The 68,777-nt window shown below is 33.2% G+C and overlaps 4 protein-coding genes across 6 annotated transcripts; all 4 read right to left on the minus strand.

Annotated features, from left to right (window-relative positions):
- Nucleotides 1-1,941: 1,941 nt before the first annotated feature.
- Nucleotides 1,942-4,345, minus strand: LOC11445353 (thaumatin-like protein 1). Its single transcript, XM_003629250.4, has 3 exons — nt 4,114-4,345; nt 3,255-3,927; nt 1,942-2,285 (listed from the first exon to the last, which is right to left on the minus strand). The coding sequence occupies exons 1-3, from the start codon at nt 4,184-4,186 to the stop codon at nt 2,105-2,107; spliced, it is 927 nt and encodes a 308-aa protein (XP_003629298.1). The 5' UTR covers nt 4,187-4,345; the 3' UTR covers nt 1,942-2,104.
- A 7,335-nt stretch (nt 4,346-11,680) lies between these two features.
- On the minus strand, nt 11,681-13,946 carry LOC11442751 (pathogenesis-related thaumatin-like protein 3.5). Its single transcript, XM_003629253.4, has 3 exons — nt 13,815-13,946; nt 12,604-13,309; nt 11,681-12,519 (listed from the first exon to the last, which is right to left on the minus strand). The coding sequence occupies exons 1-3, from the start codon at nt 13,882-13,884 to the stop codon at nt 12,375-12,377; spliced, it is 921 nt and encodes a 306-aa protein (XP_003629301.1). The 5' UTR covers nt 13,885-13,946; the 3' UTR covers nt 11,681-12,374.
- Nucleotides 13,947-21,321: 7,375 nt separating this feature from the next.
- Nucleotides 21,322-22,500, minus strand: LOC112417509 (cold shock domain-containing protein 3). Its single transcript, XM_024773556.2, has one exon. It carries the CDS (start codon nt 22,418-22,420, stop codon nt 21,593-21,595), a length of 828 nt encoding a protein of 275 aa, XP_024629324.1. The 5' UTR covers nt 22,421-22,500; the 3' UTR covers nt 21,322-21,592.
- Nucleotides 22,501-32,514: 10,014 nt separating this feature from the next.
- LOC11438044 (shikimate O-hydroxycinnamoyltransferase) lies at nt 32,515-36,399 on the minus strand. 3 transcript variants are annotated; one of them, XM_003629256.3, is made up of 3 exons: nt 36,102-36,399; nt 34,653-35,080; nt 32,515-33,599 (listed from the first exon to the last, which is right to left on the minus strand). In XM_003629256.3, the coding sequence occupies exons 2-3, from the start codon at nt 35,058-35,060 to the stop codon at nt 32,718-32,720; spliced, it is 1,290 nt and encodes a 429-aa protein (XP_003629304.2). In that variant the 5' UTR covers nt 35,061-35,080; nt 36,102-36,399; the 3' UTR covers nt 32,515-32,717. The 3 variants fall into 3 exon arrangements, with proteins under 3 accessions (XP_003629304.2, XP_024628437.1, XP_024628436.1); XM_024772669.2 differs by having other exon boundaries at nt 34,653-35,085; XM_024772668.2 differs by having other exon boundaries at nt 34,653-35,092.
- Nucleotides 36,400-68,777: the final 32,378 nt, after the last annotated feature.

The raw sequence follows: 68,777 nt of genomic DNA on the forward strand, positions 1-68,777 counted from the left end.
AATTAATATAAACAAACACGTATTCGAGCTCTAAACAACTGCATGATAAGTCAGCTAGCATGTGTGGGAAACAATGCCCTACTAGGAGAGCACCATTTCATTCTTAGCCTTTTCAGCTTCTTACAATAGTGACCAAGTGCTTCTAATCCATTGTCTCCAATTAAATTCAATGGCTGTCCACAAGGAAAAGATTATTGGTTCATTCTAAATATTCAAAATGTACTCATGCTCATTCAAAGTAAATGTTTTCACCTTTCCAGATTATCCATATCATTGTAGTTAATTATTTTTCACCGATTAATTTGATAAAATTCTAGAATCTTACCTTGAAGATTTCTAAGTTGAGGCATCTTTCGATTATTAATCGAACATATATTGATTTGAATATTTTTTAGTTGGAAAGGAAAACATGAAACCAAAAAATAATTGAAGATGAGATGGGTGGATAAAGAGAATCACAGTGAATGAATCGGTGGTTGAAGATTGGGTTAACACCGATGGAAGACCACTTGGTTTGGCTTTTGATGGAAATGGTCAACTTATTGTTGCAGACGCACATAAGGTAACTGGTTTTCATATAAATGTTGGATTTCAATATGTTTTTTCTGCAAATAGAAATCAACTAGATAATTTTTTTGTTAGGTGAAAAGTTAAGGCAATTACTGTCCCTGGATTATTTTAGTTTTTCTTTAAAAAAAACCATTGACTTGACCAAAAAAAAAACATTGATTTATTTCAATCTTATTCTAAATTTTTCTTTAAAAAGAAAAATCAATGGTTTCTTCATTAGTTAAAAGTAATTAATTCTTCATTTATAATCTAAAATGAACAAGTTGATCTTTTTATACCTTTCTTATACATTTTTTCTTTGCTACACTTTCTCACACTTTTTATATCTCAGTTTTTCTTTCAGGTCATATATTTAAGGCTTAAATGTTCTTTTGGTCCCTTAATTTGATTTTAAGTATTGGTTTGGTCCCATAAGTAATAAAAGGTCTATTTAGATCCCTTAACTTTATTTAAAGTATCACTTTGGTCCTTTCTGTTAATTTAATTAAAAAAATGTTAAGTTTAGGGACCAAACTAATACTAATTAAATAAGTTAAGGGATTAAACTAATACTAATTAAATAAGTTAAGAGACCAAAATTTAACGTTTTTTGAATTAAATTAAGAGAAAGGACCAAATTGATACTTTAAATAAAGTTAGCGGATCTAAATGGACTTTTTATTACTTATGGGACCAAACCGATACTTGAAATCAAGTTAAGGGACCAAAAGAGCATTTAAGCCTATATTTAATCAAAGGAGCTTCTATGGTGCAGTTGGGAAACTGACTTTTTTGAAAAAATTAATTTTGATCTTAATATTTGATTCATTTTTAAATCGTTGATTACTGATTAATGATCAATAATAATTCATCTAGTAATGTCTGCAATATCTTAGACTTACAAGTACTATTTTATTGTTGGAATCCTTAACATGCAAACAGACTTGATGATATTATGTGATAATTTTAAGTGTTACACTTTGTGCGGTATTATGCTTATAACAAGGTATGATAAAATTAGATTAAGTGTAGTCTTGTTAATCGGATGAATTGATGATACTATAATGACTGAACTTTTGATGTCATTGTATAAAGAGTGGGGTGTTACTCATTATATTTTTGATATCATAGTGTTAACTTCACCAAAAAAATCATTCTCATAACTTCACGTTAGAATTTTCTTTAATCAAATCTCTTACTTTTCTCTCATTTATTTTCATTCATCGCTTCCCCATTGTAGTGTGTACCCCCTTTAGTGTAAAACAATCTTTATCTTTTATTCTTTACACGTCAATGATGGGAATACCCGTCATTCCTCCACCACATTCAGAAATAGTATAAAATAAGTCATGTATAGGACAAAAAATAGTCAAATGATACTAAGGCCAAAAATAGCTTCAATAAAATGATTAATTAAAAATGCTTATAATTTACATAGAATTCAACAATCATAATCTATGTTAATTACACCAACTACATATGTTGTTTGATCCTTGTCCTATGTCATAAAGGGTCTATGAGAGAATATGCAAATGAGATGTCACTTGGAAAAAGACTAATTGACTAAATATGAAAATATGAAAGTGATAGCAACAAAAAATATAGACATGGAAGTTGAAAATGGTTGGCTTATTCTTGTGGAAGCTCCTGTAGCCAAATTTGCTATCCAAGATTTAGTAGCTACTGCAGCTTGTTCTACTGATGATCCTGGCTTTGACTCCATCAATGACTTCAAACTGAAAAAAAATTAAATAAATAAAATCAACATCATCTTCAATTATGTCGTGGTCCATTAAAAGATTTTCACATCACACTATCAATTAAGATACAATAGGTGGAAAGAAGAAAGGATAATAGAAAATATGTGATTGATGACGTTTCGAAAAAGTATCATAAATGAAAAGAGAGATAATAGTTCTAAAATGAAATATAAGAAAAAGAAAAGAGTAAAGACTGAAATTTTTAAAAAATAAAATAAAAATCACTTGTGAATAAAAACCAATTTTCTTTTGTAAAATTCAGAATTTGGTAAATAAATTTCCAATGACTTACACTCAATTTCTAATATTTTTTTTTTTTTTTGAGAAATCTTAATATTTGATTTTGCAAACAAAAATATTATTTTCAAAATCCTTTCATTTTTTACTCTTAAAAAATTGTATTACACTATTATTTTCATTACCTAATCTTTCATCACAACATTCACTCATGTTACAATCACTATTAAACTTTTAACTGATTCCAGAACAATTTCATCATCAATATTTTTTTAACCTATTTTTTGTTTTGTCAAAGGTGACAAGAAGAGTAAAAATACCAAAGAGTGAATATTCTTAAAAAATATTCCGCAATAAAAATAACAACCACGTCATATTAATTTTTAGCCTAAGGATAACAACCATTAAGACTGCATCGACCACCTTTTGAATTTTGATAGTTGTAAAATCGACTTAATGCATGTTTAACATCGTGATTTTGTAAAAGATACAATCCCTAATTTTTGTTAAATCACATAATTTATCGTGATTGTGACAAATTTATGTTATACCAAAAGATGTCATTAACAACTTGTTTAACCAATAACCTTTGATAGGGGTGAAATTGAGTTAAAACCTTGATTAAAGAGTGAAAAGTTTTGCTTTTCCCTTCAAAAAAAAAGTGAAAAGTTTTGCTTTTAGTTTTCTTGAGCGAAAAGTTTTATTTACCTTGGAGAAGAAGAAGGACAAAATGTGATAGTATAATCATCCGCAGCAGTACAAGTAAAAGTACTCGTAGCATCATCAAACGCATAGCTATAAGATTTAGGACAAGCAGATTTAAACATTTCCGAATAAACCGAAGGCGAACAACTCGATGGCGAACCAAACGCGCCACTACAACAATACTCCGGTGTCCCAAACGCGCCACACGCGCTATTACACGCGTCACCACCGTCCACTCTCAGCTCCGAGGGACACCTCCGGTTAAGATCCTCTCCACATCCAGTGGCCTGACATGAACCTGAACCGCCACTAGTTTCAACCATCACCGGAAGATTGTAACCGTCTACGAGACTAACGTCATAGTAATCTGGCGAACTATTTCCTAGAGTGAATTCTGCTAATGTTGCCGGTGGTGTTGCACCGTTACCATTGCAGTTAATTTCTCCGGAACCACAGTCACCGGTTGAGCAAGTTCCGTGACCAGAATCGTCGAATTTGCAACCGGTTCTTGCCCAGAATCTACCTGACCAACCGGCTAGTGCTTGGAAGGTTTGTGTATTTCCTTTTTTGAGTTCAAAACCGGTTGTTCCGAGGTCTGGTTTTCCTAGAATTCCTGGCCATATTGTGTGGTCACATTTGTTCACGAATGTGAATGTTGTTGCTGAAATTGTTACCCCTGCATGTATGGGAATAATTGTAAAAGTTGAGTTTGAAAATAAATAAGATTTAATTCATATATGTATATATTGATGGTGTAATAATTTTCTAATCTAACGATGATTTTTGATTGGTTGACGGTGTAAAAAAATATTGACAATGCATGAATATTCTTCTCAAATAAATACATGTATTGTACACATACCTTTGAAAGCTAGGATAAGTAGGAAAATGAAGAAACGGTTAGAAGAATGTTTGTGATATGAGAACATAGACATGATTGAATGAATATACCAACCAATTATAGTATAGTTTTTGTGTGCTGTGAAAATTTGGAACAGAGGATTTTAGTTTGTACTGTAGAGGTGGAACTCTCTTTAAAGGAGTGAATTGGAAGAGGTGGATTAGAAGGAATAGGGGGTTAGAGAGAAAATTGGTGGTGGGGGGAATCTGAATGCTAGCTCATGCATCCATATATATAGACACATAAGGGGGAATGTGAAGTGAAATACCTTTCATGATCATGTCACATATCCATATTGTTAGTGTTTTATTTGTTTAATTATTTAGTATTTAGTAGTTAATGGCTATTGGAACCGCGTGAGAAAAAGAAAAAGTTAAATAATTGCAATAAAAAATAGTGCAATTGTATTTATACACTTTTACTTTTCACACATTTATTCAACATCTCATTTTTGTTTTTTTATATCTCTTATCACATCACCATTTTTTATATCTTTTCTTCTATCACATCACTAATTTATTAAATCTATTATTTTTTATTTCTTTAGGTAGATTAGATATCGGGTGTCCAAAAATAATTTTCTTAAATAATATTACTTGGTACTATTTGAGGGGGGAAGTATAGCATAGACCACTACTATATGAGGAGGAAAAGTAAAATATATGAGGAGAAGAGTGTCACTCTTTTTTCTCGTTTGAATAATTAATTAGCCCTTCTAAACGTACTAACTTTTGATTTTAATCTTTCTAGCTATAATAGTTTTTCATCCATGCAAATAGTTTTTGCCCCATTAACTTCTCTCTAATGGTGTTGATGTAGCAGTGACATGTGTGCATTTCAAGTAATGTGGCACTGCCACATGTATTTTAGTGGTGTTGAAGTAGGTTTTTTGAATTTTTTTTAAAGTGATGTGGCATCCACGACTAAGACAAAGGCAACATATGTGACCCTGATTTGCAAGAATTTTAAGAAGGAGAAGCAAATTATGTGTCGACAGGGACTTGGGCGAGCGGTTGTTCCTCGTTCGTGCATGTTTCTCAAGTTTAGTTTGTTATGCCTTGCTTTTATTTTAATTGGGTGGACACACCACATCCCCGAACTTCAAATCAAATACTTGATGTAAAAACTCATTTTACCCGATGTGAAAATCCCTTCTTGCATTAGTGGATAGAAATTAGGGTTTATTTTTTAATTTTTTTTTTTTTTTTTATAATCGTTTGTATCTCTTCGTAAGAAACTCATCAATAATGGATTGTAGAGTGATTCGCTCCATCAAACGTAAGTCGATTTAAGTTGAATAAAATAATCAAAATCTACGTGTTTGCTCCTCTTCTCTTATCTTATTTCTTTATTGGATTGTTTGGTTGTGGTTGACATTGATATTTTCAATATACCTAAAGTATCTTTAGATCTATTAATTATGATTAGGTTGTTAAAAAAAACCTTTATTAACTCTCCTTTATCAAGTTTTTAGATAGACATGAGTACGATTAATAAAAGAAGACATGGTTATGGCATAAAGGATGACCAAAACCCAAAATAACATGCACCAATGAAGAATAACGACCAAAATAGGACAACTATCCTCTCATTACATGCCACAAACAAGAACTTCCCCACAATAGAAAGAGCAAACAATTTATCAATCATTTTATTCAATAAAAGTTCAACCAGATATTCAAGATAAGTTCTATAATATCCTAATCTATCGAACATGATACACTTTTAATATGGTCTGAAATTGACAAATTTAGTTAGTTATCTATTTCATCATTTCTGGTTGAGCAAAGCCTAACCTGAAAGACCAATAAACACTACTTTAACCACAAACATTATTACACGTGGATGAGACAAGTAAACAAACCGAAAGATATATAGTAACTACTAAAATGACAACAGTCTCACATGGTTGATGTCTGAATCACAATACGTGTTTCTTTTGTTTTTTGGAAGAAAAATAAATTATTTTCTGTTGAACAATAAGTTCACAAAAGTTAAGTTTCTAGAACTCACAAGAGTTAGGATTAGGAATATATTAAAGGCTCATATACCATTGTCGACAAGGAAATTTCAACATATTGTACTTGCAAATTAACTTTGTTTCATTCAATCTTTAATTAATTAATACTTGTATTCGAGGTATATTTACATGGCTGTTATGCAACTCCTTAACTCCTGCGTCTTTCTTTGCACACCTTGTTTGTATAGATAAGCACGTACATATTTTGAAGTATTTTTGGCTTAAAGAATAAAACGTTGACATTTGTGATGTTACTAACACCAAATCTTTCATGCAATTTGTCCCCAAATAAGTGATGATCTTTAAATAAATGGTTTTATGTGTACAAAATGCCAAGACTGACGTGAAAATAAGTGGATAACGATTAAGACTGGAGTAACCTATCATCAATCTAGCTAGTGGTACCGTGACTTAGCTATGCTATATATATTGCTATAATAACCATTAGTCATTGGTTTTTAACGTAAATTAATTTTTTAAAATTTAAATAATCGTTCTTAAGGTACGTATTTGACTTCCAATGTACTATCCTATTTGACATGGAGCATGGAATTAACTCTTGATTTTTTTTAATGTAAACCCTTCAATTTTTAAGGAAAAAGGTCTTGATAGTTTAAAGTCGGAAAAAAATTGCTTCTTCTAAAAATCAAACACGAATTCTCATGTGTTTTTTGGTAGAATTCATTAACTGCTTAGGTCCAATTATTTTGTTAAATTAACTCTTAATTACTCTATCTCATAAGTTATAGTCACTATCTATTAAAGTTAGAACTAAATTATCATAGATCACTAGCTAGGTGTTGAGACCAATCTTTTTAAAAAATTGATAAAACGATGGTTCAATGTTAACTGAAAACACTCGGTTGGACCTCAATTAATATTATTGAAGAAGAATTGAACCAAGGTTAAAATAGGTTGAACATATTAAATTGAACTATGTCTATGATTGGTTCGGTCAATATTATACTTTTTACTCTTTTTTAATAATTTTTAATTACTTCTCAAAAATGTAGAATTTTTATTTCAATGATTATGGATTGACACCTTTATTTTCATACCACTCTTATACTTTTTCATGTTTTTTTTTTTTCTTTTCTATTTCTCTTTCCCTTTTATCATTCCTTTTCTCTTTTTTCCACCAAACATGTTACATACGTGTAGAATGGAGGGTTTATCATATGGGATGATCAATGTTTCACTACTTTTTTATTTTCTTGTCTTTTATATGTTAACTCACCGGTAAGAGTTTGTTTTTGTAAAAGTTCAATTGTCTGATAGACATTTGTAAATGATATTAATATATCACTTAAATTAATGATAATAATTTTATTTATTTATGTCATAGTGGAACTGTTGAATCAGTAATCCTGCTTTTAAACCTTTGGTTGAGACTACTAACCACCTCAATCAACCCAATACATTCAACGAGAAGAAGCTGATCCACATACATGTGTTCTTATTTTTGTTTTGTTTTGTGGCTAGCAGTTAACTACGTGGTTGAAGATGTATAGTAGTACGTACTAGTTAACTGTATTAATCAGTTGAAGTCTACCTAATTACGTAGTTATATGTGGTCCATATCGAATAAATAAAAGTCCTCAAATTAAAAAATTGTGGGTATATACGTAAGTGGAATATAATGAGAAGGACAACAAAATAGTCTTATTAACTAGTAAGTGTACCAGCATGGATTATAACAACCTTAAAAAAACGGCAATTTTTACGGTACACTCAAAAAATTTAAGTGTACCGGTACACCTATATATTAAATGAATAGTTTAATGAATATTTTTTGGTTTTTTCTAAATTACCTTTGAAGAATGGTGGGTAATTTACCCACCAACCAATGAAAATGAGCAATTTATTTGTGGGGTCAAGATAGTTCATGAATATGTGCTTATGTGGCTAATGTGTATTGGTTGGGTAAATTACCCATCATTCTTTCATGGGTAGCCTAGTTGCCACCATATTTTTTTCTTAGAAAAAATATATTTTCTATTAGTTACAATTATAATAATTATATTTTATTTTTCAAAAGTGTCGGCAAATCAAAATTCAAATTTTTTTAATTTTTAATACTCATATTATTGAATATTGATTATTTTTTTGGATAAAATGTTAAAAAAATTAGTATGATTCTTATAAATGATGAAATGATGTTTTTTCTTATGAAATGATATTTTTTAAAATATAAAAGTCGATAGACATCTCTTTATTACATAAAAATGATTGTTAACTTATTGAATTATGAAATAGGTGTACCGTAGAAACTCCCAAAAAAAAAATTGTATATTAAATTTTATACACTAATTGTATAAAATTTTGCACATGCACTTGATTAAATCAAACCATCATGTTTTTTTAAAAAAAAAAAAACATAGATAATAAACCCTTTCAGATACTAATGTTTAAGTTAATTTCTGAAATATCTCTATAAATTCCTTTGAGATAAGATGTGATTAGATGAATGTGTATAAATATTTTACACTTTTAACACATACAATTTTTTTTTTTGTAGATAGATGGAATGGCAAAGCCATTATAAACTCACACACATAAGTGGAGGTATCGGGGTTCGAACCCCGATCATGACATCCAGCCTAACAATTTCGGCATTTTTGCCAATTGAACTAAGACTTCTGGATTAACACATACAAATTAAATCCTAAAGAAAATAAAAGTAATAGCAATAAAAATGGAATAAATATGATAACCTGTTTAAGCTTATCAAGGAATTTAATATAAGAAGACTCTCATTTGCTGTTTGTAGCTTTCAATAGTTGAATATATATCACGACAGTATCAACATCTTTGGTCCACTTGATACTGATTCGCTTACATGTCGTGTAAAGTATTGATGTGGATAAGATTTCTTTCCTTCTTTTTCAACTTTATTTTTATCGTCATCGTTGCCATATATCCCTTTTTCTTCTGGTTTTCCATGCACTCTTCATTCTTTAATAAAGTTTTGCATCAGCAGCAGATCAGCTTGTTTAATTTGGTACCAAAAGTAGAACAATAGCTTTTTGAAATTAATTCATTCTTTGTTTTATAATTAGTTTGGTTAACCTAATGTCATTGATTCTATTGGTTTAATTATTTTTTAAGTTTACTCTAGGAAAGGGAGACTATGATGATGCTCATGAGGATGGGGACGATGACAAGAACAATATGACCATGATTTGAATATATAATAGAAAGGTTTCTACTACAAAATATCAAAATATTTTTCATATTTCATATTTAAAAAATAAATAAGGGAACAACAGACAAGGTGAAAAGCATAGTCAAAGAAAATGGAAAGGTGAAAAAGCAAAAATAGAGGATATGGAAAAAGTAGCACCCATTAGGTTTTTTTTTATACTACCTCATATAAGAAAAGATCATATCAAGATAGTATTGTTCTTCTGGAAAAACACCTTTCATATGATTCTTCATTACCGGTTTATTATCTTTCATTCTCCGATGTTTTCAAAGGTATAATTTGTATCATTGAATGTCCTTTTAAATCGTTTTTATAAGCGAAAGTGAGGAAGCTTACGAAATACATTGGATAAATTGAGCCAAAGTATGTTCTAGTAAGAAGTACGGAGGTTTGGGTGTTAGGAGTTGGGGAAATGGTGTTGACGTTTGTATGATAATCTGGGTGGATTGTGGTTTAAAGTGTTGGCTGGTAAATAAGGGATTGAGGGAAATTGGGTTAGAAGAGGGGGTCGATTGTCTTTTGTCTGGTGGAAGGACCTATGTGATAATTTTGAGGGTGAGAGTGGAAGTGGCGCAAGCTGGTTTAATGATGGGGTGGGGTCGTAGAATTGGTAATTGTGAAAATACATCTTTCTGGAGTGATCCTTGGTTAGAGGATGGGTTGTTGCAGGATCGGTTAAGACGTTTGTTTAAACTAAGTGTGGATCCTAATGTTTCTGTAGCGGCGATGAAGATGGATGCTTGGGTGGTTGGAGGTGGAGAAGAAGGCTGTTTACTTAGAAGGAAGAACAATTGATTATGTTAGGCTGCTTGATAACATTTTTTGCAAGATAATGTAAATGACAAATGGATTAGAAAACATGACCTTGTTGAATGATACTCGGTAAAAGGTATTTATCAAATTCTCACGGCTACGGATAAGCTTCTTGTTGACAACCATTCATACTTAATTTGGAGCAAATCAATGCCTCTCAAGCTTCTTGTTCCAACAGATATTGGATGTCCGCGCAAACACTTTTTGGCGTGCATGCTTTCACGAAGAACATTCGTTCTTGTTTTCGGGTGGTGTGGTTGGCCCGTCTTTGGGTCAATTGGAAGGAGCGAAACTCGAGAATTTTCAGCAACAATGTATCTTCTAAGAATCAACTTCTCGATAGTATTATGCTTAGTTAGCTCATGTGTAACTTTCATATTTTTTTAATGAAATTTTCTAGAAATGGGTAGAAAATTATGACAATATTTTTCAAAAAAAATAGAATTTTTTAGCACCAAAAACATAAAAAAATCATATTTAATTCATGTTTTATTAAAAAATTATATTTTTTTTAGAAGAGATTGTCATAATATTCTACCCATTTTTAGAAAATTTCATTAAAAAATATTATGTTTAGACATGAGTTGATTAAAAACTAGAGACTAATTCTATAGATAAAAAAATTTACAGGGGTTAAAATTTTAAGAAATATTTTAAGAGAACTAAAATCAAATGTTGATATATTTATGGGATCATTTACTTATTTTATGCAGTTTATTGATAGAAATCAAAATAGGATTTCAGGCAGAATATTTTTTTATCCATTGACACATATGGTAGGATAAAGGGGTAAAGTTCTATGACAATAGATTAGTGAGTCATTTCATTTATGTCGTATATGGACACAATTTTCAACTCATTCACTTGATCCATGGATCGAGTGGTTGAGTATTTATTTATTCAGTTTTTCATAATGAGTGCAAGTCTTTTTTCTCTCATGTCTTTATTATTTTAGTCATCCCTGCTTCATCCAATGGTAGAGAGGTGATAATAAATAAGGAAATGTTAATTAGTGTTCCTGGGATACTGGTTAAGGAAGTAAATACAGTAGTTTTTGTATCGGAAATCGTATAATCAATTTATCAAAAGTCAAAAAAGTGTTATTTTTCATTGAAATTTTCCTTTTTTGGATTCCTTAACGAATGTCCCGGTTAACAGGACCCATAAATAAATAAATAAATAAATAACAGCAGTTTGAGGTAAATAGAAAAACGCGGATGAACTGTTGAGATGAGAGCAGAATAGATGGCAGAAGGAAATGAGAAATAGAGGATCCAGATCCCGGTAAATAACTAGAAAAGAGTTTTTGGAAAGACCTTGAGTTCAATTCTACAAAGTGTAGATAAAGAACAAAAAGCTAACAAAACAATAAAAATAAATTCATTCTTTAAGAAAATATGCATGATTACAAAACAATAACAATACATTGATTCTCCCATTGTTCACTTTTAGAAAATGATACAAGTTTCAACATGACTATCAGTTCCAAAATTAAAGGTTTCATAGCAATTGTGAAGGATGTTACACAATAAATTGCCAACCGATGATAATATATTGATTAGAGGTTGCTATATTCCATTTATGTGCTCCCTTTGTAACAAACATATTGAAACTACTTCCCATCTTTTTTGTCAATGTACACTTGCTTCAAATATTTGGAACGGGTTCTCTGGTATTATCAATCAAAACATTAATCTCACCTCTCTATCCAAAGCATAATTTGGAAACTTGATGAAATACTAGTGCACTTGAAGTTGAACTTGAGTTGATAGGTGCAAATGCAATGACAACAAGTTACCTTGGCATCGCTTGTGGTTGGAAACAGAGTCAAAACTAGTTACCTTGGCATTCAAGTCTAGTTCAATTGTTTAAATGAATGAATATATATCTGATTTCAAAAAGAAATAAAATTCCTAAAACACCGTTCGTGTTTATGTTCTTTTCTTTACAGTAAGTTTTCATGAATTCAATTACACAAATATACATGAAATGGCATGATAGATGGCCGTGGAAGCACAAATATTGCGTCCCAGTGACCAATTGCATGATTTTTTAGAAGCTCCAAATAGTGGCTTCGGGCAAACTCGTCTCGTGTGTCTAACTCTAAGCGTTGATGCACCACAGAAACAAACAAACTACTAGACGATCAAAATCAATAACTGCATGGAATTTAAATCCGCACGCCTAACTGAGCTGCCACCAAATTGTCATGAAAACTGCTGCCACAACTAGAGACATCCCCTTGGTTGACTTATCAGCATGGCCATGGGCGTGTCCTGCCCAAATGTCCACTCCAAACGGGAGTTTTCCGGTCCCTGACTTGATCGAACTGCATGCACTCAAATACATTTCTAGTTATTTTTTATTTTCTACTTAAAACAAAAAATCAGAAGATTGAACTACAATACAATACCCTTTGGAATGTGTAGAACAGAAAGTAATGAGGTAATCTGCAGAGGAACAAGTGAAGGTGCTAGTTCCATCATCATAAGCATAGCTATAAGCGCGTGGACACGCGCTCTTGAAGAACTGCGAGTATGAACTTGGCTTACAAGTCTGCGGAGTTCCATAAGCGCCATTGCAACAATACAATGGATCACCAAAGGCTTCGCACGCGCTTTTACATGCCACGCTCTTTTCATCACTCCCTTCTTCTTCCGCCGCAATTTTCACCTTTAGTTCTGTCGGACACGCGCCATTTAAGTCTACTAAACAGCCCGTAGTCGTGCAGTTTCCACTGCCGCCACTTGGTTCCACTGTTATGGGAAGGTTGTAACCGTCGACTAGGCTGACGTCGTAGAAATCTAGTCCATTAGCACCGTTTAATGTGAACTCCGCGAGCGTCGCTGGAGGGATGGCGCCGCTGCCAGTGCATTCTACTTTAGAGGAGCCGCAGTCTCCAGTGATGCATGAGAATTTTCCGGAGGGGTCGGTTGAGCATAGTGTTCGGCCCCATATGCGGCCGGACCAAGATGTGGGCATGGTGACGGCATTGGATTCGCCCGGTTGTAGGGCGAAGCCTGTCGTTGCTAGTTGTGCCGTTCCGGCACCAGACAAAATTCCCGGCCAAACAGGATAGCTGCACTTGTTTACAATTGTAAATGTGGCTGAATTTAAACCTGCACAAACAAACCAATTATCATTAAATTCTTAGAGTATATAAAACTACATTATTTTAAAAATAATTGGCAGCTAGAATATGTTGATATTTGTTTTTTTTAAAGAATCTAGCTGCGAAAATCACATATCAAATGATGAGAAAAGAAGAATTACTCATTGGTTCGAACTAGGACTCAACATATCAAATGCTTGGTGCCTCTTAATTAATATTTACCATGAACATTATCTATTTTTAAATTTTAGTGTATGCATGTATAAAAAATGTATGCGTTTATAAAAAAATATATATCTACAATTTTAAATTGTGTGTAACATGGATTTTTTTTCATAACATGAGGGTAATTAGGGACTTTGGTCTCTCAATAAATGTCCTATGGTATTTTCACAAGCTTAAATGTTTTGAATTTGTTATAGGACTAGGCCTTTTTGCCACATGCATGAGAAATAGAACAAGTAGTTATGATATGATATGATATATCTAGTAGTTGTGAATGAGAAAATCACCTCTTAAGGAATGAAAGAAAAAGAAAACGAGAAAGAGAAGAGTTCTAGCAAATTGAGTTGAAGCTGCCATTACTTAAAAGTGGCAAATAATAAGAGATAAAACGTAGAATTTAATTGCCTAGCTACTAATCTTGTTAGAGCTATATATGAAATAAGAGAATATATATAGAAGATTCTATGATGGGAGCCATGTGAAGTTGTGGGGACAATGGAATATATGTTATGGAGCCAGGTTCCACTTTAGCATTTAGGCACATGCACATGCATTCATAAACCGTCCTATGACAAAGTCTGAGGTTGGCAAAGTGTTTGTGTTTGGTAAAAGTTTGATAGAACTTTTTGATTTGTAAAAACATAGATCAAGAGTAGTGCTGTATGCTGACGGATAAAGCAGAACAAACGAACTTAGTTGTGAAAGGATGGTTACTCATTTACTATACTTAGGGAAACATCCTCAACACATGAACCCTATGCTGAATGGGACATTATGTGAGATTTATGGCAATCTAAGTTGGAACAATCGTTCTGTCACACAAAAAAAAACCAATAAGGATTAATGTCAAGGTAAAGTCTGATTTAGAGAGAAATTAGATTCTCTCTAGTATAATTTTTTTCAAACTTATATCTTATTTTCTTTATAACTTTATTTTTCTCTTTTTTACTATCGTGTTTGATGGTCGAGATGTTGCAATTGATGGAAATAACCCCTTTTTTATAGTAGAAAATTATTGTAATTGAAAAAAATTAAGAGAATTTCAATAGAAAGAATTTTATCCATATGTGAATGTTATCCTACTTAACTCTACGTGTTGAAAGTGGCTGAAATCCAACAATTACATGCTCCGTACAATGAATCTCGTGATTCATGAAAAATTTCTAAGCAATACACTGCATTTAGCAAATAATTGATACCGTTTTAAAAAATTAAATAAAGTAATAATTGGTTTTAAAACTATCTTTTGATCATCATATTTAGTGGTTTAATCTCATTATGTGGTTTTGATTTGCCACCTAGCTATCTTTTTTGTTGGTTCCTCTTTTTGTTTTGTTGTGGTTTTGTAATTGATTGTAGACACTTTTAAATTATATCATTGCATACCTTGTACCGGTTAAAAAAAAATATTAGGTTTAATCTATTTTATTTTGACTTAAAAAAAAAAAATGGTTTTAAAGCTTATATTTGCGAAGGGAAAAATAGAGATAGTATTTGTCTTCTAAATGCTAGTTCCACCACATATTAAAGAACACAGAAAATATATTGCAAAGATTTCAACAATATTTCATGCATGCATCGATCCGTTGCTAAATTTAAAATATTTATCGATTATTAATTCATCATACAAAAACTACAATTTTTTATAATTTGTCCCCTATCAACAAGGTGTAATACAAGTGTTTGATCCTTAGTGTATGAAATATATGATTTGCCTGTTGGTCCTCAAAGCATTTTATTTGTTTTATGTTACGACAAATCGGTGAATACTTGAAAATGCACTTTAATACTCAAGTTTTGTTGTTTCTTAGTTTTATGTTTAAGATAAATGGAACATAAGATATATCTCGTGTTATTGTCTCCCGTTAGATGCAGAGGAGATGTGAGCGCCGATGGGATACTGAGTTGGAGTGATTCTTGATGTAGAGGAGATGAAACTTTAAGATGCCAAGTACGACTTCTAATCATTTAAAACATAGGCTTAATTGCACTTTTGGCCCCCTATCTTTTCAAAAGTTGCGATTTTGGCCCCCTAACTAATTAAAATACAAAACAGCCTCCTATGTATTGGATCTTTGGCAGTTTTGACTCCAAGGCCACTTTTGACTTAGTCTTCGTTGACGTGGTACCCACAATGGTCGACACGTGGCACCTCACTTAAGGGATTTGAGCAGTTAACTCCAGCCGATTTTCTACTTTTTCAACTGTCGATGGGTATTTTGGTAAATTACTCATGTTTCTCAGTCAAACCACATCTGTCAACAACAATTTTCAAAACATAGATCAAGAGTTGTGTTGTATGCTGACGGACAAAGCAGAACAAACGAACTTAGTTGTGAAAGGATGGTTACTCATTTACTATATTTATGGAAACATCCTCAACACATGAACCCTATGTTGAATGGGACATTATGTGAAGATTTATGGTAATCTAAGTTGGAACAATGGTTCTGTCACACAAAAAAAAAAAAAAAAACGAACAAGGATTAATGTCAAAGTAAAGTCTGTTTGAGAGAAAAATTAGATTCTCTCTAGTAGAATCTTTTTCAAACTTATATCTTATTTTTTTTTTATAACTTTATTTCTCTCTTTTTTACTATCGTGTTTGATGGTCGAGATGTTACAATTGACGGAAATAACCCTTTTTTATCGTAGAAAAATATTGTAATTGAAAAAATAGAGAGAATTTCAATAGAAAGAATTTTATCCATGTGAATTTTATCCTACTTAACTCTAGGTGTTGAAAGTGGCTGAAATCCAAAAATTACATGCTCCGTACAATGAATCTCGTGATTCATGAAAAATTTCTAAGCAATACACTGCATTTAGCAAATAATTGATACCGTTTTAAAAAATTAAATAAAGTAATAATTGGTTTTAAAACTATCTTTTGATCATTATATTTGGTGGCTTAATCTCAGTATGTGCTTGTGATTTGCCACCTAGCTATCTTTTTTGTTGGTTCCTCTTTTTGTTTTGGTGTGGTTTTGTAATTGATTGTAGACACTTTAAAATTTTATCATTGCATACCTTGTATCGGTTAAAAAAAATGGTTTTAAAGCTTATGTTTGCGAAGGGAAAAACAGAGATATAGTTTGTCTTCTAAATGCTACTTCTACCATATATTAAACAACACAGAAAATATATTGCAAAGATTTCAACAATATTTCATGCATGCATCGATCGGTTGCTAAATTTAAAATATTCATCGATTATTAATTCATCATACAAAAACTACAATTTTTTATAATTTGTCCCCTATCAACAAGGTGTAACACAAGTGTTTGATCCTTATTGTATGAAATTATGATGTACCAAGATCGATTTCTAATCATATAAAATATATGATTTGCCTAGTGATCATCAAAGCACTTTCTTTGTTTTATGTTACGACAAATCGGTGAATACTTGAAAATGCACTTTAATACTCAATTTTGTTTGTTTCTTAGTTTTATGTTAAGACAAATGGAACATAAGACATATCTCGTATTATTGTCTCTTGTTAGATGTAGATGAGATGTAAGCGTCAACATTCTACTGAGTTAGAGTGATTCTTGATGTAGAGGAGATGAAACTCTAAGATGCCAAGTTCGATTTCTAATCGTATAGAATATATGATTTGCCCAGTGATTCTCAAAGCATTTTATCCGATCCAGTACAATCGAAGTGGATGGGCGAATACTTGTAAATACACTTTAGTACCAAAAGTTTGTTTGTTTCTTAGTTTTATGTTAAGACAAATGGAACATAAAACTTATCTTGTGTTATTGTCTCCAATTGAATGTAGAGGAGATTTGAGCGTCAACGGGGTACTGAGTTGGAATGGTTCTTGATGTTGAGATAAAACTTCATGTTTGTCGACATTTGTGAGGTTAACTTGTCCTAGATCATCTCATCTAGGCTAGATGTATCCCCATTTGACTTCCATGGTATTTTTTTTATTTTATTTTTGTGGTGGCCTCAATCTGATTTTAAAGTTCACTTAGGTGAACAATATCTGGGTTAGAATCATTTCTATTTCTGAATCATCTCCAATATTTTTACACCATATTTTTCATATTTTTTCCCTTTCCATCCTTTACTTCGGTCAAGCAAGCCTCCTCTCTCTCTCTTTTTTATTACTATGACCGGGGCAGGCATTCTAAAGTTGGTGTGGGCTGTTTCAATGTTTTCGTGGAGGAAGAGGCTATCCTCAAGAGTTGTACAAACTCTCTGTTATACTTTTTAGTTGTATGCCTCTATATGAAAGATGAGACAAACATTTCGTAGGACCTTGCATTCTATTTTCTTAACCCTCGATATCGTTATACTCATGTTAAATGAAGACTATATAAATATAAATGTCTCGAAAGGTTGTTACCTACTACTAATGAAAAATCCTAGATCTACATGAAGCAAAAAAACATTTTTGATAAGACATTGGCCTCATATTCTTATACAAAGCTTGAAATCTCAAAATAGATAGATCGTAAGATACTTATTACTACTTGCACATTTTAGTTTTAATTTTATTTAGGTCCATGCAAAGAGAAGAAAAAATACCGTTTGAAGCAAAATACAATCAACAATGTTGTCTTCATTGTGGCTAAATAAAATTAGTCAAGAAGAACAAAGCAAAAACGCCGAAAGAGTTCAGCCTTGATGATAATGGAATCAAGAAAATGATGGACATTAATGCACTATATGTTACTCCCTCTGTTTCAACCCTTCTTGTACATGTATTTTGAAACGGAGAGAGTAGCATATAGACAATTGGGGTTGGGGTACAGCAAATCAAAATAAAATGTCAATACAAATCATGGCCAAGTCGAGGATAAATATGGTGTTCCTACTTAAGAGTTACTCCTACAGACTATGAGCATGGAAAATGGATTTGGTGCAACACTACTTTTTCCAAGTTTTATTCTCGGAAATTGAATGAATTTATGTCACAAGACATCGCAAAGTTGTGTTCTAATCCAATGGTCTAAATTGAAAACTGTGTAACTATGTGATTTTTCAACTATAGCGGATATCCTACTCCCTAAGGTGAACCAACATTGTAAATAATCTAAAAAAACATCATTAATTTACCATTTGATCTTTTTGTAACCTCCCTCATTAATTCTTCTAATTTTCACTATTTGATCTTTTTGTCCAAGAGTATGTGTTTAATAGGGAACCCCCACTAACTAATTTTTATTTACATTTCTTTTTCCCTCTTCCTCTTCATCTTCAAAATCGTTCATCTGCATGAATCTTCATCTTCATCAAAAGTAAAAATCTCAATAAAATAAAAAATTCTAAAAAACATTACAACCCATTAATTATAGAGTTAATAGTATTTTTCACCCTTGTAATATATATCATTTCCGATTTTTGTCTCTATAAAATATTCAGTTTGATTTGCACCCTCGTAAATTATTTTTTTTCCGAAAAACACCCCTAATAGGCCATTTTCAGATTTTTTTTTTCAAGAAATTTTGATTTTTGAATGGCTTATTAAGGGTGTTTTCTAGAAAATAAAATTTTTATGTGCAAATCAAACCGGAAATTTTATAGGGGCGAAAACCAAAAATGGCATATATTACAGGAATGAAAAGCACTATTAACCCTTAATTATACAACTTCATCGTCACCTTCATTTTTCATCTTCTCCTCCACCATGCTACAACGGCCACCGCCTCCATGAACTACTCCACACCTGAATTATACCTTCCAGCGATTAATTTCCTTCCTTTTCTTCTCACAAACAACAAAATTAAATAAACCAATAAACCCATTCCACCTCCAATCCAATTTCACACCTACCTAGCAAATTTCATACGCATTCCACCTTTTTTAAATCTACCTATTTAGATCTTGAAACGAAAACAGCCCTCAAATCAAATTGTAAACTTGTAACCTTTCTGAAAAAACCCAATTTCACACACCAATGTTAAAAACCACAATAACATAGCCTTATCCCAGTAAGTCAGTAAGTAGGGTGGATAACAATAATTAAAAACCAACAAACCAAAATGCTCAAAACTAAAAACAAAGACCATGAGAAACACATACTCTTGGAGAGTGAAAGGGTAAAAGAACACTGTTTCAATGAGGTTTTGGCGTGGACACAGCAGTCGTTGTAACAGTGTGGAAGAGCATGTGAAGAAAAGGAAAGAAAAAGAAGAAAATGGAAAAATAATTAGGCGACGGCGGCACAATTATTTTCTCCAACAAAATCCAACGGTTAAAATTAAGAATTAACGAAGTCTTATGTAGACCATATATAATTAAGATACGTAACCAACTTGACCAGCAGAAGTATAGTTAAGGGAGGGACTTCAACGTAAGAATTAGTTACAAGACCAACGAACAATGTGCTAATTCTCAACACGGAAGTGTAACTAACTCTGGAAAAGTGCGGAATGACAGAGTAGCAAGAAAGAAGGAGGAGAGTAGACAGTGACACAAATCAAGCGGCAACGGGGTTAAGGCTTAGTATCAGATTGGTTAAGACCATGGTGGTGAGATAAAAAATTAGCATTATAATATGATCTATGTTTATAAGATTTACTTATTTTGCTTCTCTACTGTCTTCGGTACCTGATTTATATTCAGTAGTTCATTACACATTGCTGCACTGAAGACATTGTTAATACTTTCTTGTGCCGCTTGCAATTCGTCACTGAAGATTTTTCAAAAGTGAAGAGAATAAATCCAATCCAATGACCCAATCTAATCCATCAGCTACCAGAGAGTCGGAACAAAACCCGCCAATTGTAATAAAATAAACCCAGTATCAGATGCATCTGTATCATTGTTTCCAAACAGAAGCTTAAATGATTCACAAGAACTATAAAAGCTGAATAAACTGATAACATGGTCCATTAAGTGTTTCAGGGAGCAACATGTATCACTTGGAAATCCAATAAATAGACACATGAGGTGAAAGGATAGGCAACAGCCAGCTTAGGAAAGGTGACACAAGCTGAAACATGTAGACTTAAAACTAATGGTTAAAAAAAACTATGCAAAAACAGAAGCTACAATGCAATCACATTAGAGCTTCTAAAAATCCTGACTGGAGAGATCCAAACACTCCAGTCATGGTGGCGACCAAACACATGACAAAATCAAAATCACGTTTTCCAAAGATTAAAATGCAACCATACCATATGTTCAAAAAACCATTATTCCTATTGTTGCATGTCCTAATCCAATGTGAATTTGAATAAGGATCAATGATTAAATCTAGGGCCTAAAAACTGGTACAGCTTATAAATCATAACAGGGTGTGTGCTTTCAACTTGCCCACTAAGAAAATGGGAAAATCCACAATCCCTCAAAATCATACTTTTTTTCTAGTTTCTTTTTAAGATAAACTTTTTCTTAGCTGCACATCAATCTGGAAACATGACAATAGAGACCAGAACACTACACCAGGTGGAAAATCACGACAAACAAGAAACTGCACATCGGAGCATCTAAAAATCATGGTGGGAGAGCACCAAGCTCATGGTGGCGGTTACCCACAGTAACGCTCAACCAAACATATACTTGACATCCAACAAAACTTTGTTTTCAAAATATCAAAATGCAAACATACCATTCATTGTCAACAAATCATTATTCCTATTGTTGAAACTCTTAATCATATTATAAACCATACATCTTATAAGCATGGACAGAGTGTGTGCTTTCAAGTTGCCAACTGTGAAAATGGGAAATTCCACAATATCTCATAAGCATAAACTTTTTCTTATGCACACATTTAAACCACAAAATCACCATCACAAAAACAAATCAAACAAATGAATCAACCATCCAAAATTTAACATGAAACGCAGAGCTTTAATTAATCATAAACCAAGTCTCATAGGTCTTTATCAGCTATGTAAATCAACCACGAAAGACAGCCCAATCGGCTGTGAACAGGTAATCGAGTCAAAAACAAAAATAAAACCAAAATCATAGTCATTCTCATAGCATCCTAAGTATAAACTTGAATCCCGAAAATCATAAGAAATTATAAAATAGTACTAATCAATTAAACTGTTAAATTGTGCAAAAAAGAGAATATGTACTATTCCACCTTTTCCCATCAACCAGAAGCCTCAACACAATCTCTTGCAAAATGTCCTGCCTTCCCACAGTTAAAGCACGTGCCTTTTCCTCCATCGTGTCCGCCGCCACCACTGCCAAATCTTCTGTTGCCACCACCAAACCTTCCATTGCCATCATCATACCTTCCATTGCCACCATCAAACCTTCCTCCTTCATTGCTGCAATCCCTAGCTATGTGACCCACCTCACCGCACTTATAGCAAGCGCCGCCTCCACCACCTCCGCTACTAGGAGTAGCGCAATCTCTTGCTATGTGACCAACCCCACCACACCTGTAGCAAGATGTGCCTCCACCACCATATCCACCGCCACCGTTGTTGTTGTTACCGCCTCCACGCATGCAATCCCTAGCAAAATGTTCAAAAGAACCACAGGTATAGCAAGCACGGTCACGGTCTCCACCACCACCACCACCAGAACGATCATTCCTATCATTCCGATCGGAACGATCACAATCCCTAGCGATGTGACCAGTATCACCACAAGTATAACAACCGCCACCACCGTTCCTTCTCTCACCGCCTCTAAATCCACGACCGCCGCCGCCTCCACCATGGTTATCCTGCCTAACCTGAAGAGGTTCACCCTTAGGACCGGTGACATCAACGGCTTTGGTTTTGCCGTTATCGCCATCGGCGATGGTGAACTCGACGCGATCGCCTTCGGAAAGAGAGCGAAATCCTTCAGATCTGATGTCAGATTGATGAACGAAGAGATCTTCACTATCGTCATCGGGTTTGATGAATCCGAAGCCTTTGGTGTTGTTGAACCATTGCACCACGCCGCTGATTCTCTCCTCCGCCATTGATTGAAAATTGAAACCTCACAGAAACCCTAACACACACTCTCTGGTTGAATACTAATGACTCTGAAACCACTCTCAGCCCTTTTTATATAAACTTTCGATTAATAAAGCCCTAATATCAAAAGCCCATATATCATATGATTTTTTTTATTTTTTTTTTATATTTCAAATTTCATTATTGTGATTTTATTTATAACTTATTGGTATTATTGTTAGAAATTTTGTTACAAATTATATCATTTTTTATAAAATAAAGTTGGTATCATATGATTTATGAATATTGTAGTATTTTAGTTTTCAATACTTCACTTAATTATTTATTTTCGATAAAAATAAATTTTATGTGGATTTAGGGGTGTGCATGACACAACCCAAACTAAAGACACGTCTCAATTTAAAGATTTCGAATTTGTCTAAAGCCCAAACTCAATCCCGTACAAAAACAAAATGACAACAGAATCGGCTGAATAATAATCTGATGTCGAGTCATAACATATTCAGGTTGGTCGTCAAATTATCCAACTCGTTCGGTTATACATGTACTATAATATTAGTTGTTCTAGCACACGATCAATGATTATAGAGCCAATTTTTTCACTTCTCGTTAAAAGTTTATTTAGCTTTTTAATAGTTGTACATTGTACCTATGGATGGGAATAGGTCAAACCAGCCTAGCCTACGACAGGTCAGGTCAGGCCAGGCCAGATCAGATTTTTTTTCATAAAGTCTAAAATGTTAGGCCACAAGGTCATTCAAAAAGTCTCTGAGGCCTATTAGGCCAACCTATTTAAGTAAATATGAATAATATTAATATTTATTACATATTATATTTTGTACTTTAATTTAACTTTACTAGTATACAATAATTTTTTGTATATTTAATTGTATTATTATAAACTAGAATTCAAATATGATACAATATACAATCAAACTCCCTAAAAACTCATGTTAATTATCGAAAGAGAGTTTAATCTAATCGATATATTAGTTCGTTAGTCTATTTAAACTTAGATCGCATTGCTTATTTAAAAATGTTAATACGATATATGCTTTTAAACAGGCTATTAGGTCATATCAAATTTTCAGAAAACTAGACTCGAGTCTAAAAAGTAAGCATATGACAGCCCGCAGATCAGGCTTAAGCATTAGAAAAATTTGATAATCAGACTTAAGTCTTGCAAAGTCTAACTCGGCCTAATATATTCTCACCCCTAATTATACCTATACGATTTTGGTTTGAGCTGCTTTATATTTTTGTGGTTCAATTATCTAATTGTTTAAAATTAATTTGCAGAACAAAGTTTATCTACTAAAAAGAGTATAAGAAAAATTAAATCTTAAAAATACGGTTGACACGAGAGAAAAACATGTTATAAGCTTTGAGATTTATCTTTTTTAACACGTTATATGCTTTAAGTTTAAAAAATCAACTTTACCTAATATAATGAAAAACTTCAAGAGGTTGATTTAATGGTAAAAATACATATATTGAATTCGAAGGTTTTAAATTTGAATCCTACTGGTTTCATTGGAAAGATATAAACTTTATCTAACAAATGTTATATGAGTTTTGTAGTTTTTTATGCGTTACTATTATATTAGGATTGAAATTTTATGTGTTAATTTATATTAAAAACGTGGTAATTCATTTTTGCTTTTTCCCACGCCTCTATTTCTTATTTTTCTCTATAATTAAATTAAATTTTGGTTTATTTTTTACCCATTTGAAACCATGACCATCTATAATCTTATCTAACTTTTGTTTTTAACCTAAAGAGGAAGAGATGGATAGGATTGATGTAAGGGGTATAAATATTGGCTTATTGCCCATAATTTTTTTGCAGATTCTATGTATTGTAGTTGATGAGTTGGTTGGCTTAATTGGCTCCATCTCAGGTAATGGGAATGCATGTATGTTTAGGGTAGAGAACATTTTTAAGTTTTTGTGTTTCGTTCAATTTTTTAAACGGAGGGGGGATGGGAGTAAAATCTCTCATAAACTCATTTATTGCTTCTTCCAAATTAGAGTTTTTGTTAGGGGTTTATTTTGTTTTCAAAATTGTCCTAAATTTTATTTTAGAATTCCAAAACGGTTCATACTCCATATTAAAATCTTTAACATTAGATTTCTTTTTTTCTGTTTGTTATCATGTGTCGTTCTCTGCTTTGTCGTTGCTTCAGTGTGTCTGATCCTACCGTTATTTTTTCTAACAATTTTATATGTTATGAAATTAGATTAGATGGAGTTTATATCTTTCTTTTTTTGGTTACATAATGGAGTTTATATTTAATGTCAAATGTTGCTTTTTTGTGTCTGCGTTTATAGTTTTTTCTTCTATATATTTCATATCTAATGCAATTAGATGAATATATATTTTAGATGGAGTATATTTTATGCTCACGTGATTAATCCTTTTCTTGTGCAATATTTGGTATGTTCATGTCACTCAACTGCTATTTATTTTAGTTTAAAGGTAATACAGTAAATTAGCCTTTTTTTTTTAACCAAACACATTTTTAATTACAATCTATTTATTATAGGGTTAATAATGTTTTTCACCTCTGTAATATATGTCATTTTCGCCCCTATAAAATTTTCGGTTTGATTTGCACCCTCGAAAATTTTTATTTTCCGAAAAACACCCTTAATAGGCCATTCAAAAACCAAAATTTCTTGAAAAAAAATTCTGAAATCAAAGCGAAAATTTTATAGGGGTGTTTTCCGGAAAATAAAATTTTTACGATGGTGCAAATCAAAGCGAAAATTTTATAGGGAGAAAATCGAAAATGACATATATTATAGGGGTGAAAAGTACTATTAACCCTATATTATATATAAGAATTGAAAAAGCCATCAAAGACTTTCTCTTTACACACACCAACGTTCCCTTAACTATGAGCTTACTTTTCTATTTTTAACAATACAAGTATAGGCCCAGGAGAAATTGGTTACAGGTTGGCCCAAATAAATTCAACACTGCTGGAACAAAAGGGTAGGAAGAATTGTTGTTCCCACATGTGATAAGGTTGTGCCACACTAGTAAAATACGATTTTACCCCCTCGACAGCTAACTACCGAGGAATTTGAATTCCGGCTGCAGTTAACTACCGAGGAAATGTTTCATCAGATGAAACAGCCACCTGCTCCCCCTACACACTATTTTCTTCATCAACTTCATTTTCCCCTCCATTCAATCCCAAAATCCAATATTTTTTTAATCAATTCTTGATCCAAAATCATTCAAGCATCAAGCATAGGAGGTATCAACACACTTTTGACGTAAAAAAACAGGTATTGTGCATTTTATTCGATTGATTTTTTGCGGCAGTTGACATTTCCTGAAACCACCTTGATGTCTCCACCACCACGAAAAGTACCAACCAAGGGAGCAAAGAAAAAAGATGACATTGCGAGGTCTAAAGGAAAAATTACATCGACTAGTCGGATCCCTTCTTCGTGGGAGGTTGTTGATTCCCAAAATCCGGATAGCCAACCGTCACCATCACCAACAACATCATCGTATAAAAGGAAAAAAGATGTTCGTCTTGGTAAAACATCACTTTCCCCACTTCCACCACCTACTCGGTATCCAAAGCCTAAGGCTATCCCGGTTATGCGTCCTATTGATTATATGCCACGCTTCATGCTTCCATTTATTGAAAAAGTGGTGGATGTTATCGACGATGAACATTGTGGATTATGGGCTATAGCGGAGTTCATGGGCTTGACCGAAAAAAATCATCTCATGATCCGTACACATCTTATTCAAGAGTTGATAGATCATAGAGATGATTATGTTGGAGTATTTGCGGATGAGGATCGTTATAACTACATTTTAAACGGCTTACATCCTCCCGCAAATACAAAAACTTGTGCACATCTTGTTGATAAGTGGTTGACTTTTCCGGACATGTGAGACATTGTTGCTAATTATTACAAAATGTGTGTGGTCGTGTTGACAAATCTTGAAGTTGGAAACTCGGAATCTTTTTTCCCACTAAGAGGGCCACCACCGCCGGGTAATCAAAAAACTCCCATCTTGTGCCTTGGGGCAATTCCGAATCATTTTGTGCTTATTTATTTGAAGAATGGTTGTCCACTACCTCCATCATCTACGGAGTGGCACAATCACAAGAAAGAAGATGCGGTGGCTTGAGAAGATGAGTATTTGGATCAACATGAGTTGTTCTGAAAGCTCATGGCTATTGAAAGTGGAAACAAACTGTCCATACCACAAAAGGAGTTAAACAAAGCGGCGCCTATTTTGTTGGACACTCCCGAAAAACCAAAGCAACAATTTGAAGTTATTGCGGAAGATGAGGAAGATTCTATGTCACTTGATCTTCTCCAATCACTTGGTCTTTAATGAGTGATTTTTTGTCGGTGTTAGTCATTTTTTTTTGTAGAAATTACACCGACGTATATTTTGGGGTCGAAATTGTAACGCCAATTTTTTGTGGCCAATATATAACTAACATTATGTAATTTATATATATATATATATATGACTTTTATGTGGTGAAACTAATGCAATACTTATTTATAGCTTATTAATGTTTACGCATTTGATTTATTCATTATTACATTCCATTTAATTTTGTTCTAATATATGATTCTTTTCTTAAAGCTTTTTTCAAGTGAGACATGTCTGAGGTTGCACAAATTGAAGGGCGTGTTAGGTACTCCGCGTTTAAAAAGACGGTTAAGGTTATGATAACACCGACAGACTCTCTTGACAATTTGAAGGCACAACTTAACACTTATTTTGAGCTTCTTGGTGAAAATCAATATACATGTCACTTGTTTGGTCAAATCCCATGCATAAACGTAGGAGAAGATAGAGATGAATACGCATGGAAAACGGCAAGCTATATGCCTTTGCTTATTCGCGACGACGGCGACGTCGGATTTATGTTTTGGAATATGGTGGAAAATAATATATTATATATGTATGTTCGTTCCATATGCAATTGCGTTGAATGTAAGTATGGATTTAATTTAATGATGTGTAATGAGTTGTTTAATTATGGACAATTAATTATGGACACTTTGTAATGTTTTGATGAATTTCAAACGTTTGTTTAATTTTAACCAAATGTGGGTTTAATTTAATCATGAACAATTGTAAAAGATATTGTATTTATCTTGTTTATGTCCGAGTTTCAATCTTATATGAATTATTTTGCCTTTGGAAATGCTCTGGTTTAATTACAGGTAAAAACTGGCCGAAAAAATGGCTTGCAAATGTTTAGAATTATGCAGAACTTGCTGTCTGCATAATCAGTTTTCCTCGACAGTTTACTACCGAGGTTTTCCTCGGTAAGGGGCAAAAGAGTAAAATACTCGTGTGGCACAGCCTTATGTAAAGTGTAATCAGCAAACCGTGAATCATCATCATCAATCAAAAGGAAGACAAAAGGAATTTTTTTTTATCTACCATCAAGTGGCTGCACATTAAGAAAGATGGCTCATTCCAACAAGTAGCTAAACTACATAACATGAGAAGAGAAAAGGAACAGAGGCGGCACAATGAAGAAGAGAAAAAGTTGTTTTGTTTTATACGGCAAGGAGAGGGGAGATTTGGAGGGGAGGGGAGATTTTTAAGTTGAAGTATTTGGTTCAATTTTTAGAAGGGAAGGGAAGGGGAGGGGAGGGGAGCAAATCTCTTTAAAAATTTATTGCATTGCCATAATTATCCTTAAATTAATTTCAAATCTCAATATTAACCTTATAACAACTTTTATTATTATTAGATTATATTATTTTTGTAACAATCTTATTATTATTATTATTAGGTTATCTTATTCTTGTAACAATTATTATTATTATTTTGTTATATTTTCCTTGTAACAATTTTTATTATTATATAATCTACCACTCTTATTTGTTAGATGTATAAACTGCTCTTACTACTACTTTGTTGTTGTCAACGACTGCTTGAGGCTTCCTCCAAAGTGAATTGTGAGTAATTTCATCATCTCATTGTCTATATCGTAGTATTATTAATTACATCGTTATTGATTCACTACTTTATTATCCTTGTTTAATCGTTATCGTTGTTGGAACTTTATTGTTTAAACTGTTGCTTTATCCTTACGGTGGCTTGTTTGTTTCATAGTGTGTTTTTTCTTATGTGACCCAAATTCATTGCCTAAGATATATCGTGTTGTCATGAAAGATGTAGACATACTTAGAATGATTCTTCAGTGTCCACCCAAAGCACGCAAAGCAGTCATAATGGAAATTGTCTTTGGTTCTTCTGATTAATCATACTATGATGGTGTTATGATGTTTATGAGTTTTTTTAGGGAGACTGTTTTGTTATGATGTTTATGAGTTTTTTTAGGGAGACTGTTTTGTTATGATGTTTATCATTATTTTTTTTAAGGAGAAATAGTTAATAGTAGTCATAGTCACTTTCATGTGTCTTATTTGTTCATATGCAACAAATTTCATTTATCTTACAATTGTTAATTAATAAGCACTATCCATGATTTTGAAAATTCTTATATCATATATTTAAGAGCTATGCTATTTTTTACGAAAGTAATTGGAAAAAAATGCAAGGATTATAAAGAATTGCTCTTATAAAAAAAATATGCAAAAAAAAAAAACAATATGATGCTTGGAGCAAAATACATGAGCCAGTTTAAGATAAAATAGCGGCTTAGATATGTGCTTGTCTTTGTCAGTTTCTGAAATCATAAAAACAAACAATTTCTTTTATTTAATTAAGTTTAAGGGTAAAACGGTAAAATACTGTTAAAATCTCTCCCCTCCCCTTATGAACCAAACACACTTTTAATTAAAAATCCCTCCCCTCCCCTCCCCTCCTTAAAAATCCCTCCCCTCACCTTCTAATTCTCGAACCAAACTGACCCTAAGGGAATGAATTTGTCCTTTTCCAAACACAAGTGGGCTGTACACAATCATGAAGAGAACAAAGAAAGAAAGCAAGCAGCTGAGAATTGAAGACTTACATGCAAAGAAAAAGAGGATTTAGGTTCGATTGAAAAAGGAAGATGGTGATAGAAAGAAGAAAACCTGAAGGTGAAGTACTTTTGGGGGCGGTGAAATTGAATTCATGAGGTCTATATAAAGCATTTCAAATCAAGGAGAGGGAGACTTCACACACGCTGTACAGAGAGAGAAATCAGGATTGGAAATTGATAAGAAGAACACACACGCTACAAAAGGAAAAAGAAGAGCTTGGAGTGAAGATTGGAATTGGAGCAAAAATCTGCAATCTTTTGTGGTTATTCTTTACTCTAATTTCATGAATTTTATTTCAATTTTAGTGTTCTTGATTATGGATAGCTAAGTTATTTTCTAGGGTTTAGGTGAATCTTGTATGTTGAGAGACCTTATCATGTTCTAGTTTATTAATGTGAATTTCAGTTTTTATTCAAATCAAATTTGTTCTATTGATTTTATCACATGATTAGGAATGATCAAACCTTTGCATGTTAACAATCAGTTAATTGATCAGCGACCGTACTGCAGTTAATTGGTGGACCTATAGGACAATTGAGACTAGAATTATTGCATGATCAAACCTTAATTTTAGTCTTCCAGTCATTCAACCTTTTTGTGCTTTATGCTTTTCTTGAGTTTCAACTCTTTGAATGACCAAACAAAGTGTTAACTTAGGAAAAAGAATATTAATCACGAAGATTAATAGTTTTACTAAAGGGATTGGTGATTGAATAAAAATAAAGGAATTGAATTAGAACTAGACATTAGGGAATCAAAACTTGCAAGTGAAACCGTGACCCTAGAACTCTCTCTATTGATTTACATCTTCGCACTTTTATCCTTCTTCGTCGTTACTTTTTACTTGGTTACCGAAACTATTCTACTACTTGTTCGTCTAAATAATAAATTAATCTTAATTAGTTTAGTACTTGCTAATTAATCCCTGTGGATACGATAATCTTTTATACTACTTCTGCGATAGAGTACACTTGCTCTAAGTGTGTTTTTAGCGCAACAAGTTTTTGGCGCCGCTGCCGGGGATTAGTTTAGCAATATTGAACGAAAAAGATTTTTATTACTTTAGACATTTACTGCTTTAATTTTTTGTTATTTTATTTTTATGTTTATTTGTCAGTTTTTTCGATTGTTGCTATCATTTGTGCATACTCACCCTCTCTCAAGAGCCTATTTGTAGTTGATTCTATTTTGTGGAAAAATCATGGCTGAGAGGAAAACTATGAGAGATTACATCATGGGTAGTCAGGAAAGAGCCATTCCTAAGAGGAAAACTATGGGAGAATACATCATAGAGGCTAAATTAGAAGCTCTTAGGAGGCAGTTTGAGACATTTACCCCTCCTATGTGGTTTAATAGGGCATGAGAGCAAAGACTGTCCAACAGGAAATAATTTCGATGACTATGAGATTCTCTCTGATGGGGACCAACATGATGCTTTCTCGTCCGATTGGTACATTGACTATATACCTCCTTGCATGAAACATTTGTGGCCAACTCAAGAAAAGGAGCTTGATATCAATGCGAGACTTCCAACCTTAAACCAAAATAGTATTACGAAGATGTCTCAAAGTTCTCCATACTTACTGTCCACCCAAATTGAGCCCAGGCCAGAAGAAGAATCTGAAGTTATCACTTTTACTACTAACATGGACTTGAATGAAGAGCTTGGACATGCTGGACAAACATTCACAAAAAGGGAAGAAGATCTTACTGCCAAGAAAACTTATGAGGAGAACAAACAAGACCCTATGGTTATGCGTACAAAAGAAAAGCAAGAAGCCCTAAATGTTTTTGGGCAAATTATATTGGCCATTGGTGATGTTATAGTTGAGGTTCAAAAGGGAAAGGTGAGTTTAAGGCATGGTAATGAAGATGATGTTTTAAATGTTTTAAATATGACTGAAAATTTCTCTGATTTTTTGTCTTCTTACAATGTGGTTATTCACAATAGTTTTAATGAGTTAAGTATGCAGGACCCCTTGGAAAAAAGTTCTATTTTACAGGATCCTTACAAAATGGTTGATGTAGTTGAACTGAAAATTTCACTTTATTTGAAGTTCATCCGCCATGAGGAAAAACTAATAATGTGAACCACATGATTAAAAAGTTAAGAAGGGGCAATGCCTTGAAGGTTAAATTTTCCCTTGGAGAGCCTCCTGATTGATTCTTTAACTACCACCGTCAGGCTCAAGACGTTAAATGAGCGCTTCACAGGAGGCAACCTGTGTTTACTATTTGTTATTTTAGTTTTTTTTTCTATTCTTTCTAGTTGAGTTTTATTATGTTGGTGTGTCTAGTTTTGTTTTCAGGAGTAAAAAGTTCCTATCAAAAGTGCTCATCTATGTTAAGAAGGCTCACCTCCGATTGAATGCTCTCTCAGGGAAGTTCCTTTTACCCTTGCACACTTATTTTATTGGCCTGTTTGACAATTTTGCATTGCGGACTATGCTTTGTGCTAGTGTGGGGTGGAGGAGGGGCTACATTTTGTTACTTAACCTCTATTAGTCTTGTTCATGGCAATTTTCTGGCTTGTTTTGTGTGAATTATGCTAATATATTGAAAAGTAGAGAATATACCTTTAAAGGACCCTTGACAGAATTGTTTGAAAAACTTGTGGTTTACTATGGTTGTGGGGTTGTCTTTAGGAGGAAGCTAAATCAGCATAATATGCCATGTTAACTATCTTTTTTGTGAACTATATTTTATATCTATTAATGGTAGTTGGCTATTTAAAAAAATGGTTTTGATTGGGTGAATGAATGATGAAAATCATCAAATGTCCGAGGTTTTGGTTGAATCAGCAAGAAATGCATGGTGATGATATAACTTTTGATGATTGCAAAAGTCAAGGTACATGTTTATAGCTTTTCTATAATGTTTACATGAATTTGAAACTTGTACTTTGTGCAAAAACCATTTCATTCATTGCTCCTCAAAAACTTAGTTGATAAATTTATTTGTTAAAAGTATCAATTATTGTATCAAAAATAGTAACATTTATTGATTGTCTTGGTTTGTGTAAAATGTCATAAAATGACAATTAAAGAGGAACGGAGAAAATTGATATAATTTATTATTTTAATTCTTGATTAAAATCCATAAAATTCAACAATATGCAATTACAATATCAAATATAATTGTTTACAAATTATAACACTGTAACCCCGGAAACTTAGTTTATTGTAAGCTTAAATCCCATTAACTTTTTTTAGGGTTCAGCTAAAAGTACGTAATGAAAAACAAAAACAAAAAAATTGAAACAAACATGTTCAAATGACAGTAAACCTCAATAATTTTGTTTCTTCAAATATCATACACCAATTCCTTAAACACTTCCATGTGCTCATGTTGAAGAGAAATTACCACAGATAAACTCCCATCATTTGTTGAGCTTGGAATTATGAAACACTGTCCATCAAAATCAGCCCCAGGTCCCATGAAAATTGGCCTTCCCCAACCAAAATCAGCATCATAGATTGGAAACTTTGCCCAACTAATGATCGCAAGATTTGGACACTTAACATTAGGGTTGCGGGGAATAGCTCTTATATCATGTTGTAACTCTAGATAATCAATAGCAGATTTCATGTATTCATCGTCCATTCGCAACAATGCATTGTGAATTCTGCTTGCAGCATACCATGTTGGTTTTGAAATGAGATCACTTGCTAGAGCTATAGGTGTGGTTGAGAATATCACATTGCCGAAGTAACCCAATGGAAGTGGAGGTTGCAACCTTGATCTTCCATCTGTTGGGATATACAATTTGGTTTCTTGATCATTGGGAAGTGATCTTGCTATGCAGACACTTCTCCAAACATGACCAGCTAACATCTCATAAGTGGTGTAGTTGATTGTGTTGCCAACTTCTTTGGACTTATCTTTCAACTTATTGAGTTGTTCGCGAGACAATTTGTAAATCGATCTTGTTACATCCACTGAGCCAGGGGGCTGTTGTGGAATTTTCATGGATGGTGAAGATTTGAATTCAACGTGATCAAAAATTGGTCGTGGCGGATCGCGGGCATGGAGTAGTGTCCGATCAATAAATGGTGGGATGGAAGCATCTAGACCACGAGTTACATCTGACCATGTATTGATGAAGTGAAAAGCAGAAGCTCCATCGGCTACATAATGGTGCATCCCAACACCAAGTGAGACTCCTCCACATTTGAAGTATGTTACCTGCACAAATGGTTAAAGTTCACTAAATTAGTGTACGTAATCTAGTATTATACACATAAATGATAACTTGACACAAAAAATGTGACACATAAATGACAGCATATACTTATTCTTTTATTGCCTAATACATCTGTTTTTTAATTGGGTAATGATAGTTATCGCAACAATTTTATGATCAGAAGGTGGTCGACGCCGGCGGTGGTGGGAGGAGGATATGATGGTGGTGTGGTGAGGAATATATCGGTGTTAAAAAGTAGTTATATATTGTGTTCAAACTTGCTCGTTTGTCGGTTGATTTAAATTTTTTTAATTAAAATTATATGTATATATATATATATATATATATATATATATATATATATATATATATATATATATATATATTTTGTACTTTCATATTGTGCCAAACTATACTTTTCTTTTTCAATGACATTAGCAACAATATAACATTCTTATATGCAAATTACCCATTTTAGTATCTCATTTTGAAAGGTCCACGCGAATTATCTTGAATAAATATCCATTTTAATCTCTCATAATCAATGTCGGTGTTGAAAGAAATTCGAGTGAATGCCCATTTTGTTCTTCATAATTATCTTGAGCCAAATTTAGTCATTTACAAAAAATAATGCATAAATTAGTCCCTGATATTTTAATATCTGGATAAACTAGTCTCTGACTCACTATAACATATAGGCAAATATGTTCATAGCATAAAAACATAAAAAAAATAATTTGTTATTATTTTTTGTCAGAAACTAAATTGTGTTGCGAGAAAATCATGAGGGATCAAATTGAGTCTTTAGTTAATAAATAATCTCTAAACCATTTACAATTCTTGCGGTTTGCTGATGAATTCCTCTTGAAAAATAGGAGATAATGATAGTTTATAAACTAATTTTATAAATTAAAATTGTTTAGCAAGATTAATTATATTTCTATAGTTTAAGTATAAAATATAATAGATTGATATATCAAAATGTAATCTTTTAAGAAATCAAATTAAAGATTACAATATAAGTAATAAGTAAATGAAAAAAAATTGAAACATACCTGCAACACTAGGAGGGGATATGTTTCGATTCCGCGCGAGTAATCAACAATGGGAATAAGCTGGCCCAAGTGCAATGTGGGAGCAAAGTCACCAAAATCATCTATGAATGAGTTAGTGGCAGCTTCAACAAAGAGCACCCCTTGACCGTCACAGTCGATCTCTACACGACCGTCTTTGTCGTAACAAAAACGACCCGCCATTGGATAGAATGAGACAAGCACTTTGCTGAGAGCTTCCTTCATAATCTTGGTGTCGAAGAATTTGGAAGTGGTGTTGGTTCTATAGAAGTAAATACTGGGCGTGTGAATATTTGGCGTCTTCAAATCAACATTGGAGTTCCACACCCTCCGTCGTGCAACCTCCTTTGATGGTTGCACCATCTTCGAATCTCTCACATTTATGATCATCGTAGTTTTTGGGTATGGTCCTACACTATCAACTATAATAGTTAATTAATGAATCTTTCTAACAAATGGCTTAAAAACATTGCTTAATTTTTGTCGCGCCATTTTTTGGAGATCAAGACCATTTGATTAGCGTTTGACTCACTTTTATTTCACGACTGAACAATTTTTTTTTAAAAGGGGAAAAAGTTCAAAACAACCCATTTTGAAAAGATTTAGGGTTCGGGGGTTGATTATATTTTTAGGGAAGGTATTAGCACCCTATATATTCGTAGTACTCTACGAGAACCTCTTGATTTTAGTTTACGTTAGTTCAACAAAATAAATAGTACTTAATATATGTAGGACCAGAACATTCTGGAGAATGATTAAATTAAACAAAATATAATATTAACAGTTAATTTAGGACCAAAACACTCTGAATTAATTTAATTAACAAGGACTAGATTGTTCTGGAGAATAATTAAATTAAACAAGAATATAATATTACCAGTTAATTTAGGACCAGAGCACTCTAGATTGAGGTGTGTATTTTAATGTAAAATAAATTAACAGATATAGAGAGAATTAAAATGCATGAAAAAGAAAAAAGAAAAAAAAAAAAAAAAGAGAGATGCTGGGGAGTGTGCGAGCAGTAAAGAGGGGTGTGAAAGATAGAAAAAAGTTGAATTGGGCCAAAGGAGACAGCAGGCGCGTCTGGGCCTCATGGGCTGGTTTTTTTGGTCGGTTCAGACCGGTTCAGATGCAGAACCGGTTCGGCCTGGTGATATAAAAAGGGGGAGGGCCGGTTTTCATTCATTTTTCTTTTTTCTTCTCTCTCTTCTCTTATTTCTAGATCCGGCGAGAGAGGTGGCCGGAGGTGGTTCCGGCGCGGTTACCGGCAAGTTATCGCGGCGGCGCCACCGCGCCGGAGTTAAAAATGTCCTCTTTTTTTGATTTTTTCTTTTTGCTTTCTTCTTATCTTTTCGTCCTCTTTCCGTTTTTTAACTCAAAATTTTCCAAAACCAAACGGTTTGGCCTAGATCTAAGAAAAAGAAATACTACCTTTTGAATGTTTTTTTTTGTGAAGGATTCGGTTCTGTTGTTGTGGTATTGGATTCTGAATGTATGGTTATGGATTTCGATAATGTGATTCGCGATTTGAGGTGTTTGATGATTTTTGCAGGTTGTGGTTGAATCTTTGGTTGTTTTTGTGCGTGTTCTCTGGCTGGAAGATTATTATGTGATGCTTTGCAGGTTGTGATGATTCTGTCGATTGAAAATTGGCTCTGTGTGTTTTGATTTTGTTGCAGGTTATGGCTGTGAAATTGTGTGTTGAAAATTTGGTTGTTAATGTGTTTTTATCGGAGGTCCTGTTTTTTAGTTGATGGTTGTATTTATAGGCCAGGATTGAAATATGGATTCTGTTAAAGGACAGACAAAGTTTGCCTTGACTTGGGAACAAGGGGACAGGATAAAATTAAAAAATGAATTGAAATTAAACTAAAAGGAATTTAAATAAATAAAAAGATGAAAATTGAGAGAAGAGGGTCCGATTCGGAATCAAAATATGGGGTATTTTAAAATACCTTCTTATCGAATTTTTCATTGAAAAGGCTGAGACCGAATTTTTCACTGTAAAGGCTGAAATCGGTCGGAGTTAAATGACATATGTCATGCTGTCTTGGGTTAAAAATTGGGATATGACAATTTTTTTTAAATAAAGTAGTTAATTATTGAAGATGTTAGAATATCTCTCCGATGCTTCTTAGAAATAATCTTTCTCAATGTATTAAATATGACAAATTCCTAGTTACCCATCAAGAAAAGGAGAATTAGAGTAATCCATGGTGAGTTGAGATCAATCAAAATTATTCATCAATCTTCCACTATTTACATTAATAATTTAGATAAATAAATGATTTTGATTGACGTGAACTCAACATAGATATTTCTATCCATATTTTGTTGACGGATATATAATTTAAATATATTGATGGTTTTACAAGTAATTTAAATATATTGATGGTTTTTAGCATATAATTTTAATTGGTCAAACTCAACCAATGACCATACGTTTGCAAAAATCGATTGAATTGGCGTTATTTAATTAGGGAATTGGCGCTATTTAATTAGGAAAATGTTAACTAGTATCACTCATTAAGGAAGTAAATATAGTAATATTTGCATTGAAAGTTATTTAATCAATAAATTAAAAATTTAAAATGTGTCTTTTTGACTTACAATTTCTTCTTTTGGCTTTCTTAACCGGTACTCTGGGACACTGATTAACATGACTCTTTTAATTATTGTATTAGATGGCCCTTTGTCTTAGATGAAGTGGTAAACCACTGAAATTAAATTCACACACAACTTTGAGGTCCCGTGTTCGAACCCGGATCATGACGTCTGGCCTTGAAATTTCGGCATTTGCCAATTAAGCTATGACTTCTAGACTGTGTCGATATTATTTTGTTGAACCAATCATATTGCATCAATTATAAAAATAATTGTAATTATAATGTATATCATATAAATATTTATCTTGCATAGAATCAATAGCCATTTTATCTATATTAAAAATAATTTACACTTAAAAAGGAATTATTTCATGGTGTGTAAATGTAATTAACTTGCACTAACTTTTTTTATTTGTTTAAAATTAAACCTCACAAATGAACATATTTCTTTTGTCAAAAAAAAAAAAAATCATGGTTTAATGACGGTTTGGGATTCAAAGGTAATTTGTTGGTTTCCCCTCTATATATAGTTGTGAAACTTGCATCATTTTCATCTCCTCGCTTCTTTCATGCAATTTCTGATAACATGTTTGAAATTAATTCAGTAAAAGAATCATGGTTCTAATGAATTGCATGTATTTGGTTGATTTTTGTTTGGTTCGTTTGTGATGTAAACGATAACTCAGTCATCTGTTCAATGAATACGGTTCTAATGTATGAATATATATCTTAATCGTGAAAAAAAACATGTTTCATATTGATATCATGGCTATTTACTTCGATGTGGTCGTTTTAGTTATATTCATTTTATTTATTTTTATTTTATATTCAAACTTAAAAACATGAATAGTAATTTGATCAACTCTTCTTGTAACACCCCGTTTTCCCAACTTAAAAATTTCATAAACATTTATCAGAGTAAACAACATATAACGGGATATCACACTTCTTAAAATCTCAAATAGATAAATAACAATTTATCCTTCATCAACAAAATAGCAGCGGAGTTAATTCAACGTCATAAATAGTCTTGGCACGCAGGCCTCATAAAAGTCATCTCATAAATTCAGTTAAGCAACATGAAAACATAGCATATACGCAAAGGAAAGAGAAATAGCCGCTAAAGATCCCCTCCCGTTACGTATCAGAGCAACCTAAGACTCAGTGAGGCAAGACCACTCACGACAGCACAACAGCAACCCACTCTGAATTACCTGCAAGTTACTCATACGAAGAGCAACATTTCAAAGCAGAAGGGGTGAGATTTCACAAAACAATAATATTAAGCATATAATTCAACAATTATATTTAACAACATAAGATACATCTTAATATTCAACATTGATAATAATATATCATAAATCACTTCATTCTTTATTAATCACAACTTAATCTTTATTATCTTCATCGACTCGACAAATGCAACTATGCAACTTAGACCTCTTATATGCATGTGGTACCAATACAGGGCATCAAACCCCCATCGCTAAATTGAGCTAATGCTCCAACGTGGTGAGTACAAAGCTCCAGGGCATCAAGCCCCCAACAATGAATGCTAATGCATGGACTCGATCTCTTAAAACAACTTAATTCGACAACCTCTTATATTAGTCCAATAATTTGGAACATCATCATCTTCAACAACTTAGACCGACTCATGCAGCTTAGTTAAATAACAACAGCAACATAGGCAGTATACAAAACAACATGACATAATAATATCAATTCCAATTCATCAACATCTTATGTATACAAATATTCTTCAAGTAATGCATAAACATTATATCACATCATAATCAACAACAACATATCTTATACATCTTCACAGATTATAATTAACCTCATTGTTAAGTCTTAATCCTACCCAAAGGTTCAGCTCTCGACAACTCGTGCAACAAAGGTCGCAAAATCTAACAAGTCACTCTATTTCTGGGTCGCTCGCGAGGTGACAGCCTCTGCTCGCCGGGGCGAGTTCAGGTCAGAATCTCACAAGTTTAATTCCAGGTTCAATCTCATCCTACATCCTTTCCTAATCATTATTAGACATGTTCAGGCACACAAAAGCATCTAAGGTTCAACTCAAAAGTCAAAAACACGAAATCTTGCATGCTCTCTGGTCTAGCTAGCTAGGCGAGTTCATCTGTTCGCTATGGCGAGCTGCGACGTGCAACTCGCGAGGCGAGGGAAATGGTTCGCGAGGCGAGCGATGAACTTCATCACTCGCGAGGCGAGGATCATCGTTCGCGAGGGCGAGCGATGAATGTAGGCTCGGGCAGAAGTGTAGTTTTCACGAAAATTCATCTTTTCTCATGGTTTTAAGCCTAACATTGATTCCAGAATTCATCCTACACATTATCTAAGGTCTAGGAACAGTTTCTACACCAATCTAACAACTTTTCACCATTTAATCATCAATTCTATCAATTTGACCTAATTTCCGATTCCTCTTAAACTCATCCTAATTCATGTTAAATGTGACCATTGATTCATAGACTTAATAAAATTGCAAAGTTAGTCTCACTCTTACCTTATAGATGAAAATCGCAGCACTCCTAGGTCTTCTCCCTCCTCTTGGCTTTTTCTCCAAAACTGATCGTACGTACGTTATGTTTTTCTAAACTAGGTTTCCCTATTTATAACTCCTCCAAATATCTTATCTTATTTCTCTTTCTCCCCCAAAACTCTCTAAAATCTCAAAACAGCCCCTAAACTCAATATTTATTTTATTTTCAAATCTTATTTTATTTAACAATAAAATAAGTCACAACTCCTCATAAAATCATAAAAACCACTTCAATCATATAAATCATATAAATCACACATATATTATATGAATATAATATAAACTCATGTAAATAATTTCTAGACTCAATTAAATAATTAAATAATTCGAGACGGGCGTTACACTTCTCACATCCTTCTCTTTTATTTTTATTATTGTGGAATACACATAAGTTCACGATTCTGATTCCATTTTAATAAAGCACTATAACTAATAATTGTTAAAGAAATCAATACATGAATAATATATCATGTACATGTTCTATTTCCGGTGTTTTTAAAAATGAATCAACTTTCGTGTTTGACTTCTCTTGCTTGAAAGAGAAATATTATATTGTCAAATAAAACATATAATTAAATTAAAGAAATGATTAAATATCAATGAAAATTCATGAATGAATATAAATGAGAATAAAAAACTGTTCAAATAAGGCTTATAAAGTCCTCAAGAACATGTATATTAGAAAATTTCTTTTAATTAGTATTTAATTTAATATCAACAAGAGCGACCCTATGATTCCATGTAAATTGTCTCCCATGTTAATTTCCTCTAGGATTAAAAATTGTTATAGTTAAAAAAAACCAAACATATGGTTCATTAAAAAAATTAACTTAATACCTATCAAGGACTTATTTCGTAAAAAAGACCCGTTTGTTACAACATTTTTTGTAAAAACAAAATGTTTACATGTTAGGTTTTGTTTGTTAGGTTTGAAAAAAGAAAATCTAAAAATAAATGACTTAAAATGTGTATATACAAAGGTAAGGGGTGTCTAATAATATGGAACAAGTGTAAAGGTGACTCTAATTATTTTTAGCAAACATGTCGTATAAGTTAAGAGTAAAAATTGACTCCTAAAATTCTATTGGATTTGAATAATTATATTTTCAATAATAATCACAACTTTTAGATCAATTCAAACATTTGATTTTATCTTAACCACATTCAAAGTCACAAACATGATTGATTTTAATGTGTTTTTATCGGTGGTCCTGTTTTTTAGTTGATGGTTGTATTTATAGGCCAGGATTGAAATATGGATTCTGTTAAAGGACAGACAAAGTTTGCCTTGACTTGGGAACAAGGGGACAGGATAAAATTAAAAAATGAATTGAAATTAAACTAAAAGGAATTTAAATAAATAAAAGATGAAAATTGAGAGAAGAGGGCCCGACTCAGAACTAAAATATGGGGTATTTTAAAATATTTTCCTGCCGAATTTTTCACTGAAAAGGCTGAGATCGGTCAGAGTTAAATGATACGTGTCAGTGCTGTCTTGGGTCAAAAATTGGACAAATAATCTTTCTCAATGTATTAAATATGACAATTTTTTTTTAAATAAAGTAGTTAATTATTGAAGATGTTAGAATATCTCTCCGATGCTTCTTAGAAATAATCTTTCACAATGTATTAAATATGACAAATTCCTAGTTACCCATCAAGAAAAGGAGAATAGAGTAATCCATGGTGAGTTCAGACCAATCAAAATTATTCATCAGTCTTCCACTATTCACATTAATAATATAGATAAATAAATGATTTTGATTGACGTGAACTCAACATAGATATTTCTATCCATATTTTGTTGACTGATATATAATTTAAATATATTGATGGTTTTAACAAGTAATTTAAATATATTGATGGTTTTTAGCATATAATTTTAATTGGTCAAACTCAACCAATGACCATACGTTTGCAAAAACTGATTGAATTGGTGCTATTTAATTACGGAAATGTCAACCAGGATCACTGATTAAGGAAGGATACCGATTAAGGAAGTAAATATAGTACTAATATTTACATTGAAAGTTATGTAATCAATAAATTTAAAATTTAAAATGTGTCTTTTTGACTTACAATTTCTTCTTTAGGCTTTCTTAACCGGTGCTCTGGGACACTGATTAACATGACTCTTTTAATTATTGTATTAGATGGCCCTTTAACTCAAAACTGATGAGTCATGGACACCCATATTATGAAAGAATTGGTACTTCGAGTTTACAAAATTGTATTTGGAAAGAAAGAAAAGAAAACTTTAATAGTTGGATTAATTTAATGGCCTGAGTTGTAAGAGACAACAAATTATTATTCAAATTAAAGAAGACGTAGTTAATTTATTTTTGACTTAATTGCATTTTGATTACTCAAGTTTTAATTCTATTACACAATTAGCGAAAGAAATTCAACATTCTCTTTAGATTCTCTTTCTCCTCCACTCATCGAGGATGAGTGGTTTTAGATTAGGGTTAATAGTGCTTTACCTCCTGTAATATAAGTCATTTTTGGTTTTCCCCCCTGTAATTTTTTTTTTGAATTTCATCCTTGTAATTTAAAGATTTTTTGGTTTTGGACCTTCATGGAAAATTTCACTCCCTATAATTTGAGCAAATTTAGGTTTACCCCCTTGTAATTTGAGCAAATTTCGGTTTAACCCCCTGTTAATTTGAGCAAATTTCGGTTTACCCCCCTGTTAATTTGAGCAAATTTCGGTTTGCCCCCCTGCCATATCTTCAATTTTGTACAGTCAAAATTCATGAAGGTTCAAAACCAAAAATCTTTGAATTACAAGGACGAAATCCAAAAAAATATTTTACGGGGGTAAAACCGGAAATGACCTATATTACAGGGGGGATAAAACACTATTAACCCTTTAGATTATTTTTTGACCTATAATCACCTATTTTCCATCTCTTTTCTATTTCTTTCAATTTAAATAAACATCTATCAAGTTTTTTTGTTGTGTTTTTTTTTTTGTGATTTCATTATCTTGTGCTATATCAATTTGAATGAATAAATATCATTTTCTTTGTATAGAAATATTTTTGCATTTTGATTCCTTATTTTATCACGCTTGTGAAATTAATCTCTTGCTTATATAATCAAGCTATTTGGATTTTGAACTTTAATTATTGCATTTTTTACAATTATGGTTCAAACTAGAATGAGACAAAAATTACATCAAATTTGATGTTTGAGGACCAAAAAAGTTTTGATTTTAAAAAAGATAAAACTATTTTTGCAAGTGTGACAAAATAAGTGGACCAAAGCTACATTTCAATTTTTCTATTTAATTTCTTCTATTTAATTTTTACTTCATGCTATAAAAATTGCATGATTTGTTAGCAATGGAACTTAACTCACATTGATGTTTGGAACGTGATTTAACTCGAGTAGATTATGCATCAATGTGAGTTAACTCACGTTGTTATACCGAATGTGAGTTAACTCATGTTGAAAGTATTTTGGTCAATTTATGTGAGAGTGAACAATTTTATATGAAAGAAGAGCGATTTTCTATGGATTTTGGTGATCACTTTGCTACCCCTACTTCCAACAAGGGAAAATCTTTTCAAGAGAATGATTTCTAAGGATTTTCCAGAACTGAAATGCTTGTACCAAGTGGTGTAAAATCTTTAATTTGTTTGGTTATAGCTCGATAGTCCGAAATGACTTGTTTATTTCGTTGGAATCCCTTTGTTTTGGTTATTGCCGTGGGAAGGGGGTTGAAGGACTTTTTGGTGGTGTGGCATACAATATTATGGTCAATTTTGAGAGTTAGAAATGACTTCATCTTCTCTTCAAACTTTCATGTTGTAGAAGAAGTGGTTAATGGGATTAAATAATGTCTATCCTCAAAATGGGTTTTAGTAGAACAAAATAGGGGAATCTTGTTTAAATTACAAATAGTACACAAATGCTTTAGAATGTGTTTGGATGAGGTAATTGAAAAAAAATTAAGAATTTAGAATTCTAGGTAATTCAAATGATTCAATTAAATTGCTTTTATTTCTCAATACTTTTGTTTGGACGGAGTAGTCAAAAATTTTATTGTCATCGTTTTTGGAGAACTTTTATAAATTTTAATTCTTTTGGGGCAAACTCGTATATTGAAATTAGGGGGTCAATTTGTAAATTTCAAAAAAAAATGAGGGGTCAAATTATAATTTTTGAAAAAAATTAAGGGGCCACTTTGTAATTTTGGAAAATTTATTGGGTTCAATTTGAAAATTTTGGTAAATTTGAGGACCAAAATGCAAAATTTAACAAATTATAACAATGAAGATATTTAAAATTTTTAGCTTTTAGGTTAAAATTCTCTAAATTTAATTTGAATAAAATACTTCATAAATTTCCATCATTTTGAAAATTCTTCAAATTATTATCCAAACAATGAAATTCATCTCAAAATATTTGAATTTCCTCAAAGCATTACATTACTTCAAAATATCCCCCATCCAAAAACACTCTTGAGTGTTTTTGGATGAGGTAATTGAGAAATTTTAAAGAATTTAGAATTCTAGGCAATTTAAATGATTCAATTAAATTACTTTCATTTCTCAATTCATTCTTTTGTTTGGATGAAGTAATAAAAAAATTCATTGTCATCATTTTTGAGCAACTTTATAAATTTTAATATTTTTGGGCCAAATTTGAAAATTGAAATTAGGGGTCAAAATGTAAATTTAAAAAATTGAGGGGTCAAATTATAATTTTTGAAAAATTTGAGGGACCAATTTGCAATTTTTGGAAATTTATTGGGGTCAATTTGAAATTTTTGGAAAAATTGAGGACTAAAATGCAAAATATGAAAAATAACAACAATGAAGAATCTAGGTGGTGGAACTAAAATGTTCAAAGAAAAGTGAGAATCAAAATGAAATGTTTTAAAGAGCAGCCTATGTGTAAATATGCCGAAATTTGGGAAAATTACAAGACCTAAGAAAGAGACCACGAATGCGTTGAACGAAGCAAGAACCCAAACTTTTGATGGATTATACCAATCCTTAGAAACCAAGGAGGGAGACAAATCTATATATAGTCTTGCTAAGGGATGAGAAAGAAAGACAAGAGATTTCGATAAAGGATAATGGAAGAATTATTTTCATAATTGATTTAAAGAAGGTTATGAGATCTTACCAGACTCTAACATGCTAGACATTTGATAGGAGGATCGAAACTATAACTACTATTGTGGTATTCAAGAATATGAGGTAAAAGAAACGTTGAAAAACATGAGTAATGGCAAGAAAGTTAGGCCTGCAAACATACCGGTTAGATTGTGGGAAAGTTTTGGAGAAAGAGACAACAAGTGACTCGCCAAAAATTTTAACGAAATTATGAGGTCAAAGCGAATATCGGATAAATGGGGAAAACAATTTAGTTATAATTTAGTTATAATTATAAGAACAAAGAGGATATACAAAATTGTGCAAATTATAAAGGAATTAAAATTATTAGTCATGCCATAAAGTTATGGACAAGAGTGATTGAACGGAGACTAGGGAAATAGACTAGAGCTACTAATAATCAATTTAGTTTTGTGTTTAAGAGGTCGACTATGAAAGTGATCCACTTACCACGATATGCGATGGAGCGATACCAGATGGATATAAAAAAAAATCACTAAAATTCGAGAATTGAGAAAAATATACAAATTTCTTACATGAGTTTAGCACGGCTACATGAATACATATAATTTGCTTATTTGGTGTTAACTTCATCATAATTATATGGAAATCTCATCTAAATATTAGTGTGTGTGTATATATATATATATATATATATATATAGAGAGAGAGGTTAGACAAAAAAGAGATCAGTGGAACCGGCTAAAGAGCCTAAAAGGACATAAACTGTGCTAGAGGTATCTACTACTTCGTCCAAGTTTTAACCCACGGCATGACTCCAACTCCGAGATACCCAAAACCTCAACACCCCACTCCCCCAAACAAAAATTTATATATACTTTATACTTTTTTAATGACGGATGTTGGCAATTAGTTGTTAGATTAATATTTACGCATTCATCAAAATTTGAAACCCTGACCTTTCAACTCCTTATTCCTAAACTCAAACCAGCTAAGCTACCCAAACCCCATCCCCCGAAACAAAACTAATTATATACTTTATCTTAATACAACCATATAGTTTCTTTTTTTTTTACAAAAACTACTTTTAAATTTATTATTTATATTTTCCATAAAAAAAAAACTTTATAATATATATTAAGTTTATTTTAAATGTATGTTGATCTATTTGTCAAATAACTTAAATATTCACTAACTTTGTGCGATATTTTTTTTTTTGTGTGTGAATTTTCAATTGAATTTAAAGTATTTGCTGATATCGGACACAACAAATCTGTTGATGTCACTTATAAACTTTGTGTATCCCGATCTGAATGATAACCTTGGTGACCAGCTATTTTTCCAAGAAAGGGGAATACTCGCATCAACGCTTGATTCAGTTGAGCATGTCAACAAATTTATGATGTCGCTGATTCCAGGTGAAGAGAAAGAGTATTTAAGCTCTGATTCTGTTTGTAGATCGGGTGAAAATTCAGATGTCCAAAGCGAGTGGTTCACATCGGAATTTCTTAATGGTATTAAGAGCTCTGGAATTCCAAATCACAGGTTGAAACTAAAGGTGGGATGTCCAGTTATGCTGATGAGAAACATCGATCAAGCCAATGGACTGTGTAATGGTACTAGGCTGACAGTTACACATCTAGGGAAGAGCACGATAGCTGCTACCGTAATTACAAGAAAAATGGCAGGTACCAGGGTATTCATTCCGAGGATGAATCTTATTCCGAGTGATCCAGGACTACCCTTCAAATTCAGGCGCATGCAATTTCCATTGACGCTTTGTTTTACAATGACAATAAATAAAAACCAGGGTCAATCTTTATCTCGAGTGGGGGTTTATCTTCTTAAGTCTGTGTTCACGCATGAACAACTTTATTTCGGTGTCTCTCGAGTAACTTGAAGAAAAGGTCTGAAGCTGCTCATCCTGGATGAAGATAATAATGTTAGTAAGGAGACCACAAATGTTGTGTATCGTGAAGTTTTTCAAAAAGTACGATCATTGGTTATGTTTTAGAATTGTTGTTGCTATAATTTAGAAAACTAAAGTTGCCTATTGTTTGGAAGTCATTTTATTTTTAATTTCTTTGTAAGGCGTACTGGTCATTATAGACATGCAATTTCTATATAAGCAGATCCTCCTGCCATTGACTATTAATTCATGCACTTTTCTAGTTTAACAATCCGCGGAACCTTTTTTCTTTACATCGTTGTTACCCTAAAATACAATATTTACATTAGACCATTTGTTTTGTAAAAATTAAAAACAAATAACAATCAGCGTTTCTGTAGCCCAAACTATATTTATACACACCCGTAAAAAATTAAACGTTTGCATTTACCGAGTACGTGTATGCATGTGATACTGACTATTATATAAAAAAATACATATTTTTTAGTTTTTATGATTAATAAAATACATTTTGTCAACAAATATTATTATACAGTAAGTCGGCGTATTTTTGCAAAAATATAACATATGCTAAGTTTAACAATGAGTGCATCTTATACTACAAATAATTAGTACAAGTATAATAATCCAAATACTTTGATCGTTATATGCAATGTTTAGCTATTTTGAAATATATACAAAATTAAGATTATATTTTTTTCATTTCAAATTTAAATTATAACCACAATTATAACTTTAAGATAACATAATATATAATCTATATATATAATCAAAAAAGCTTTTTATTTCCCCGTGCTGGCACGGGTCACTATACTAGTTACTTCAAAATATCCCCCATCCAAAAACACTCTTGAGTGTGTTTGGATGAGGTAATTGAGAAATTTTAAAGAATTTAGAATTCTAGGCAATTTAAATGATTCAATTAAATTACTTTCATTTCTCAATTCATTCTTTTGTTTGGATGAAGTAATAAAAAAATTCATTGTCATCATTTTTGGGCAACTTTATAAATTTTAATATTTTTGGGCCAAATTTGAAAATTGAAATTAGGGGTCAAAATGTAAATTTAAAAAATTGAGGGGTCAAATTATAATTTTTGAAAAATTTGAGGGACCAATTTGAAATTTTTGGAAAAATTGAGGACCAAAATGCAAAATATGAAAAATAACAACAATGAAGAAATTTAAAATTCTTAGCTTTTAAGTGTCATTTGAAATTCTCTAAATTTAACTTGAACAAAATACTTCATAAATTTCCATCATTTTGAAAATACATCAAATTATTATCCAAATAATGAAATTCACCCCAAAATATTTGAATTCCCTTAAAACATTACATTATTAATTTAGTACTTAATTTAGAGTCATTTTAAATAAATTGTCATTTTATTATTTATTGTGTTAAGTAGAGAAAGGATTGAAAACATGGGTTTGTTATTCAATTAGTAGCTACATGAGTAAGCAAAAGATGTATCACGTTTTGGAGTGCTGAATAGCATAGAATAATTAGAAAAGAAGTTGGCTTCATAGCATTCAGTGTTGGCCCAATATAAATACCAAAGGAGGCATGCGATTGGCTGGAAGAAAAAGAAAACAATTAGGTTTGGAATGATATAAAAGGGAAGCTAGCCGCACAGTACAAGATATTCCCGCTTTGGCACAGAAACATCACGTTTTGGAAAAGAATTGGGAGTTCACGCATCCCGAGATAGGAAAAAGGCACATGGGCATGGAAAGGCATCATCAACAGCGATTGAGAAATAATTGAGGAGTAAAGCCGACAACGACGAAGCTCTATCGGTTAATTTTCTTTCCTATGTTGTTTATTCCTTTGATATGTTTAACTAATTCCCTTTGATTGAGCCATGATAAACCTATTGTAATATATGAATCAGTAGTTGAAACTCTTTTTATTATCAATATTATTCAGAATTATTTGTGTTCATTGATTTTCATATGATTGTTTCAATGACTATTAACCATAGCTTCTTACAATCACATAAATTGATATTAGGAATTGAATGACTACTAACCCTAGCTTTTAATCCTGAAATAGTAATTCTGTTTAATTCAACATAGGAACCTAGAGATAGGAAATTGAGGGTTGTGACATATGAATTAACGTTCTGACATCGCTTTCGTGGTTATTCAATCGGTTTAAGAGATTAAAAGATCATTACTTATGAAAGGGTTTTGAATCAAGAGATTGATCAAAACTAATTAGTTAATTTGTCGTAAAGATTGAATAAGTGTTGAGAGTAAAGAGAGATAAGCTATTTCACATAAAGCAATAGAGGATTCATTGGCTTGATCATCTGTTTTAATCCAATTATCAAACCGTTTTATTTTCTGTTATTTACTTTTTATTGCACACAAACCTACTGCCTCAGGCACTTATAAAATTTACACATCCTAGATATTAACTTTATTGCTAAGTTGAGATTAACACAGTCCTCATAGATACGAACTTATTTTATTACTTCGATAGTTTTAGTACACTTGCTAAAAGTCTATCAAGTTTTTGGCGCCGCTGTCGGGGACTGTTGAATCATTTCAACTTGGTAATTTCATTATTATTTAGAATTTCTGTCATTTATATTTTTGTTTATATATAAAAAAGTTGAATTTTTTTTTATAATTTGATCCCTTCATGTTTATCTCATTGTACTTTACTACTAAAAAGTTTATCCAAGTTTTGCAGCTATGATAGACAGGTTACGCCTTTATGACACAGAAGAGATTGTTACGTTGCACTATGGAAAATATTTGCTATCTGTGAAGTTGAAACATTACGACGATAAAATCTCAAGATTAAATACGAGATGTGATATTTATGAGGCAAATCAAACAGATAGTGATTGTGAAGGGAAGAAAAAGGTGGTCAACATAGATTATAACTCTCAACTTCAAAATATTTTAGATGATTTTTTGATGTCAAATCAAGTTTCATTTGAGAAGTTTGATGTTTAGTGGGGTAATCTTGTTGAGAAAGCAGATGAGTGTGAAAAGAAATCGATTGAGATGAAGCGACATGCCCTCTTGGTGCAAGCTGAACATTTGAAAAATAAAAGTAGAAACATAGAAGAAAAGCCACGGGTGAGGCGTGTCGATTTGTACCTTAAAATGGAGACTCAATCAGTGGGGATGAAAGAAAACATTCATTTGCAAGAAAAGACTTATTCTTCTGTATGGTGGGAGGTCACGATGTCAAGAAGCCTATTGGTGGATGCATGGGAACATCTACTTCTTTGTGCTAAATTCATGAAATTACTACCAAACAAGAGGAAGAAGAAGAGTGATATATTTCTTCTATCATTTTTGCCACCTTAACAGTGGTTGAAGTGTCAAGCTCAATGACGTAAAAGAAAGCGCTTGGTGGGAGGCAACCCATCGGATCTTAGATCCGCTCAGGTATTGTTTTTGTTTTATTTTATGCATTTTCTACATAAAAAAAAAAAAGAGTTTTTGAAAGTTGACACTGAATTTTTTTTCCAAAGTCCACTAAAAACTTGGCACGAAGTTTCCTTAACGTGGTACGATCTAACAAGTTGAGAAACAAGTTTGCCACTGGAAATTTCGTGGCACGATTGGTAATCTAGTGTGGCACGATTTGAAAAAAAAAAAAACAGCAAAGAAAAAAAAAAGTGGAAAGATGGACGAAAAAAATCAAAGTCCACATCAGTTCTTTTTCAATCACCCGTATTTGTCAGATGTCAGTTGAACTTTTAATCGTTGTGTTGTTTATTTGGATAACTCATTTGTACCCCCTGTTATGTAATTGAATCTGAACTTGTTTATTATTGACGAATTTGTTTGTTAGTTGACTTTTTTCAGTTTAGTAACAAGTACTTGTTCAAGTGATATTCCAAAAGTTCATATGGAGGTAGTGACTTATATTTCAAAGGCGAAGTGTACGGCATGTGTGATAGGTAGTCACAACTCCCAGAAATCTAACACCGTAAGGTTCATAGCCAAATTTTAGTTTTTTTCAATTTACTTATATAGAGTGTTCCGTGCAACTACATTTCTAGAACTTGCATTGTTTCTTTATTGTTGATTGATCTTTGTCATATACACACTGAGGCAAAAGTGCTTGGTCCTGTGAGCCTTTTGAAGCCTACCCTGATTCTAATTGAAATTTATCCTTTTTGAAAGCCAAATTGAACCGGTATGTTTAGATCTTTTTGTTCGGTGACAAACTACATATTAAGCCTAGAGACTTTTAGGAATTGACCCAAAATGTTTTATTTGAGTTAGGCTATGTAGAGTGTTGCTAAACAATAAGTTTGGGGTTGCTATTGGAATTTGCAACCAACTAAGTTTGGGGTGGAGGTACTAGAGAACAAAGAACAAATCATGAAAAATATACACTCAAAATCAAAATGGTGTATATAAAAAAAAAGGAATGAAAAGCAAGGGACAAACAATGAAAAATATAGTAATTTTAAACTCGATTGTCCCAACAAGTTATAAATATTCTCTAGTACCTTTACAATTGTTGTTTCAAGGGGCGAATGAGGGATTGAATCCATGCTTTAATTTTCCTAGGAGTGCCTAACTCAAATTTTGTGTAGTCTACTTATCCAAATAATATCATACCTTTACCTAAACCCCGTTATAACCCTTAAAGACCTCAAAATGTGTAATGACATTGATTTTGATTGACGTTTAGAAACTTTTCAAGCATATTGTAATATGTAGACCAACATGTCGACTGTGTGTGAACCCTTATCAAATTGTTAAGTGGAGTTGTGTATGGTGGACGCAAGCAAGTCAAACTAGCTCATTTTTATCTAGTGGGGAGATGAACATTTAGGTACTATCGTTTGATTAGGTAATTGTTATTTTACTGTCGATTGTCAACACTACAAGTGAATTCCTTGAGACAAGGAATGATTCAAGTTTGAGGTTGTGATGACAGTCAATCATTCGCTATTTTTAGAGTCTTTTTAGTTAAGTTTTTATTCTATTATTATTAATTTAGTACTTAATTTAGAGTTATTTTAAATAAATTGTCATTTTATTATTTATTGTGTTAAGCAGAGAAAGGATTGAAAACATGGGTTTGTTATTCAATTAGTAGCCACATGAGTAAGCAAAAGATGTATCACGTTTTGGAGTGCTGAATAGCATAGAATAATTAGAAAAGAAGTTGGCTTCATAGCATTCAGTGTTGGCCCAATATAAATACCAAAGGAGGCATGCGATTGGCTGGAAGAAAAAGAAAACAATTAGGTTTGGAATGATATAAAAGGGAAGCTAGCCGCACAGTACAAGATATTCCCGCTTTGGCACAGAAACATCACGTTTTGGAAAAGAATTGGGAGTTCACGCATCCCGAGATAGGAAAAAGGCACATGGGCATGGAAAGGCATCATCAACAGCGATTGAGAAATAATTGAGGAGTAAAGCCGACAACGACGAAGCTCTATCGGTTTATTTTCTTTACTATGTTGTTTATTCCTTTGATATGTTTAACTAATTCCCTTTGATTGGGCCATGATAAACCTATTGTAATATATGAATCAGTAGTTGAAACTCTTTTTATTTTATTATCAATATTATTCAGTCTTTATTTGTATTCATTGCTTTTCATATGATTGGTTGCATGACTATTAACCATAGCTTCTTACAATCACATAAATTGATCTTAGGAATTGAATGACTACTAATCATAGCTTTTAATCCTGAAATAATAATTCTGTTTAATTCAACATAGGAACCTAGAGATAGGAAATTGAGGGTTGTGACATATGAATTAACGTTCTGACATCGCTTTCGCGGTTACTCAATCGGTTTAAGATATTAAAAGATTAGGGTTAATAGGTCTTTACCTCCCTGTAATATAGGTCACTTTTGGTTTTGCCCCCTATAATTTTTATTTTTTTTGATTCGGTCCTTGTAAAATGTTTTTGTTTTGGAAAACCCCCCTAAACAAGCTGACTGTGCATTTTTGTTGATGTGGCATGCTCCATCACCTTTTTCGGATGACGTGGCGCGCTGACTGTATAATTATTTTTATTTTTTATGGGGTACACGTGGCATTTATAAAAAAAATAAAAAATTATTATAAAAATCTGAAAAAATTTAAAAATATTAATAATTCGAAATTTAAAAAATATTAATAAAAAAATTAAAATTTAAAAAATTCTGGAAAAATTTAAAAATTCTAGTAAAATCTATAAAATTTAATAAAAAAATCTGAAAAAATAAAAAAAATTAATATATATCGAAATTTTCAAAAAAATCTGAAATAAATTAAAATTATAAAAAAATCGAAATTCTATAAAAAAAAATTAATATATATCGATATTCTATTCTTCATGATCTAATGTTATGTTCTTTTTTGCTCAAAAAATGTTATGTTCTTTTAATTAAGAATATACTTTTCAATATTTTGATTTTCTGTATAAAAAATCAAAAAATAAACTTTTTAATTTCGAAAGAAAAATCTGAACTTTCATTTTTAATTCTATTCTTATTAGATTCATAAATTTTGAAATATTTTAAGTTGATGAATTTTTTATTTTTTTTATAAATTAAAACTTCTTAATTTCGAAAAAAAAAAATGATTTTTTTTTAATTTTTTTCAGAATTTTAAATTTTTCCTCTATTGAATATAATATGGATATATGAATTTTTTGAAATATATTAATTTTTCCATATTTTATTTTATTAAATTTTCTATATTTTTTTCATTTTACAAATTTTTAAAATTATTCCAGAATTTTTTTTACTAAATTTTCTAGATTTTTTCATTTACCAGATTTTTATTAATTTTTCCATAATTATTTTCATTTTTTTAATCATTTTTATAATATTTTTTTCGTTTTTTAAAATTTTTAATTTTTTTTTAAAAAATAAATCATAAATGCCACGTGTATCCCATAAAAAAATAATTATACAGTCAGCGCGCCACGTCATCCGAAAAAGGTGACGGAGCATGCCACATCAGCAAAAATGCACAGTCAGCTAGTCTAGGGGGGTTTTCCAAAACAAAAAAATATTACAAGGACCGATTCAATTTTTTTTTTTACAGGGGGCAAAACTAAAAGTGACCTATATTACACGGGGGGTAAAGACCTATTAACCCAAAAGATTATTACTTAGGAAAGGGTTTTGAGTCAAGAGATTGATCAAAACTAATTAGTTAATTTGTCGTAAAGATTGAATAAGTGTTGAGAGTAAAGAGAGATAAGCTATTTCACATAAAGCAATAGAGGATTCACTGGCTTGATCATCTGTTTTAATCCAATTATCAAACCATTTTATTTTCTGTTATTTACTTTTTATTGCACAAAAACCTACTGCCTCAGACACTTATAAAATTTACACATCCTAGATATTAACTTTATTGCTAAGTTGAGATTAACACAGTCCTCGTGCATACGAACTTATTTTATTACTTCGATAGTTTTAGTACACTTGCTAAAAGTCTATCAACTGACAAACGCCAAACTACTCTAATGTACATACTAAGTTCAACACAACGAACTTCTCCCTCATCGAGCAAGCAAAAATAAACAGAAGAGGAAAGTCATGCCACTCAGAATCCAAAAAAATAAAGGATAAGAGAAATCTACATAACAGATTCTCTTATTCCTCAATATGTATGCTTACTGATGTGACATCACTGCTCGGCATGTTAGGTAGAACCCAACTCGCGATGGGTGATTCACGCCTCAATGCATTGAACTTAGAATGGTTTCTTCGTTAATCCGCTGTTCCATGTCCGAAACACAACTTTGGACACACATCCAGATAAACGATCTCTTGGATATGAAATACTTCTAACAAATACTCCGCGTAACAGTTAGAACTCTCACGCCCTGATTTTTCCTTGCAAAACAACGCAAAAGGTAAAACATTCCAAGATAGCAACAAATACATGGGAAAAGAAGGGCAAAACCTTGAACCAAAAACAAGGAATCAGGCGGGCATGTAAAACTCTCCAGTCATTAAATCACTTCGTCGAAATAATGACTGCGGGGGGTAGACCATCCCACCACAGCGAAACACACTTCGTCTCAAAATCAAAACCTCGCATTTCAAAAGCAAGCAACAAAACAAGTTGAACACTGAGAGCATACGAATTGTTGTACTCTATGAAACACACAAGATAGACAGTTCGCACTCAACAAATACTTCAAACAATATACAAAAGCCTCACACAACGAGCAAGTCATTATACTTGAAAATAAAACATACATTTTTAGACAAGTGTAATTGAGGATAAAATAATTATATTTTAAAAAAGTGCTAAAACCACGAATGGCGCACAATGTCATTACAAGCATGGTTGTTAAAAAAGATAAAAAAATTACAAGGCCTCATCAGACCTGGGGTTCATCAACATGCCCACTATCTTCCTCAAGATTAGGAGACGGAGTGATCACCCAATCTTTCACATCACTGAGGGGATGAATTCCTTCGACACTCAGGTCGACATCTGGGTTCGCCACCTTAAGCTGAGCCACCGCCCGATCAAAGCCAAGCTTGACAGCATCCACCAAGCTTCCTTCCAGCTCACCAATTCTGTCCACAAGATCAGCGCGCCTCAGGAAAGCAGTGTCTTCCGTCTCATCCTCCCTAAGGAGGTCCGCCTCAGAGTCTCCTCTAAAGACGCCTTCTCCTCAACCAGCTTCTGGGAAGAACCAACCACTTGCTCATGAGCAGTTCGATCCTCCGCCAATTAACCCTCCATAGCAGCGAATTGGCGGTCACGCTCCTCAGCAACTGACCTCTTTCTCCTTTGATCCTCTTCAAGAGAAGCAACCTTAGCAGTCAGAGCATCCCTCTCCTACGCCAATGCGTTAGCCCAGATTTCATATTCCAGCGAAACATTGTTTAGGGCCGCGACCACCTTTAAGGCCTTCATCGTAGCAATAGCCCCATCTGCTATTGCCTTACTCCGGCCAGCTGGACCAAGGTCCTGAATAATCCTCAGCTCGGAATCATCCAAGAAAAGGGTGGAGTGGGGACCACACTGATCCGGCTCGGATCAAACCCTCGGAAGCTGGAGGAAGTCTCCCCTCTCAGAGCGAAGGGGAACTGCTCTGATGGGCGTGACCGGCTGCTTGGAAGGCGTTCCCACCTTTTGCTTCTTCGCAGGCTCTTGCACTAGCTCTTTGGGAGGGTCCTCACCTTCCAAGTCCACCACTAGACCAGAGGACAAGCCAACTCCAGAGCCGGCTATGAGATGCTCTAAAGATTGGACATTCTTCTGCCGCTTCTTGGTGGATATCTTCTTGCTCGCTGCGCTCATGAGAGCTCCCAAGTATTTCATCTTTTCTGCAAAACATAGAAAGAAAAGTAATCAGGCTTAAATGCTTTTTTGGTCCCTTAACTATTTAATTGGTATCGCTTTGGTCCCTTAACTAAAAAAAGATTGTTTGAGGATTTTAAGTTTTTTTTTAGTCTCGTTTTGGTCCCTTCTGTTAGGTTTCCGTTAGGGTTTTAAAAAAAAGTTAACTCCTGGACACGTGTCACCTTGTCATTGGCTCTGAGTTTTTTTTTTTTTTACAAAAAAAATTAATTTTTTTTTAAATATTTTTTTTTTGTAAAAAAATAAAATCTCAGAGCCAATGACAAGGTGACACGTGTCCACACTTAACGTTTTTTTTATTAAAACTAACGGAAACCTAACAGAAGGCACCAAAACGAGACTAAAAAAAAACTTAAAATCCTCAAACAATCTTTTTTTTAGTTAAAGGGCCAAAGCGATACCAATTAAATAGTTAAGGGACCAAAAGAGCATTTAAGCCAAAGAAATCATCAGATCTGAGAAATAACAGACAAAAAGCAAAATGGTTTAACAAAGAAGGGAAGAAATAGACTACCAAGGCAACCTTCAAAGTTTTTGGATGTCAACAACTCATGGGTATTGATGATGCGGGGCTCTGTTACTGGGGTCCCATCCGCACTCATAAATGGGTTTCCCCGTTTGTCAGTTTTAGTCCTCCGTGGAAGAGACTGAACAAACGCCCAAAGTTGTTGACGTATTTATCTCCTCGTCCGAGAGGTTGGAAACAGTCCGGCCAAAGTCTTTCGGTGCATAACGAAAATGGTCCTAAGACCAGCACAAGGGGAAGAAACGACAGCGTTCCTGAACATCATCCTTCGCAGCCTTAAACAGAGTGTCCAAAGCAGCTGCACTCCTCGGTCGAACCAAGAAGAAACGTTTCATGAAACTCTGCACCTTCCCAGCAAATACCTCAAACATCTTTTGGGTTTGACGGAAAGAAACCCAATCCGTACCTCTTTGTAGAGTAAAGAAGGAAAAGAAGACGTATTTGGAAGCAGGGAGGCGGAGGTATTCACACAACAACTCAAAAACCCTCATAAAGGCGTAAGAGTTTGGATGGATCTGCGAAGGGGACAACTTAGTCCAGCGAAGCATCTCTCGCTGAACCTCAGAGAAAGGGAGCCGAAAACCCATGTCTTTGAAAACCACTTCATACATGGGAAAGACATAGTTTTCGTACTTCGAGCACACCCGATCAGAAGTGCTCGGAAGCATCAACTCCCAATCTTCCATGTTGCCGATGGGCCCGAAGGGAATCTCTCCCACACCGTCGTTCGCAAAAATCGACTCCGTTTCTAGAGCCTCCTCCCCCAACCAAGAAGAGTCTAGCGCGACAACTTCTTCATTTGCCATAGAAGACCTAAAAAAGTAAAGGAAAAAGTGAATCTAACAGTCAGATCCACCCCTCCTTCACCTATCAAGTCAACCGCGGAGAGTAAGGGGTCAAACACCACCGCTAAAGGACAAAGGACAAAAACAAAACGACGGATCTACCGCACACATCGGGGAAACCGTTCGAAGGCGAGAGAAACTAAAAACTTGCGAATTAAACTAAAGCATGTCGCCAATTTTTCTAACATAAACAGAAAACAGACAACAAAGCACCTAGAACTCCTGACGCACGATGGAAACCACCGTAACAAACGGCAGAAACCACCGAGTCGTAGTAACTGCTACCTTAAGAAGCATGCATTTCTACGGTTTCTTGAAGCAGGAATCTAACAGGAGTCAAGCATGAATAAAAGGGAAAGAGGGATCATTGGAACCTTACATGTTGCAATGGATGATCTTGACTGGAAGTGAGAAAAGTTGAAGGATCGGAAACGCTTCGCCTTTGAAAGAACTTTGGGAAAAATCTCTAAGTCTCTGAGAAAATGAAATGCAGTAATGTTCCAAACAACATTTGAACTATTTATACTCGTTCCGTAAAACCTCTCAAAGGTTGCGTGGCGCCATCCAATATAGCCCTTCACATGCAACTCCCCTTTCAAGTGACACCCCTACGGTCCAGATCTAATCAAATCATTCATCCAAGGGCTCTGATCCTTCGAAGCAGTTCTCTAAACATCAGGATTAAATCAACGGTGATGATGATGAAGTAGATAAAATAGTCACAAGAAGGGGGGGGGGGGGGGGGGGGGGGTTTGAATTGTGACCCTTTAAAAATTAAACCTGTAACTTAAAATTGATTCTCAAGTTGAAACTTGGAATGGTTAAGTTAAAAGCAGACTTCAGAACGTTCTGATGTCTGAGTGCAAAAACAATTTAATAAAGTAAATGTGTTTGTGTGTGTTGTGTATGCAATAAGTAAAGAGTATAGGGAAGAGAGAATAAACACACAGAGAATTTATAGTGGTTCCCCCAATGTGGGTTAGTCTACTCCTCACAATCTTGTGAGAGTTTCCACTATGATGCTTGAGATAACCTCTCAAATCCTGCATCTTACAATCTCTGTTCACCTGAACAATTACAATTCTGTATTCTCTAAGCCTCAGCAGGCTTGCACCTTGTTGCTAAGTTAACCACTTAGACTTTTACAACCTTTGCTCAAACTAACACTTTAGTACCCCTAAAGCTAGATGAGACTTTGTAACAATTTGTATGGAGGTTGAATGTTTGTGAATCAAACAAAGGAGAAGGAAGAAGTTATCTTTCAGATAACAAAGAGTATTGATTTGCACTAAGTAAACGAAAGCCTTAGAGATTGATCAATTTCGGTTTTGCAAGAACTTCAAACAATCTTTGTTGTTTTCTTGTATGCTTTGCAATGGTGCAAGTAATGCTGAGCCTTTGATCTCTATTTATAGAGTCTTTGGGCTCATATAGCCGTTGTAAGGTGACCAATGGTGTTATGCCACGTGTCCTGGGCTCCACAAGCTTTTACTTGAAAATCTGGGTGAACATTCTGAACATCAGAATGTGTTGAGTTCCCAGGATGAACATCAGAATGTTGCTGTGTTCTTCATCAGAATGTTTGATATTCATGATGTTCTTCATCTGGGTTCATCAAGGATGAATGTCTGATGAGTTTCTAGGTCCATTCCATACGTGACATGAGATTTGTTCAAGTTTTATCCTTCAAAAGTTACTTCTCCATATGCATCAAAAGTTGCTTGAAAAAGTAAGATAAAGTTGAATCAAATATGTCTTGGATTTGGTGCAGGAGAGAGAGGATAGTGGATCTGCAATCTTCAGGCCCATGCTTCAAGGAGATTTGCTTGATTCATGCTTCAAGGACAATATTCTCTTTGGAATATTCCTAGTACTTTAATGTTCATAGTCTTGAATGAACATTAAAGATCCTTTTGACATAGTTCCTTTTCCATGCATTTATTTGTTGATAGATCCATGCAGATGAACTTTTCTGGATATTTTATTCATGTCAAGTGTACTTGCATGCTCTTCATGTTCTTGATGAATTCTGGGTTGCTTATGAACAACCTTCTGAACTATCATCAGAACGTTCTGATCAACATTCTGAACTAACTTTCTGAACTTTAGAATTAGTTCATGGATTCAATGTCCTTTGATTTTATGCATCTTGGTATGATTCAAACCTTGTTCCAGTCTTAGTGAAAACACTCAAGAGCACAAGTTAAATACCAAGGAATTAATCAAAGTCCATTTAATCCTTAATCATTAAAGTTTATTATCTTTAAAATTAATTAGGGATTTTTCCTCAACAATCTCCCCCTTTTTGAAGATGATAAACTTATGATTTAGGATTATGGATTTTGATTACAAATGAAGAATTTTAGAGCTTGAAAATTTTATTTTAATGTTCCCCCTCATTTTTATAATCCATTATGAGTTTTTAGAAGTTTTAAAAAGCTTCCCCTCATTTTTATAATCCATAGCATAAATAAGAATATGCAAATTTGAACCAACATCAAAATTCATTCATTAATATCATTCATGAAATACAATTTGTATGATGAACATGGTTCAAAAACAAAAAAGGCATATAAACTAAGTTTGATCAAACAAAAATGAAGTTTTATAAGATTTCAATAACTATTGATCACTAGCCTACTTAGGGCCTAAACTTAGAGAACTTAAAGACATAAAATCCTAAAGCTTCTCCCCCTTTAGTCATCTGCAAAAAGGTTAGGGAGTAGGACCAGAAATGATTCAGGGAGTAGAATCCCCATAATCTGAGGATGGTTCAGATTCAAAGACTGTTGGATCATCAAAGACAGGTTTGTCTACTGCTAAACCAGGAGCCTGAACATCCCTTGTCCAGTTAGCAAGTGCACACACAATTTTGTGAGTTTTGGTGGCAACTCTGAGAGCCCTTGCAGCCATTTTCTCAGCCTTAGAAGGCTTGGCAGGTGCAACATCACCAAAAACATCAACTTTTCCTTTGTTTGCTGTGACAAAAGTGTTTAAAGAGTCAAACAAGGCAGACATATTTGGAAATTCTGAGTTGTTTTGGTTTGTGGTGGAGGTGGTGTGAATGAAGGAATGGTACTTGGTGTTGGTAGGGAAGACACCAGATACTTGCTAATTCCAGCAGTAGACCCCATTGTTGATGTTGACAAGTTCACAAACTGAGCCTGTTCCATGTTCTGAGCAGATGGAACATTCCGATCTCTCTGAACATTCTGACCAGTTTGAGCAAGAAGCTGAACTTCCTCAGAAGGCAAAGATCCTGAACCCAAAGGATTAGGATCTGCTGACAGCTACTCAACAGGTGCAGTAGGAACATTCTGAGCTACATCATCCAGAACATTCTGATCAGTGTTGTTTTGAACATTTTGATCATCTTGCTGAATGTTTTCTCCCTGAGCATCTTGAAAGAGCTCATCATAGAGATCATTTGTATTGTCTTCAATGTTGAGATCAAAATCAGGATGAACTTCAATATTTTCTTGTTCCAACACAGCTTCTTCTTCAACATCCATTGGTTGATTTTTGCTTCCAAAAGAGTCAGATACTAGAATTTCTGCAACTTCCCTAATATCATCATCAACATTCTGAGCTTGAAGCTGAGTATTTTATTCAACTCTAATATCTTCAGAGGGTGCTTCAACACCTTGATTCAAAGAGTCTTCAACATTCTGATGGTCAGCATCAGATTCTCCAACCTTCTCAGCAGCTTTCTTACCCAGCATAGCTTCAAACTGTTCTTGGCTTTCTTCAATTAGCTCTCTTGCATGTTCAGCAACATGAGCAAAGACTTCAAGAGCTGGAGTAGCCTTTCCTTTCTCAACCTTCTGAGAACTTGAACCAATTTCCTTCTTGGCAGGCTTATCAACTTTCTGCTTCTTCCTTACTTCCTGAACTTTCTGATCAGCAAGTCTCTTAACTGATCCAGTCTTTTGAGGAATAGACATGTTTGAAGTTGTGATGTGAAGTTGACTAATGGTTTTGGTTGTGAATCTCATAAAGGTATCCTGACCTTTTTCTTTGTTCAGAGAAATTCCAGCAGCTTCAAATATGGGTGTCAAGTGCATCCCATAGGGCAACCCAGCAATTTTCTGTTTGAAGGAGTAACATTGATCCATCATGTGTTGGAGCATGACAAAGCACAGATTGAGCTTTGTTTTGGTCATGAGGTGATAAATGATGCAGAGATCAGTATCAGTGATAACTTCAAAGCTTCCACATCTAGGAAGGAGAGTATGCCTGATCATGTTGTGGAGAATCTTGGGTGTATCTTCAAGATTTGTGGAATTAATATCATGGTTTGGTTTGATATACTCTTCAAAGAGTTGTTCACGTGTGACTCCTACACTAGAGAACCAAGAATTGTACAGTTCATTACCTTCATTTGGGATTTTCAGAATATCTGAAAGAAGGTTATGAGAAACTTGGATTCTCACTCCTTTGACTGTGGACTCCAGGAACTTTTCTTCATTGTGTTCCTTTACAGTCATGTTGGCATAGAATTCCTTTACCAAGTCTGGAAAAGTCTGACATTGAGTGGAAACAAAACTTGACCAGCCTTGAGGATCTGTTAACTTCTTCAGATTCCATCCTTTTTTCTTAAGACTTTCAAAGTCAAAATACTTAGATCTGCTGATGGGTCTGTTGGCCATCTTTTCAGCACTTTGAACCTTTAGAGAAGAGGCAAGAATGGCAATGTCTTTGCCTTTTCCTCTTTTTCTAGGAACGTATTCCTCTTCCTCTGTTTCCGCTTCTTGTTCATCTTCAGAGGAGGTTTTCTCTTCAGGCAAAGGCAGTGCTTCCTTTGTAATCTGCTTCCTTCTTTGATAAACTATCTTTGCAGCTTTAGCCACCTGAAGGAGAGTTTCTTCAGTCTTCTCAGAGCTTGCTTCTTCTTCTGTAACTCCTTTACCTTTTCCTGAGATTTCTTCCTCACTTTTCTCAGATTTCTCTTCATCAGAGACTCCATTCTTCTCTTCATTATCAGATACTAAGTCAACATGGGTAGTGGTTGGCTTAGACGATGATCCCTTTCTCATCCTTTGGGATCTTCTGATTGGCTTTTTAGAAGTTTTATGTTTGGATGATTTTGAAGTGTCATGCGCAAGAATGATAACATCTTGCAAAATGGTGTGAAGAGGGGTCTCGTTTAGAGGAGAATGATCAGAGGATTGATCATTAGCAGCGTTTGGTGGTGATTGGGAACGAACACGAGAAGAAGTTTTGGTTCGAGCCATTGTTCGTGAAAAACAGAGTATGAGAGAAGTGGTTTATGTTTGGTTTTGATTTAGAGAAAAAAGGTGGTTTGGGAAAGATGAAGTGTGATAAAAAAATCTGAACAAGTGATAAACTTTTTTATAGAGCCAAGCGAGCAGTTGGAGGAGTGAAGAAAAGGTGTTGGCAGTTTTATTGGGAAAGATGAAAAACTGAAAAGTTGTGGGAGAAAGAAAGAACTAGCCGTTTGACAAGATGGAAGGAGAGTGGTTGAAATGATTTTTAAGCTTTGTCTAATGGATATAGCTTAAACATAACAAACCTTAATCAAACATTTAATGCTTGAGATTTTGAAGAGATTTCTGGATAATCAAAACACTAAATCCTGCGTGTGTGATTTTCTGACCCAGAATCCAAAGGTTAAACATTCTGATCTTTTAAGAACAGACTTAACCAGATGAATGTTTGAACATTCTGATCTTAAGAATAGACTGACCAGATAGTTTTTTCAAAAGATTTTGACTTCATGAACATTCTAGAGTACAATCTGATAAACATTCTGATGGAATGAACATTCTGAATGATGTGAATATATCTGATTTGGATCAGACAACATCAGGGGGTTTAGTCTAAGGCCCTTAGTGATCAGTGATCAATCTTGATAGGGATTTTTTATGATTTGCAATTTTTCTTTAAGAAAATTGAATCTATCCTCAACAAGGGATTTTGTGAAAATGTCAGCTAGTTGATTTTCAGTATCAACAAAGCTTAATGCAATATTCTTTTTCTGAACATGGTCTCTAATGAAATGATGTTTTATTTCAATATGCTTAGACCTAGAATGCTGAATAGGATTCTTAGAAAGATTAATTGCACTTGTATTGTCACAATAAATAGGAAAACTTGTGTACCTTAGAGAGTAGTCTTCCAGCTGATTTCTTACCCACAAGATTTGAGAGCAACAACTAGCTGCAAATACATACTCAACTTCAGTTGTGGAGAGTGCAATGGTGTTTTGCTTTCTGCAAGACCATCCAATCAATGCTTGTCCCAAGAATTGACAGGAGCCACTTGTACTCTTCCTCTCAACTTTGTCTCCAGCATAATCAGCATCACAATAAGCTACAAGATCAAAGCTAGAACCTTTTCTATACCAAAGGCCAAGATCAGTAGTACCTACTAGATATCTAAAAATCCTTTTAACTGCAGTTAAATATGATTCTTTTGCACATGTTTGAAATCTAGCACATATTGACATGACATTGATGTTTACACCTCTATCTTTGTCTTCAATTTTTGTAATTAAATTAAGATAATTATTCAACAATGCTTAAAACAAACTTTTATGCTCAAAGCAGGGCCAATATAAGTGTAAGAACAAAATATGCAGTCCTTAGAGCAATTATAACAAGATCACATACAACATCATAATGAAGATCAAGTATATTAAAAATCTTCTAATGATAAATTCAAACATAAGATTCATTTAAAATCATGTTTGAGGAATGATATGTTCATAAACCATATCAAAGTTAAGTGAAATCTTCACGTTTCAGATTATTCTGAAGTTTGACAAATTAAGACATTTTTATGTTTCATATCAATGAACAATCATGATTTAAACATTTATGATCAAACATAAATCTTCCTATGAATTATTTAACAACAATGATGAATTAGTTTGCATCTCATGTTAATAACTCGGATAGAAATGCTTAAGAGTCATTTATTTCAAATGTGAAGAGATAAGTATTACAAAATGATGTAACACATTTAACATGATAGTTAAGAAAGAATTTTGGGGCAAATAATGAGAGAATATTATGCATGAATTTATACATAATAGAAACAACCCATTGTTCAATTATAAGAACACTAATTCATTTTCAATGCACCCTTAATATATCTTGTTAAAGCATAAGACATCATGCAATGATTTCAATCATCAATTATGACGTGTGCAGTTGTAAATGAGTATAATACCATCATGAAAGAAGTATGAACAAAGCATGTAACACTGATTTGCATTTAAGTTCAAACGTTTGATATATGCACATATTAGACATGACAGAATTTGATGCATTCAATCATCATATTTATTATAGTGCAAATAAATGTGTACCTTATGCGATGATATCCCTTACTTTGAGATTCAATGAAGAGAGCATGTTTCTCTTTCTTTGAAATACTTTCTCGTCTGGATGGAGAAGTCTAAGCATCAATAAGAAAAACCTTCTGAAGCAATTTAATCATCAGTAGCTTTCTCTTCTCCTTAGTCTTTTCTGCTTTCTGTTATGATGTCTTTTAACATATTCAGAAATTTCAGGATTTGCAAACATATGATCAACATATGGAATGCTTTGTTCATGAAGAATGTTTACTTGAACATTCTGAACTTGAGTTGAAGGAATTGTTCCATCATTTTCATCTGAGAATCCTCAAAGACACTTGCATTGAAGTCTGGGCCGAATTCCTCCGCATTCAGTTCAAAACCATCTTGATTTCAAGCTAGCTCAGCTTCATCAGATTCCTTTGTGGTAGTGTTTCCACTAAGCATGTGTGTTGCTAGAACTTTAGCAACATCATACATATCATGATCTTTTAATGACAGAGGGTCATTTCTCAAATCAGATTCTAGAACAATTTCTTGTTCATCAAACTGGAGTTTACTCATGATGTTTGTAACATCACTTCAGATTTTGAAATTGTTTTAGTAGTAGAAGATTTAAAGGATCCTTCTCCAATAAAAACTTTCAGCTTTGTTAGGTTTCTTACGTATTTTTCCAGAAGCTTTTTCAATTTCATTAACCTTATGAAGTTGTTGTGCAGGAACTTCATCAACTTTTTGAGTTCCATCTTTTAGTAGCTGCATCAACTTTTCTGAAGTCATGTTTCAGTAGTTGCATCAGCTTCCTAAAAGCAATATCATAAGCTTTTTGGAAGGTTTCTCCAAGGATGTCTTGATCCATCAAAAAGTGGTGGTATGTTTGATGATCCTCCTTCAGCTATGTACTTGACTTTAGACATACTTCCTGAATCTTTTCTCTTACACTTGTTTAAGTGTTCAAACCCTTAGAGCCTGGCTCTGATGCCAATTGAAGTAGATAAAATAGTCACAAGGAAGGGGGGTTTGAATTGTGACCCTTTAAAAATTAAACCTGTAACTTAAAATTGATTCTCAAGTTGAAACTTGGAATGGTTAAGTTAAAACCAGACTTCAGAACGTTCTGATGTCTGAGTGCAAAAACAGTTTAATAAAGTAAATGTGTTTGTGTGTGTTGTGTATGCAGTAAGTAAAGAGTATAGGGAAGAGAGAATAAACACACAGAGAATTTATAGTGGTTCCCCCAATGTGGGTTAGTCCACTCCTCACAATCTTGTGAGAATTTCCACTATGATGCTTGAGATAACCTCTCAAATCCTGCATCTTACAATCTTTGTTCACATGAACAATTACAATTCTGTATTCTCTAAGCCTCGGCAGGCTTGCACCTTGTTGCTAAGTTAACCACTTAGACTTTTACAACCTTTGCTCAAACTAACACTTTAGTACCCCTAAAGCTAGATGAGACTTTGTTACAATTTGTATGGAGGTTGAATGTTTGTGAATCAAACAAAGGAGAAGGAAGAAGTTATCTTTCAGATAACAAAGAGTATTGATTTGCACTAAGTAAACGAAAGCCTTAGAGATTGATCAATTTCAGTTTTGCAAGAGCTTCAAACAATCTTTGTTGTTTTCTTGTATGCTTTGCAATGGTGCAAGTAATGCTGAGCCTTTGATCTCTATTTATAGAGTCTTTGGGCTGATATAGCCATTGTAAGGTGACAAATGGTGTTATGCCACGTGTCCTGGGCCCCACAAGCTTTTACTTGAAAATCTGGGTGAACATTCTGAACATCAGAATGTTGTTGAGTTCCCAGGATGAACATCAGAATTTTGCTGTGTTCTTCATCAGAATGTTTGATATTCATGATGTTCTTCATCTGGGTTCATCAAGGATGGATGTCTGATGAGTTTCTGGGTCCATTCCATACGTGACATGAGATTTTTTCAAGTTTTATCCTTCGAAAGTTACTTCTCCATATGCATCAAAAGTTGCTCGAAAAAGTAAGATAAAGTTGAATCAAATCTGTCTTGGATTTGGTGCAGGAGAGAGGATAGTGGATCTGCAATCTTCAGGCCCATGCTTCAAGGAGATTTGCTTGATTCATCTCAGAGTACACGTTATCTCTGATGCAAGATCTCCTTTGCTAGCTTTTCGATCTTTCCACCAACTACACTGTTCATGGCTGGAAGCATGTGCAGAAGTGAACATTCTGATCTCAGAATGTTCCATTTGTTCTTACTTTAGGTTGATTTGTAAGACTTAACTTTTAATGTAATCAAACCTAATAGTAAGATACAACTGAACTGCAGTGAATGCATCATCTAGGACAATATTCTCTTTGGAATATTCTTAGTACTTTAATGTTCATAGTCTTGAATGAACATTAAAGATCCTTTTGACATAGTTCCTTGTCCATGCCTTTATTTGTTGATAGATCCATGCAGATGAACTTTTCTGGACCTTTTATTCATGTCAAGTGTACTTGCATGCTCTTCATGTTCTTGATGAATTCTGGGTTGCTTATGAACAACCTTCTGAACTATCATCAGAACGTTCTTGTCATACCCCAATTTTTGACCTAAGATCCCGTTGACACATGTAACTCGACTCTGATCGATCTCTGATTTTTCAGTAAAAAAAATCTGCAGAGAGGTATTTTAAAATACCTCATTTTTTATTCCGAGTCGGACCCTCTTTTCTTTCATTTTATTTCATTATCTAATTTCCATCTTTTATTGATTTTAATTTTAAGGTTAGTTACTATATTTAATAATTTTTATTTTCCATCTTTTAATTTTTTTTTTTACATAATTTAGTTTAATTTGTTTTTATTTTATTTCGTATTAGATTTATTTTATTTTTATTTTATTTCTTTTTAATTAATTAGTGTCCAAAAAAACAAAAGTGTCAATAGGTCCAAAAATAAAATGTCCAAGGTCTAAAAAAATTTCAAGTCAGGTGTCAACTTTAACATTCCTTTTTCAAAATTCACCATAATTGTCCATCATTTCCGTTAAACCAAATTTCCATTTTTCATCAACCTCCTCACCTATAAATAGAGCCCTCATTCCACAAAATTTTACACACCAAAAGTTCTCTTGAGTTGTCAAAGAACTTTTCTCTCTTCTCCCTTTTTAGCTTGTGTTGACGAGCTATTCTTTTCTTCTCCCTCTTTTTTCTGTCCCTTCGAAATAAGTCCCTTCGGAATTTTGTCCCTTCGGTTGTCCCTTTCTTTTATTTTCTTGCGTTTGATTTCTTTTTAGCATTTTTGCATTTTATTATTTCTGTTTAGCATTTTAATTATTGTTATTTATTTTCCAGCAATTAGAATGTATTTAGGTCTAATGTAAATATAAATGAGAAAAGTGTGCGTGTGTGTGTCCTTTTATTTCTTTACGGCCTTATATATATATATCCAAAAAAAATGCAAAAAAATTAGATTAGGGATTTTGTGGTGATCCAACGTCACTACAAAAATCCACGTGTTTTTATTTTTATATGCTCCGTTAGTTTAATTTTAGTCCAATTATTCAAAAACAACAAAAACATGCAAATAATCAAGATCACAAAAATATTTTCATAATAAACCTTGATTCCAAATCAAGTGACCGCATTTTTATTTTCTTTTCTTAATCAAACTTCAATCAATTTAACTTTACTTCAAGTCTCTTTTTTCAATATTAAAAAATACAAACAAATTCTAATTTGCCACTTGGCTTTTCAATTTAAAACCTTTTTCAAAACAAATAAAAAACACAAAACAAATCAAACGTCAATTTTTACCCCGAACTACGAGGTTTTGATCCCTCACGAGTACGTAGGCAGAGGACCATGTCCTTCCAAATCAATAAAAAATGTAGATAATTAGGTCTTTATTTTTATCACTTTAATTCCTTCTTTTTCAAAAATAATAAGCAAGTTATAT

The sequence above is a fragment of the Medicago truncatula genome, chromosome 8, assembly GCF_003473485.1.
Source record: "Medicago truncatula cultivar Jemalong A17 chromosome 8, MtrunA17r5.0-ANR, whole genome shotgun sequence".
NCBI classification, from domain to species: Eukaryota; Viridiplantae; Streptophyta; class Magnoliopsida; order Fabales; family Fabaceae; genus Medicago; species Medicago truncatula.

What these genes read in the sequence shown, in the direction of transcription:
- LOC11442751 (XM_003629253.4), bottom strand. Translation starts at nt 13,884, where the DNA reads ATGGCAGCTTCAACTCAATTTGCTAGAACTCTTCTCTTTCTCGTTTTC. An exon ending in TTTCTTTCATTCCTTAAGAG is followed by an intron (nt 13,310 to 13,814) that starts GTGATTTTCTCA and finishes TTGTTTGTGCAG; the next exon opens with GTTTAAATTCAGCCACATTT. An exon ending in TGTTCTACACATTCCAAAGG is followed by an intron (nt 12,520 to 12,603) that starts GTATTGTATTGT and finishes GAGTGCATGCAG; the next exon opens with TTCGATCAAGTCAGGGACCG.
- LOC112417509 (XM_024773556.2), bottom strand. Translation starts at nt 22,420, where the DNA reads ATGGCGGAGGAGAGAATCAGCGGCGTGGTGCAATGGTTCAACAACACC.
- LOC11445353 (XM_003629250.4), bottom strand. Translation starts at nt 4,186, where the DNA reads ATGTCTATGTTCTCATATCACAAACATTCTTCTAACCGTTTCTTCATT. An exon ending in ACTTATCCTAGCTTTCAAAG is followed by an intron (nt 3,928 to 4,113) that starts GTATGTGTACAA and finishes CCATACATGCAG; the next exon opens with GGGTAACAATTTCAGCAACA. An exon ending in TGTCCTTCTTCTTCTCCAAG is followed by an intron (nt 2,286 to 3,254) that starts GTAAATAAAACT and finishes ATTTTTTTTCAG; the next exon opens with TTTGAAGTCATTGATGGAGT.
- LOC11438044 (XM_003629256.3), bottom strand. Translation starts at nt 35,060, where the DNA reads ATGATCATAAATGTGAGAGATTCGAAGATGGTGCAACCATCAAAGGAG. An exon ending in ATCCCCTCCTAGTGTTGCAG is followed by an intron (nt 33,600 to 34,652) that starts GTATGTTTCAAT and finishes CCATTTGTGCAG; the next exon opens with GTAACATACTTCAAATGTGG.